The sequence below is a fragment of the Budorcas taxicolor genome, chromosome 6 (genome assembly GCF_023091745.1).
Source record: "Budorcas taxicolor isolate Tak-1 chromosome 6, Takin1.1, whole genome shotgun sequence".
Lineage (NCBI taxonomy): Eukaryota > Metazoa > Chordata > Mammalia > Artiodactyla > Bovidae > Budorcas > Budorcas taxicolor.
The window spans coordinates 83,853,261-83,925,349 of NC_068915.1; the positions used below are offsets into that span (position 1 = coordinate 83,853,261).

The 72,089-nt window shown below is 38.0% G+C and overlaps 1 protein-coding gene across 1 annotated transcript; it reads right to left on the reverse strand.

The window, feature by feature from the left end:
- Positions 1-216: 216 nt before the first annotated feature.
- Positions 217-37,532, reverse strand: LOC128049987 (transmembrane protease serine 11D-like; the record flags this gene model as incomplete). The annotated part of the gene is made up of 9 exons (XM_052642295.1): positions 217-378; positions 2,434-2,576; positions 3,730-3,989; positions 6,875-7,052; positions 10,041-10,079; positions 13,470-13,624; positions 19,479-19,546; positions 35,208-35,326; positions 37,409-37,532. Coding segments are annotated over 9 exons (1,248 nt in total), but the record flags the coding sequence as incomplete, so codon positions are not given.
- Positions 37,533-72,089: the final 34,557 nt, after the last annotated feature.

A 72,089-nucleotide genomic window follows, 5' to 3' on the forward strand; every position in this document is an offset into this window, starting at 1 on the left:
TTCCCCTGGCACATAGCCCCAGTACTATGCAACATTCATGTAATTTTCTTGAGAAAATATAAACCCATAGTAACAGAGAAAGATTAAATAGTGTGAAACATATTTATGTAACAATGTTAAAATAGGACGCTTAGTTTCTTTTGCAGCTGGGAAGTTTTAGAAATTTAGACAGGCATGTCTGCATTCAGACGCTTGAACCGAGATGTATTTATTGCACTAGATCCCAGTTTTTTGGGTTATCCAGTGACGGTAGGCTGTCACTCGCGTGTACACTCCTGGCTTATCTGGCAGGCCACACTGATACCCCCAGCTTACTATCCCCACGATGAACCAGTGTTGCCGTGAGTCTTCTTGTACTAGAGGGCCACCAGAGTCACCCTGAAGGAAATAGAGTGATAGATTATTTAAACTTGAAGACAAAAAATAAATAAATAAACTTTAAGACAATCCAAAAGTATGAAGAAGTTTATTTCTATGATAATAGAAATCACATACATAATGACAGAAAAGTTAGTCTTACATTTCCTGTTGAAATACTATATACTAAGTCAGGCAAAAATTTAAAAAATCCTCCAAGTACACACGTTGTTCCTTCAGCAAGTGTGAGAAGATGAGAAGCACATCTCCTAGACTTCACCAGCCTGCTACCCCCACCAGGCTCCCCTCCTTCAGGGGGTTACCCCTGACTTCCACCTTTCCTCCCCAGTGTCACCCCTGCTAGCTTTGGGCTAGGTTATTTTTTACTGCCAGTGCTCCCACACCCCGTGTATATCTCCTTCATTGCTACTTCATTATTTTATACAAGCACATTTGCATGCCTTTTGAATTTACTCCCACTGAGTCAGCTCCCCTCGTTGTAGCAGTTGCACATCTCTGCAACCCTCACTGCATTTATGATACTGTTCAGTGTGTAGTTTTCAGGCTATACTGTAAGGTTCATCAGGGAAGAGAAGCATACATGTTCAGGACACTGCTATGCCCTAAGCTTCTAGCCTAAAGGAGATGCTAAGAAAATATTTATTGAATGAACATGTTTTTAGAAATCTCCTTTATCTTCCTATTCATAGCATAATGCATAGTGTTTCATGTATAGTATTGATATATCAAAAATATCCTTTTGGTGAATAATAGAAAAGAAATTTATATGGCAATGGGTAAAGCATTCCTTATGAAATGTTTATGAGCCACTTATAATATTGATAATAAATCAATCAACTAAATATTTTTACATGTAATAGTCCATATGGAGAGAAAAATTTGTATATCTTCCATGTTGCATCATGGGTTAAGTCTGAGGTTCTTGAATTGGTCTAGGTTTTAATCCTCTACTTAATGACTATATGATTTCCAGTAAGCCACATAACAGCCCTCTGTATTTCAGCTTCTTCCTCTGTAAATAATAATTTTATGTGTTTAATAGAGTTTAACACACCTAGCACTCTGAGTACATCCTGCTAAATAGTCAGTACTAATAAAAGTCAGCTATTATCACCAAGTATGCTTCTAGCATAGTTTGGTATTCATTTGACTGCTCTTAGTAGTTAGTTCTTCCATGAGTGCTTAATCACTGGTGTATATGGGGAGAAGGGTTTAGTGTCTGAATCACCAGCTTGCATGACACTCCCTGTGTGGAGCCGATTGGCTCCCGGCTCCTTTAGAGAATGCATATGTGCTACAGTTTGCCAGTTCTCAGCACTTTCCCTTCACGGTGTTTTCCTGCTATTTCTTCTATAGTAAGAGATTTCTCTACAAAACATGTTACCAAGAGAGGGCGAGCAAATATTAAACTAAGAGGGACTTAGTTTAATAGATGCAATGTTTCCTATATTTGGCCAGCTCTACCGCCTCACTGAACAGACAGTTAGGCCTGTGTTCTCTCTTCTAGACCATACACCTGCTGAGCTCAAGTGATGTTAGATAAGTACAAAGTCTGGCACATAGAAATTAAGTGATGCAATTAAAAAAAAATGAATGAATGAACAAAAACAAATAGGATCTTATAAATTCTTATGTAAAGTGCTATTTTGAGACATAAACTCTAGGCATTATAGTATTTTAGCTGAAAATCAGTGAGGCCCAGAGTGGAAAATGCAGGAAAATTTCATATAAGAATCTGTAAAATCTAGACATTTAGGGTAAAATTATGTTGTATCTCAGATGGTAAAGAATCTGCCTTCAATGCAGGAGACCTGGGTTCGATCCCTGGGTCAGGAAGATCCCTGAGAGAAGGGAATGGCAATCCACTCCAGCATTCTTGCCTGGAGAATCCCATGAAAAAAAGGAGCCTGGCAGGCTACAGTCCATGGGGTCACAAAGAGTTGCACACAACGGAGCAACTAACACTACTACTACTATTACATCTATCATGGTAAGACATGCTAGTAAGTGCTTATAAACTTGAACATGACATGGATAAGGCTGTCTTGAACTTACCTGGCATGCATCCACTCCACCTTCAGGTACTCCAGCACATAACATTCCAGACAGGACAGCTCCATTATAACCAGCTGGTGCATTACATAAATAATTACTTATTATATTGACCCGTGCTTGTTCTAGATTTGTAACTGTGCTGCCTGTTAAGTATAAAGGGAAAAATAAAATGGACTTCAGGGTAGATGAATTAATGAAGCTATGGTGAATATAGGAAAGAATATTTGTACTCCAAATATATCTCTTACTCAGCAAAGAAGGCTACTGAAGATGTCCTAGGAGTCTTTTCCTTAGCAATGATTTCTGCATTAGAGACGGATAACCCCTTTACATACATCAGTATCTTTGTTTTGTTTGTTTTACTTTAGCTTTGTGATATAGTGCCCCTTAGACCATAAGGGAAAAGCATCTGCTTCCTTAAAATAGATTAGTAGACTCTGAAATATCCACTGAGTGATTCTGAATTAGAAATTTACATGTTGAAGTAACCTTTAATCTAGTAACAAAAGAGTAACCAATCTGGTTTCAAGGCTAAAGAATGAATTTATTGAGTATTGACGTTTCTTCACAATGGCATTGCCATTTTTTCTCATTGGCACAAATTTTATCTATTATACCAAATTACTTTGGGCCATGAAAATACAATGAACTTTTTTTTAGGACGATGAGGCTTTTGTTTTATTCCTTGGAGAGATGGTCTACAACATGGGTAGAAACATGCACATATTCTTAATTCTACCCTTCCACTCCCTCGCTGATAACTCTTGTTTTCCCTTTGGTCATATTTGCTCTTTCATGTTATCCTTATTTTTATCTGATTTTATTCACTTCAAAAACAAGTGTGAAAAACACTTGTGTATACACAGAATTTCTTGCTGTAAAGGCAGAATTTTATTTCATTTCAGAATAACTTAAATGGCTGGTGATACCTTAAAGGTTGTTAAAACCCTTAGAGGATACCTATCCAAATTCTATCTTAAATTTTTAACATTTTCTCTTTAGGGGAGACACTTGAGTCTTTGTAGAGTCTCTGGATCATTGAAGAACTCATATTTTTTCGTCACTTCCTTTCACATTTCCCTATTACTATAATTGAGAATTCCCTATAGCTTCTAGGGACAGCACTTTCCTTTGCTGAGGGAACTCTTGTTAGAGCTTAGGATGATCAAACTGTAGGATGATTCTCTCTGTAGAACCTGCCTTTAAGGTGTCCCTTGATTAGAAAAAAAGTGCATAGTGGCAAGTACCAGGAGATATTGCTGTTGTCTTTGTGTTTATTTTTCCTGAGAGACTTACCGCTATAACTCTGAGATCCCCATCCTGTTACGTAGGCAGTGGAACCAGGAGAAATGGCCTGGTTGGCCTCTGGGAGACACACTGTATGAATATATCGGTTAAAGGTGACTTCTTTATCAAGTTGTACAAGTGCAATATCGTTTTCATGAGTTTCAGGATTATAATTGTCATGGATTAAAATACTCCTTACTGCTACTCTCTGTTGAGGAGATGTTGTGGAAGTACCAAAGTTGGCAATCCATTGATGAGGATCAGAGTAGCTAAAAAATATGAAAACATGCTATTTGAATAGAGAACTTGTGAGAATTTCAAATGTTTGGATTTTGCGTTTGTCATCCAGCCCTGCCCCCCGGCCCCCCAATTTAGGAACTATTTGATCGACATTTCTTTGGGATCTATTTCTGTAACTCTTTACTGGCACAATGATCATTGGTCTAAAGAAACATGGAAATGCTTTAGCAAACATATTGTGGGGTGATGAACATCCTGGTGTTCTGTTCCAATGAGGATATCCTGGTACTTTGATGAACACTAGTGTAGCAAAACTGTTCTTTCATTTCTCCTTTTTCTACATCCTTCCATTTAAGCAACTAAGAAGTCTGAAACACCGTTCACTTTAGTTTTAACTGATTCCTTTTGTTATTTTTTCCTTTCCTTTAGGCAGAAGCCCCATTTAAATAGCAGTGATGAATGAGCTCCTTGTCTTATCAGTGGATAAATGATTTTTCTGTACTAAATATGTTGCTTGTTGAAGATTTTGGTGCATATGTTTGTGTGCATGAATACAGAGAGAGACAGAGCACTAATATATACAAAATGTAAGGCATTATCTTTATGATCTAGGAATAGGGGCTTTTTGCCAAACTCCCAAAATACAAACTGAACAGTTAAGAAGAATGAATTTCGTGAAATTAATATTAAGTGTGCTGTACATAGAGCGCAAACTAATGGTTACTAAGGGAAGAGAGAGGGGGAGGCACAAGATAGGGCAGGGGATTAAGAACTATAAACTGTTATGGATAAAATAAATAAACTATAAGGATATATAGTATAACACAGGGATTGTAGCCAATATTTTATAATGAATGGAGTATAACCTTTAAAAACTGTGAATTACTGTGTTGTGCACCTATAACTTATATAATATTGTATATCATCTATACTTCAATAAAATATCTGTAACATTAAAAAAGCAAATCAATTAAAAGATATATAAAACTAAAAACAAAATTAACTGCACCATAGATATATTTATCAGATGAATGAAAAACCATGAGAAAATTCTTGCAATGTTTAACATCTAAAATTTTTGTAGAATAAACAGAATTCTATAAACCAACAATAAATGGAAAGAGAACCATTATAAAATGAACAAAAATATTAATAGGCATTTATGGGAGGAGAAGGCCAAACAGCCAGTAGACATGAAAAAAACTCACTAGTAAGTGGAGAAGTGAAAATTATAAGAGTAATGAGCATCTAATGTATATTCATAAGAATGGAAAAAATTGAAAAAATAATATTGTGTTGGTGAGAAAGAAGTTCAAACTCTTTTGCATTAAATGTGAAGATACAAAATTCTGGAAAGCACTGCAGTGTATTTAGCACACTGTATATACACTTCTGGGTGCGTGTGTCAGAGAAATTCTTGAAGGTTTATTTGTAGTTGTTCAGTCTCTCAGTCATGTCTGACTCTGCGACTCCATGAACTGCAGCATGCCAGGCTTCCCTGCCCTTTGCCATCTCTTGGAGTTTGCTTAAACTCATGTCCCTTGAGTTGGTGATGCCATCCAACCATCTCATCCTCTGTCGTCTCCCTCTCCTTCTGCATTCAGTCTTTCCCAGCATCAGAGTCTTTTCCAGTGAGTTGGCCTTCTGCATCAGGTGGCCAAAGTATTGGGGAGCTTCAGCTTCAGCATCAGTCCTTCCAGTGAAAATTCAGGGTTGATTTCCTTTAGGATTGACTGGTGTGATCTCTTTGCAGTCCAAGGGACTCTCAAGAGTCTTCTCCAACACCACAGATCGAAAGCATCAATTCTTTGGCACTCAGTCTTCTTTATGGTCCAACTCTCACATCCATACATGACTACTGGAAAAACCGTAGCCTTGACTATATGGACCTTTGTTGGCAAAATGATGTCTCTGCTTTTTAATATGCTGTCTAGGTTTGTCATAGCTTTCCTTCCAAGGAGCAAGTATATTTTAATTTCATTGCTGCAGTCACCATCTGCAGTGATGTGATGAAGGTTTATAGAGAGGCACATATGCAGGCATGAGAGAAAGTTGTATGTGCTGCAGTCTGTGGCTGTGGGAAGTTGGCGCAGCTTAGCTGGATGAAGGGATATGGTGCATTCAGTTGTGGACCAGATTAAAATTGCCAGGGTTGAGCAAAAACACTAAGGAACAATATGAGACTTATACACAGTTTTACTTGTATAAATTAAAGAAGCACACACACAAACTAAAGGTTTTACAGGTAATTGCATATTTAAAGACACATGTCAAGTATTTGGGTGAGGCCTATGGGGGCAGGGAAGGCACTAGTATTGAAATTCAGGTATGACAGGAGAAAAATAAAATGAGAGAAAAGTCTTATACAGACTGATGAAAATAAGGTTCTGTGAATTGGAAGCTGATAATTTCAACATGCTCCTAATGTTGAATAAAAACAAAATGTAACCAAATAACTTGAGAGTTTTGTGGAGTTTTGATAGTAGAGTTATATGAACAATAGAAATTATATATATTGTCCAGGAGATACTTTTGTGAGGTATAGCAATTTGCAGAAGAGTAAGTGCTAGTTAGAAATTCTAAAGAAAAAATATTTGACAACAAACAAATACATGGATTTTTTTTTTTTTACACTAAACTTGTTTTACTCAGGTCATTTTAGTGAAGATGCTAAAAGGCACTCTTCTTCTTCTCTGTCTGCCTCTCTCCCACCCTTCTTTTCCTTTCTTTCAGCAAGGTTTGGAATCAGTTGAATTTATGAACCTTACCTGTGTTGCACATTGGCAGTGTTATTCTGGGCAAGTTACTTAATATCTCTAGTACTATGTGATTGATCGATACCCTCTAACACAGATGTAAGTATTCTCTGAAACAACTAGGGCATGCTAAGATGGATAGGGAACTGCAGTCTTACCTTCTGAAGCAGTGAGCTGCTGACAGGATCCACGTATTACTGATCAAGGCTCCTCCGCAGCGGTGAGAACTGCTCCACTGTAGACTGACTTGCCATGGCCAGTCTCCTTCCTCAGCTTTAATGCCTCCCATGATTCTCTCCTCAGACAATGTTATCAGGTCTGAGCGGACCCCACATTCTAATGGGAAAGAGAAGTAATGTGCTAGGAAGATCATGACGCTTACATCTGGGAGATGCTGTAAGAGTTTCACTATAATTTATGACTTTTATGTCTTTTATGTATTCTTTCTCAGGACATGCTAGGCTTTCCAAAAGCATGATCAATATGTTATACTTTTAGAATACTTATCTGACTGTTACCTATAGACTTCATTTTAGAGAACATTTCTGAACTTGATTGTCATGAAGGCTTCAAATTGTGGGGCAGATTCAGAGTTCTTTGGAATTTGTCATGAGTGGGGGTTAAGGTAGGTCAGTGCTAGAGGAACTAGCTGAGGCCACAGGTTCCCTGGGGAATATCCATCTTCTCAATAGCCTTACTATTCAAAATGTGGTCTGTGGACCTGCAACATGAGTGTCTCCAAAAAGCTTGATAGAAATGTTGGCTCTGTGTGGAAACAATCTAAGTGATTATCAGTAGATGTGTGGATTAAGAAATAGTGTGGTATATATGCACGTAGAAACATGCACACATGTTGGAATGTTTTTCAGCCTTAAAAGGGAAGGAAATCCTGTCACTTGCGACAACATGGATGAAACTGTAGGGTATTGTCCTAAGGATATAAGCCAGAGAAAGGCAAATAGTTCATGGTATCACTTCTATGTGGAAATTAAAAAAAAAGCAAACACCTAGAAACAGTAGAAAGTGGTTGCCAGGGTGTAGGGGAAATAGGAAGAGTTTGGTTAAAGGATGATATAAGCTGATAAGGTCTGGGAATCAAATGTATAACATTATGACTATGTCTGACAGCACTGTATTATATAATTGAAATTTGCTAGAGAGTAGAACTTAAATGTTCTTGCCAAAAAAAGGGAGGGAGATAATAAATACATGAAGTGATGAATGTGTTAATTAGCTAGATGAAGGAACTCTTTTCATAATATATACATACATCAAATCATGACATTATACACTTTAAATATATTACAATTTTATTTGTCAGCTGTACCACAGTAAAGATGAACAACAACAAAAAGAAATGTTGACTCTCAGACCCATATTAGGGAACAAATCAAAAATTGCATTTTTCCTCCAACTTTACTAAGGAATTGACAAATAAAATTGTATGTATTTAAAGTGTACAATGTGATGATATGATATACAAATACACTGCAAAATGATTACCAAGTTCAAGATAATTAACACATCTCACACCTCACACATGTATGCATGGGCATGTCACTTAGTTTTGTCCAACTCTGAGACCCTATGGACTGTAGCCCGCCAGACTCCTCTGTCCATGGGATTCTCCAGGCAAGAATACTGGTGTAGGTTGGCATTTCCTCCTCCAGGGGAACTTCCTGACCCAGGGATTGAAGCCAGGTCTCCTGTATCTTTGCATTGGCAGGTGGATTCTTTACCACTGAGTCACTTGGGAAGCCCACAATACCTCACACAGTGAACTCATTTTTGTGTGTATGTTTGGTGAGAATACTTATGACCTACTCTCAGCAGCTTTCAAATGTATAATACTGTGTTACTAACTAGAGTCACCAAGCCATACATTAGGTTCCCAGAACTTCCTAGCAGCTGTATTTAGCAAGTGATTCATGTGCATAGTGACGTTAGAGGGAAACTGCTCTTATCATGAAGACTGTAGTGGTAATGCAGTTCATCACGGACGACCCAGTCCACATCCATAACTGATTCTATCTTACCAAATGGGCCCTAGAAAAGGAATTATTTTATGTCCACAGAATATTCTTGAGGGTGATTGAAAGTTTTTAAGTATCTAGATTAGGTTTATTTAAACATCTTAAGAAAGCCCATGATACTCCAGTGGCCAAAGCTGAAATGCGCTGGAGTGGGCTTGATCACTCAACTCCTACTTTCATGGTTTATTTGCTCTTGGTTAGTATGTTACTAAGAAATTAGAGGTAAATCACCATGAAAAATTTCTGTTGCTGAACCAGCTCTTAAGGTAAGTGATATGACTTCAATAGGATGCCATCCAAAGGCATTTATTTTCCAACAGCTCTCCCAGATAGAGGAGGAACAGACTTCTATTAAGAATATAAATGGCATATAGGTTCCTTTGCTGCATACTCCAAGGAAGTTCTCTAGTAAATTATTTTGTCCATGGGATTCTGCAGGCAAGAATACTGGAGTGGGTTGCCATTCCCTTCTCCAGGAGATCTTCTCGACCCAGAGATCGAACCTGGGTCTCCCAGTTGCAAGTGGATTCTTTACCATCCAAGCCACCAGGGAAGCCCCTAGTAAATTATTTAAGCACATTCTAATAAAAAAGAAGCATTAATTATTAAAATAAATATACATGAAGTTGAAAAATACCCATAGAGGAAGTATTAACTTATAATATCACTTAAGTATCTGAGATAGGCCAGCTATCAAGATATATTAAACAAATTTCTAACTACATGTTATCAGCCTAAGGAGCAAACTACTCTTTTCAAGGGGTTTATATGTCTGCTATCTAGCCTGAGAGTATATATAATGACATTGAAAAACCCTGACTTTTCTGTTATGTTATACACATAAAACTCATAATGTTTTTGTAATTTTTTAATTATACTTTATGATTAACTTAAATCTATCACAAAGCAAACTATTCTGGTAGTTAGGAAAAGCTATATAAATGGTGCAGCCAAACGTAATTTGCAAGTCTGCTAAAACGCTACCATAGAATCAGGGCTGGAGAAACTTGCCAAAGCTGCCAAGAAAACTTTAATGAGACCAAACTTGATACAGAGTGGGTGAAATGGCACTAATACTTCTTTCTCCTTCTGAAAATAGGAGAAAACCTAAATATCACTTCATAGCCCAATGAAGTTTGCAGTGTCTAATTTCAACAACAACCTACATGAGTAAACTAAGATTACTGATACCATCTCAATACATACTTCCTTGGCAAAGAGTATAAATCACTTGAACATTTACCCTTGTTATTTTGGTAAACCACATTTACAAAGTAATTTAAAATCTTACCTCGAGTGAACAATTGTACTGTATCCTGGCCAGTTAATGCTAGGGTTAAAAAAGAGGGAGAGTCAGTTCAATACAAAAAAGACTGTATATCATTTCACATTCATCTCTTAAAGTGTAGTCCTCAGACAACCATAATCAGAATCATTTGTAGGACTGCTAAATTTAGATTCCTAGGCTCCACCCCAGACCTGCTGAGACAATCTGAGTCACAGGCTCCAAAAAACTTCCTTTATTATGTTGCCCCAATTTGTCATTAATCACACTAAAGTTTGTGCATTAACTTCTCATCAAACAGTTAAAAGATATTTAAAAGATATTTCTGTTCTCAAGTCACTCAGTTTACTTGGGAAAACAGAAACATAGTCATTGAGATACAAAATTAATTTTTCACATATATATATATATATATATATATATATAACTATATCTGTATTCCTAGACTGATATTATTTGTAGTACTCCAGGTATAACAAAATATAGAGGGTTTGCTCTCACATAATTTATAGAAAGAAATTAAGGAATCATTCAAATAAATTTAAATGCAAAGTAGAGAGGAGAAAGGAGAGCGTTACTAATGCTGTCTGATTCACAGATGTTATCATGGTGAAAATAATATTTGAATTGTATTTTGAATACCTAAAAGCAATTTTTCAGGCAGCCAAGAGGTGAAAGGCATTCCAGGTGAAAGGTATAGTGGCACAAATGCATGAAGATATAAGATGTTTGTGGAGCAATGAAGTCAGTAGAGATAATACAAATGTTGCATGTAGGAAAGTGATGGGGGAGCACAGAAAGAAACTATGTTGGTACCAGACACTGAAGGCCTGTCTATTCCAGTTCGATTTCTACTTACAGAGCTGTTTCCTCTGAATGTCCTAAAGCCATCTCAAACTCAATGTCCCCAAATTTTAGCCCCAATTTACTACTTCCCTGGTGGCTCAGATGATAAAGAATCTGCCTGCACTGCAGGAGACTTAGGTTTGATCCCTGGATTGGAAAGATCCCCTGGAGAAGAGAATGACAACCCACTCTGATATCCTTGTCTGAAAAATCCCATGGACAGAGGATCCCAGTGGGCTATGGTCCATGAGGTCTCAAAGAGTTCAACACAACTGAGCCACTAATACACACACACAAACACATACACACTTAATAAATGACATCACTTCCACCAATAGCTGGAAATCTGAAATGGTCTCTAACTCCTTTCTCATTATTTCCCACATCGTATTGGCTTCCGAATTTTGTACCTTCTAGCATCTAACTATCCTTTGAATTAGCCCCATCTTTCCCATCCCTTTAGCTACTACTTGAGTACATGCTTTCCTCATTCGACACCTATACTTTTTTTTTTTTTGACACCTTTACTTTTAACAATAGCCTTCATCCCTGGACAATTATCTATATTTTCTGAGTGGGGACAATAGAAGGATCTATAGTATGTGGTTGTTGTGGGCATTAGACAAACTTGAATAAACATCAGCAAGTCAGGCAGGACACAACCACCCACAGAGCTGGAGCAGTGTCTTGGAGGTCCTTGATGTGCTAAGCATCAACTCTGCAGTTTCAGGGTCTGGATCTCGGATAGGGATAGGAGAATTTGGAGGGGTTAGAGAGGCAACTTTGTGGGCCTGGTGTAGTGGTTATTTGCCAACAGATAGGAAAGGATTTCATTGTTTTAATCGCTGGTAAAATTTTAACAAGTGTATGCTGATTAACTACTAGTCCAATGTGGGAGTCACCAGAACCCTTTAATCTGGAGCTTATTATGAGTTGAATCATGGTTTCTTAAGATAGTAGTACATGACAAAGTTGGAGGAGTGTTTATACATGAATTGAGTAATTTCTTTTTTAAAAGTTATGTGACAAATATTAATAGAGTACTTATTATGTACTAGATACTGAGTAAGAGAAGTAAGGAGGATTAACAAGGCAGACTGGTTCTTGCCTTCAGAAAACTTAGAGTAGCATGAAGACAATACAAACTCATGGAAATAAGTTTGTAGTTTCGGCTATGATAAATGCTGTGAAGGAAAATGAAGATGTCTGTGACAGAGGTAAACAATTTAGTAGTGGAAGTCAGAAAAGGCTTACATTAGAAAGAAATGATCCAGATGATACTTGACAGATGCAAGGGAGTGATCTGCTGCTGCTAAGTCACTTCAGTCGTGTTCGACTCTGTGTGACCCCATAGATGGCAGCCCACCAGGCTCCCCCATCCCTGGGATTCTCCAGGCAAGAACACTGGAGTGGGTTGCCATTTCCTTCTCCAATGCATGAAAGTGAAAAGTGAAAGGGAAGTCGCTCAGTCGTGTCCGACTCTTCATGACCCCATGGACTGCAGCCCACCAGGCTCCTCTGTCCATGGGATTTCCAAGCAAGAGAACTGGAGTGGGGTGCCACCGCCTTCTCCGAAGGGAGTGATCTAGCAAGTGTTTTAAGAAACTGGACCGGTGTATGCAAAGGCTTGGGGCAGGAAGGAGAGAATCTTTGCAGATGGAGAAGTTAAAGGTGTGGCCAGATTGTGGTAAATGAGGAAGAGAATAGCATAATAAATGGCTGCAGGGGTAAGCATGAATGAGATCATACAGTGCTTTAGATGAGATCACCATATCATTTATTGTCCAAATCAGAGCATGTAAAGGGTAATATTAATAATGGTTCTTAGACAATTGACATGGTCCCCATTACCGTCCTGAGTAAACCAGGAAATATGGTATTCTGCTTACAGGTGGTGTTTTTGTTTCATTTTGTGGGAATACATGGGAGACTTTTAAACAAGATTGTATTTATATTTTAAAATATTTCCTTGATCAATATGTGGACAATGCATTGGAAGGGCTATGAAAGTAAAGACGGAGTGTAGCTTGGAGGCTAGTGTAATTGTTTAAGTAAGAAATGATGTTGGCTTGGACCACAGTGATCGCAATAGGGATGGAAAACAATGGAACTAGAATTCCGTTCCAGGCAGAAGTAGTGTGGATTTTCAGAGAGGAGATGGAGACATTGTTAAATCTAATTTCCTTCTTTATTCTAGAAGTATTTACCAGACCCCTTCCAATTACATACTTTTTTCTCAAGTGAGGTGGATCCTAAATTAAACTGTTCTCTGACCTTGAACAGCTATTTACCATCCTTATAACATACCTACAAATTGAACATCTGACAGCAATGTCCCTCATAAAGAATATTGAGAGGGGGAAAAACAATAAAGAAATTTTAGCAAATAAAAGTTATGATATGAATATGATTCTTTAAAATATCAGAATATTTTATATTAGAGAACTATATATTACATTTAACCTCATAGTAAGTTGTTTTCACAAAATTTAATTTAGGAAAAAAGAGTCCCTCATTAAATAAAAACATGAAATAGAACTTGTAGAGGGATACACTGAAATGAAATGGTATATAAAAAATTATACTTGCATATTAACTGAGTTGGATTCATTGTCACGTCTTCAGAGTTATTTGGCATTTGGTGTAAAATAGACTCGATTCTGCTTTTCATTGATGCTTCATTGTTTCTTCTGGTGAATTTAAATTTCATGATAATATCTGCTATCACATCATTGCCGCTTTGCCTGAATACCCATAAAAATATTTTTAAGTGTACAATTATGATAATTTTCTGTTCTTCTTACATCTTCTTTTTGATTAAGCATTTAAAAAATTGCTTAAGAAATTTAACATTCGGACAGATTCACACACAGTGTTTGTATACGTAATGATATATCACAATGGTATCCTACAAACACTTGATTTCAGTGCATAGGACACTGTACCCACCATTCAGGATAGCTTGTTTTTGAAGTCAGAATGCCAGTTCTGACCAACCTAGATAACATATTCAAAAGCAGAGACATTACCAACAAAAGTCCGTCTAGTCAAGTCAGAATGCACACCAACTCTACCATTTACTGTTGGACTTTAGGTGGATTTTTTTTTTTTTTCTTCTTAACCTGTGTCTGTTTCCTCACATTAAAATGGGTTTTCAAGAAGGTTATATGAGTTAATATGTGTAAAACTTTGGGAGGAGTACATAGCATAGTAGGAGTCCAGAAACAGACTCATAGACATGTATGACAATATATTATAGAAGTAGTATTACAAATAGGAAGGAAAATAAAGAGATTTTCATGCAAGAAATCTCTGCTTATACCACACACAAACAAAGCATTTGAATGTGAACAGCACAAATTTAAAACTTATAAGCAGGTATGAGAGAATGTCTTTATATATAGGAGAAGGAAGGGATTCTTATATAAGACATTTTGCAATTGATATTCTACAACAAAAGATTCCATAAACAAACTGTAAAGATAAGCTATAGACAGGGAGAATATATTCGGAACTCAAAATAAGAAACGTTTGGTGCCTCCTATAAACACAAAGTGAAAGTGAAAGAAAGTGAAGTCGCTCAGTCGTGTCTGACTCTTTGCGACCCCATGGACTATAGCCCACCAGGCTCTTCAGTCCATGGGATTCTCCAGGCAAGAATACTGGAGTGGGTTGCCATTTCCTTCTCCAAGGGATCTTCCCAACCCAGGGATCGAACCCAGGTCTCGTGCATTGCAGGCAGACGCTTTAACCTCTGAGCCACCAGGGAAGCCCCCTATAAACACAGAATGCCTACAAATTAATAAGGAAAAGACAACAATAGAAAAACAGTTCAAAGAAGAGGGACCTTTGTTGAAAGAGAAACATGTAAATAGATGAAATAGGATTCTGTTTATACATCATTTATTTGATATTAATAACAACTCTGTCTAAGAGTCATATCCCTTCCTCTTGTAAACTGTGAGTAACAAGCTGTTTTTTCAGAAGTCATCATCTGATTTTTTGGCCTTATTGTACCTCAGATTCTCTGATAACACAGTATTTTTTAAATTAAATTAATATTTAAGTATAGCTGGTTTACAATGTTGTGCCAATCTCTGCTGTACAGCAAAGTGACTCAGTTATATAAATACATTTGTTTTTTCATATTCTTTGTCATTATAGTTTATCACAGGATATTCAGTATAGTTCCCTGTAACACAGTGTATTTTAAAAAAGAAGAGGAAGGAGAAAAAAAGTGGTGTATGTTTATAAGGTTTACTGAACTTTCCAATATTGAGTTTGCTCCTACAATTCTTGTTTCTGGGCTAGATTTTACTACTGTAAACACTGGGCTGGATGAACACAAGCTGGAATCAAGATTGCGGGGAGAAATATCAATAATCTCAGATATGCAGGTGACACCACCCTTATGGCAGAAAGTGAAGAACAACTAAAGAGCCTCTTGATGAAAGTGAAAGAGGAGAGTGAAAAAGTTGGCTTAAAGCTCAGCATTCAAAAAACTAAGATAATGGCATCTGGTCCCATCACTTCATGGCAAACAGATGGGGAAAGAGTGGAAACAGTGTCAGACTTTATTTTTGGGGGCTCCAAAATCACTGCAGATGGTGATTGAAGCCATGAAATTAAAAGATCCTTACTCCTTGGAAGGAAAGTTATGACCAACCTAGACAGCATATTAAAAAGCAGAGACATTACTTTGCCAACAAAGTTCCGTTTAGTCAAGGCTATGGTTTTTCCAGTAGTCATGTATGGATATGAGAGCTGGACTATAAAGAAAGCTGAGTGCAGAAGAATTGATGCTTTTGAACTGTGATGTTGGAGAAGACTCTTGAGAGTCTCTTGGACTGCAAGGAGATCCAACCAGTCTATCCTAAAGGAGATCAGTCCTGGCTGTTCATTGGAAGGACTGATGCTGGAGCTGAAACTCCAATATTTTGGCCACCTGATGTGAAGAGCTGAACCATTGGAAAAGACCCTGATGCTGGGAAAGATTGAAGACAGGAGGAGAAGGGGACAACAGAGGATGAGATGGTTGGATGGTATCACCGACTCAATGGACATGAGTTTGCGTAATCTCTGGGAGTTGATGATCGACAAGGATGCCTGGTGTGCTGCAGTTCATGGGGTCGCAAAGAGTTGTACATGACTGAGCGACTGAACTGAACTGAACTGATGGTGTTCTTTACTCACCAGTCCCTCTAGACTGCTTTCAGTTTTTCACTCTTTTTAACCTCAAAAACTTCATATATAAGCTATTCTTTCTGCCTGAAATACACATAAACACACTCACATCACTTTTTCTTCTTCCTCTTCTGTTTTAAAATATACTGTGTTACACATGTACATATATGCACATATGTTATACATACAGACATAATATATGTTTATATATTGTAAGGGTAAGGAGTGGAAGTTAGAAGAACTTTAAGCAAATACTATGTTTAGCTTTATGATTTCAAAAAAATCTTACTGGCTGCTATGTAAAATGTGGAACGGAGCAAGACTAGAGGAGAGGAGATTCATTAGGAGGTGGTGCAAGTCCAGAAGAGAGATGACTGAGGACAGTGTGACAGTGTGTTTGCAGTTACGGATCTTAAACATTTTAAGAAACAGAACTGTGAAAGTTAGATGATTGTATGTATGGGTTGAGGGAGAGACAGGAGTTAAAGATAACTCCCATATTTCTTTCTTGAGCAACTAGGTTGAAGGTAACACTGCTGACAGAGGTTCAGTTCAGTACAGTTCAGTCGCTCAGTCATGTCCAACTCTTTGCAACCCCATGAATCGCAGCACTTCAGGCCTCCCTGTCCATCACCAACTCCCGGAGTTCACTCAGACTCATGTCCATCGAGTCGGTGATGCCATCCAGCCATCTCATCCTCTGTTGTCCCCTTCTCCTCCTGCCCCCAATCCCTCTCAGCATCAGAGTCTTTTCCAATGAGTCAACTCTTCACATGAGGTGGCCAAAGTATTAGAGTTTCAGCTTCAGCATCATTCCTTCCAAAGAACATCCAGGGCTGATCTCGTTTAGAATAGACTGGTCGGATTTCCTTGCAGTGCAAGGGACTCTCAAGAATCTTCTCCAACATCACAGTTCAAAAGCATCAATTCTTCTGCACTCAGCTTTCTTCACAGTCCAGCTCTCACATCCATACATGACTACTGGAAAAACCATAGCCTTGACTAGATGGAACTTTGTTGGCAAAGTAATGTCTTTGCTTTTGAATATACTATCTAGGTTGGTCATAACTTTCCTTCCAAGGAGTAAGTGTCTTTTAATTTCATGGCTAAAGTCACCATCTGTAGTGATTTTAGAGCCCAAAGGAATAAAGTCTGACACTGTTTCCACTGTTTCCCGATCAATTTGCTATGAAGTGTGGGACCAGATGCCATGATCTTCATTTTCTGAATGCTGAGCTTTAAGCTAGCCTTTTCACTCTCCTCTTTCACTTTCATCAAGAGGCTTTTTAGTTTCTCTTCACTTTTCTGCCATAAGGGTGGTGTCATCTTCATATCTGAGATTATTGATATTTCTCCCGGCAAACTTGATCCCAGCTTGTGCTTCTTCCAGCCCAGCGTTTCTCATTATGTACTCTGCATACAAGTTAAATAAGCAGGGTGACAATATACAGCCCTGACATATTCTTTTTCCTTTTTGGAACCAGTCTGTTGTTCCATGTCCAGTTCTAACTGCTGCTTCCTGACCTGCATATAGGTTTCTCAAGAGGCAGGTCAGGTGGTCTGGTATTCCCATCTCTTTCAGAATTTTCCACAGTTCATTGTGATCCACACAGTCAAAAGCTTTGGCATAGTCAATAATAGCAATACTAAATATAATATAATATAAACATATTTTATTGGGGACAGAGGATATGTTCAGGTCTGGATGTATTAAAGTTGTGTTATCTGCAAGATAGCCATATTATGATATCAAGTAGATGGCTGTATATGTTCACATGTAGAGATGAGAAAAGAGATCTGGCCCCAGAGATACAAATTTGATAATAATTAGCATATAGGGTGGAGAAGGCAATGGCAACCCACTCCAGTACTCTTGCCTGGAAAATCTCACGGGCGGAGGAGCCTGGTAGGCTGCAGTCCATTGGGTCATGAAGAGTCAGACACAACAGTGATTTCACTTTGACTTTTCACTTTCACGCATTGGAGAAGGAAATAGCAACCCACTTGAATGTTCTTGCCTGGAGAATCCTAGGGACGGGGGAGCTTGGTCGGCTGCCGTCTGTGGAATTGCACAGAGTCGGACACGACTGAAGCGACTTAGCAGCAGCAGCAGCAGCAGCAGCAGCATATAGGGGGCAGTTCAGTCGCTCAGTTGTGTCTGACTCTTTGCAACCCCATAGAGTGCAGCATACCAGGCCTCCCTGTCCATCACCAACTCCTGGAGTTTACTCAAACTCATGTCCATTGAATCGGTAATGCCATCCAGCCATCTCATCCTGTTGTCCTCTTCTCCTCCTGCCTTCAATCTTTCCCAGCATAGCGGGCAGGGAAGCCCCTAAAAGAGTTTCAGTGTGATGAGAGGCTTACTGCACAGTCAGGCATTTGAGGAATGTAAAAAGAAAGAATGAGAGCTAAAAAAGAAAACTGAGATGAAATAACTGAGAAGAAAAGGAAAATCAGTGTAGAGGGTCATGGAAACCAAGGGCTGGCACTATTTCAAAAAATAGTAAAAGCTCAACAGTGCTAAATTCTGTTGAGAGGTTCAAGAAGAGGACTGATACAATTTTTTTTGGAATTTGTGATTCAAATGTCATTGTTGAACTTGGGAAGAACAACTAGTATTTTGTGGTGAGATCAGAAGCCTGACCAGAGCGCCATGCTTGTACTTAACTAGGTGACTTTACCAAGAATAAGAAAAATTAATCTTTTTGTGGTGTTAGTATTTGAGAAAGAATTAGTATAATTTCTCTTTCTTCTGAAGAATTTTTTTACATTCTTTGAAGGACTGAACAGTGTGAACATTTGAGACATTAGTGATAGGGCCAGTCACTTTTACTTTCACTTCAGTAAGGGTAACTATTTTAGTTGGGAGAGATATGACATCACATCACAAGAATAGGTCTGTATTCCATTCAGGTAGGAATGGAAAATAATAAATATGCATGCTGCTACTTCCCCTATTACTGATTCATTGCAGACATGTCTGTATCTGGCCACAGCATCCTTTAAAACATTCCAGGGAGACAAAAACTGAAAAGCTACTTTTGATGTTGGTTTAGCATTCCAATCTTGGATGAATATGCCCAGGATCACAGCATTGCACATCTCCACAAGGCACTGTTTGCACAGACTGCATTGTGAATAGTATCCCCTGAATTTATAAATAGCCTTGTTACTGTACCGTCACCCAGCTCTCTTCCTTTTCCCATGAAGAATTGAAGTAACAGTCATTCACATTACTAGATATACAGACCATATGTGATAATGTGACGTTGTTTTTTAAGCTGCCCATGATACTATTTTCATGATATTGCAACACATTGTATTAAAGTCTTTTTCATTATCTATGCTATGAACAAAGTCAAATGAAGCAAATTGTGTCTAGGCTTATATATATATTGTAGTTCCACTTACCTCAGTTTGACAACATGAGCTTTGACGAACTGATTTTTTAAATCTGACTCTTTGAACGTTCTAGTAATCTGTAGAAAGGGGAAAAAAAACACCTTTCTGTAATTACAGTTCTTTCTCTCCTTCCTCTTTCCAACACTGAAACATGGGACTATGTTAATGAAGAATATAGACTGGAGTTTTTTTAGTTCAATTTAGTTCACTTCCACTTCAGAACACCTGGGATCAATTTAGACAGGCTAAAAACCTTCTGAAGCAGTGTCTGTTCTTCATCTATTACACAAAGATAGTAATGAACAGGCTGCATCTTCATTAGAAGCCATTCTAAACACAGCAGACATTTTGCTCAATGAGAGCTCATGGTATGTGATCTTGTGGCTGTTCCTGAAGAGGTTGGGGCATGAGCCAACCCAACACTATACAACTTACACTGTGATCCTACAGTTCTTAAATAGGTTAAAACCAGATTAAAATGAGTAGCAATGGAGAGCCTGATGAGAAGGAGGAAGAGAAATAAAGGACAGTCTTTTCCTTATTGTTTCTGATTAATGCCTAAACATCTTGAGTTATTTTTAACATCAGTTGTTATTTCCTGGTCTAACTTTAACCTTCCCCCTGAATCATTGCTCAGTGCCAGCAAGAATGGTTCACTTGAGGTATAAGGTTTAGCTTCACAGAGAACTAGTAGTGATTCTGTGACTGGAACAGTTCTACCAAGATGCAAGGTGAGATGTACTAACCCATCATACCGTGGAGCGGATTCTGTTGGCTAGTACTGTGAGGTTGGATCAAGGTTGAGGTGAATGTGAAGATGTTCAAATGGGGAAATTAAGTAGCATGCTGAATATTATATTAAGCCAGGATTTGAAGTCAATTCTCGAGACTGTAAAGTTTACATAATCTCTGTCACACCATATTATATCTTATTTTTTCAATATCCATTTCTTTAGGCTGATATTGGACCAAGCAGTTGTTAGAAAATATGATAACTTCTTTACTTTCTAGAAGTCTTGAACATTTTTAAGAATTATGAGGCTTTTAGTTTTATCAAAATAATTTCCTTTTTTAAAAATTCAAGAAGTACTAGTAAGTGATAAGAAGAAAGCAAAAAGTCACTCAAAATTCTATGATCTAGAATTATAGGATGCTACCATTTGTTCAGCCATATTCTAGTTAACTTTGTAGAAGGATGGTTGTTTTTTTTTAAATTTTTTATTTTTACTTTATTTTGCTTTACAGTACTGTATTGGTTTTGCCATACATTGACATGAATCCGCCATGGGTGTACATGAGTTCCCAATCCTGAGCCCCCCTCCCACCTCCCACCCCATATTATCTCTCTGGATCATCCCCGTGCACCAGCCCCAAGCATCCTGTATCCTATATCGAACATAGACTGGCGATTCGTTTCTTACATGATAGTATACATGTTTCAATGCCATTCTCCCAAATCATCCCACCCTCTCCCTCTCCCACAGAGTCCAAAAATCCATTCTATACATCTGTGTCTCTTTTGCTGTCTCACATACAGGGTTATCATTACCATCTTTCTAAATTCCATATATACGTGTTAGTATACTGTATTGGTGTTTTTCTTTCTGGCTTACTTCACTCTGTATAATAGGCTCCAGTTTCATCCACCTCATTAGAACTGATTCAAATGCATTCTTTTTAATGGCTGAGTAATACTCCATTGTGTATATGTACCACAGCTTTCTTATCCATTCATCTGCTGATGGACATCTAGGTTGTTTCCATGTCCTGGCTATTATAAATAGTGCTGCGATGAACATTAGGGTACACGTGTCTCTTTCAATTCTGGTTTCCTCGGTGTGTATGGCCAGCAGTGGGACTGCTGGGTCATAAGGCAGTTTTATTTGCAATTTTTTAAGGAATCTCCACACTGTTCTCCATAGTGGCTGTACTAGTTTACATTCCCACCAACAGTGTAGGAGGGTTCCCTTTTCTCCACATCCTCTCCAGCATTTATTGCTTGTGGACTTTTGGATTGCAGCCATTCTGACTGGTGTGAGATGGTACAAGCATCTTATGCAGCTCAACTCCAGAAAAATAAATGACCCAATCAAAAAATGGGCCAAAGAACTAAATAGACATTTCTCCAAAGAAGACATACGGATGGCTAACAAACACATGAAAAGATGCTCAACATCACTCATTATCAGAGAAATGCAAATCAAAACCACAATGAGGTACCATCTCACACCAGACAGAAGGATGGGTTTTAATGTGTTTGTTTATATGGTATATTGTAGGAGGTAGTTTAGTAAACTGATTTAGGTTTAATGTTACTTGACTTTAACAGAAGTAGAAAGAACTGACCTAAAACTGAAGGAATTGCTAAAATTTAAGTAAATGTTTCTTGTAATTATATTTCATGATTTAGTATTGTACCAGCACAGGCTAGACTTGACCAAAGGCTTAAAAATCCACTTTAATTATTACATTTTTGCTATGTGGAAAATATTGAGGTAATTTGGTGAAGATAATAAGCAACATAAAGAAAGTTGATTAATTGGCTGGTATCCATATATGAGGATAAAAGAAGAAGCCTATGGATAAGATTCTGTATTTCATAGAGAATATGAAAATTTTGTGGACTCTTTCATTAGAACTTATCAAATGCTTGGTAGAAAATCAGTGAGCAAATGCTTGAAAAGGAAGACAATGGGCTAGGTCAGAAGTGTATACACAGGGTATACGGAGAGAAGTAAGCTTTCTCTGGGAACTTGAATGAATTTTGTAACCTTTCTTCCTCTCATTATCTTTATCTGTAAGAGGAGAACAGTCCAAAGTGTGTTTAAAAAATCGATCTGTGCACAGTTGGCTGCTGCAAGTCCTAGAGGCTATGCATCTACTTTCAGTGAAGTTTATATACAACCCTTTGTCCTTTTCTCCTCCCTTCAAAATTATTGTTTAATGGTCAGATGAGTTTGTTTTCACACATCTTTTATTTTGGAACATGTATTATTGACCCTTTTATTACAATAGGCAAAAATAAAGTAAACAATGAAAAAAAGAACTATTTTATGTTTCTCTCCTGGTTGACAATACTATCTTTGAAATATAGAATAGCCTTGGATCCTTAAACCTCAGTGAGATTCATAATTGATAAGAATTGAAGTGAGATATGGATTATTGAGTTAAATTCTTGCAAAGTACAATCATTAACCTGTTAACAGATGAAGTCATATGAAGGATAAAACATTATACATATTATGCCTACAGTTGTTACATATTTTTTCATCTTGAGTGGGAAAAGATCTTGTTAGCTATTCCAAGAAGGTAAATCACTATCTTATTTTCAGTACCCTCTTATTTGATGGAGCTTTTGTTTTCTTTTCTCTTTTAATCTTCTAAGAAGTATATTGATTTACTTAAGACATTGCTTTACCTGGCAGTGTGGCTCTAGCCAGGAATATAAGAGTGTCAGTTCATGTATTACCTAACTAACTGTTCATTTACTTGTTCATTATTGTGCATGCATATTAATTGAGATCTTAAAGAAAAATCAGAGTTAACTGGTTGAAGAGGAAGGAAACAGCTATGCAGGTAGAGTGAATGGCACATGAAAAACCCTTAGGTGGGAACAAACACTTTGTGTTTAAGAAATGAAAAGGCAAGGCGATTGTAGCATAGAAAGCAAGGAGCCTAGAGTGATAGAAAGACCAGAATGAAAGCCTTGTTAGTGGTGAAGCATTTAGTCTTTATCTTAAATAAGGGGAAGTGTTTTAACAAGAAAGTAATAAAATCAGATTTGCAATTTGAGAAAAATTTCTCTGGCTGCATCTGGATAAACAATTTGAGGTACAAAATAAGCCAGATTAGTTATGGTGCTATTTTGGTACTTCATTGTAGAGGTGATGGCTTGGACAGATACGGTGGTAGTAGATATGGAGGGAAATGAATGGATTTGAGGGAAAGAATAGGGGATAAAACCTATAGCCTGGGTATTTGCAATGATAGAGAACAGTATATCAAAGATGAGTTTTAGGGTTTTGGTTTGGAAAACAATAAATAACATTTTAATTAATGGGGATAGAATTATTGGAAGAAGGCTAGTATGGCATGGGGTGATCATGAGTTTGATTTGGGGACAAAATATATTTGAGTTGTTTTTACATGAGCCAAGTAGAGCTATTAGGCAGGCAGTTGGGTGTAAGGGTCTGAAGTAGAGAAGAAAAGTTTGGGCTGGAGACAGAATGAGACATTAGTATGTAAGTGTTGGTAGAAGTTGGTCAGGGTTGAGATCATCTAGAGACAGAAAATAGTGACAGAACAGGAGGGCATAGGTCAAAGAGTTGGGGAATCTTAACATTTAATGTCAGTGTAGAGGAGGATGAGACTATAAAAGGTACAGAGGAATGAATGGTGAGAGAAGCAGGGTGAGAAAAACTGGTGAATGGGCAGCATGGCATCTTGTGCAAAAATCACATAATCATGGGCTTTTTGAGTTAGAATGTATTATAAAAATCATCTAGTCAAATGATTTTATTTTACTAATGAATGAACTGAGAATCAGGAAAGAGAAGTGAATTATTTGATATAATAGAAAGTTCTGGAGTTATTCCACTGCTCATTAAGTATAACACTACTGACTATGACACAAGAATGATGATGTGACTCATATTAACACTGGTGAATGGTATGATTCTTATATTTGAAATCAGGAGACCTTGGTTTGAATTTTCTTTCTAGCACTTTCTAGTTGAATGGCCTTTGACATGTTTCTTAAGCTCACTATCTTTACTTACCCATCTATAAAAATAATATACCTATTATGAACTGAAGGTTAGATGATATATGTAAAAGTACTTTATAAACTATAAAGCACTATATTAGAGTATTATTCAAAGTGTTTCTACAGAAGTATGAATAAATGAGATTAACTATGGAAATCACATGTCAAAAGAATTTCAAAGGGAATTTTTCTCTGCCAGATGTTCAATTATAAAGCCACAGTAAATCGTTTGGTACTGGTACAGGAAAAGATGAGTCAGTGAAAGAGAGGGGAATACAGAAAAATAAAGGGAGAATTTAGTGTATGATAAAAGTGGTACAACAAATAAATCCATTATGCTGTTTAATATACTGCTTTGGTACCACCACCTAGTTATTTTTTGGGGAAAAAGCTGGATTTCTATCTTATTACAAATAAATTACAGATGGATTGATAATTTTGGCTTCATAAAAAATTAAATCTATTTGGCATTAAAAAATCTTAGATTATAAATGGGGTTGAAAGTCAAATCACAAGTTAGAGAAATATATGCAGATGAAAAACGGGCAAATTCTGATATTCTAACAAGGAAATAATTTTTTTCCAGATTTACATGAAAACACAAATGCTCCAGTAAGAAAGTGGGCAAGGTCATGACCAGGAAATTCACAAATGTAATTATAAAAATGACCTATTAATATTTGGAGACAGATTAAATCTTAATAGTAATCAAAGAGATGCAAATCAAAATAATATGAGACATTACTTCTTATCTGTTTGATTAGCAGCAAGGAATAAGATTTACAATGTATAGTGTTAATGCTGTGAGAAAATAAACATACCTACTACAGTCCCAGAAAACTAAACAATCTAATCACATGGACCACAGTCTTCTCTAACTCAATGAAACTATGAGCCATGCTGTGCAGGGCCACCCAAGACAGATGGGTCATGGTGGAGAGATCTGACAAAATGTGGTCCACTGGAGAAAGGAATGGCAAACCACTTCAGTATTCTTGCCTTGAGAACCCCATGAACAGTATGAAGAGGCAAAAAGATAGGACACTGAAAGATGAACTCTCCAGGTCAGTAGGTGCCCAATATGCTACTGGAGATCAGTGGAGAAATAAACCAGAAAGAATGAAGAGGCGGATCCAAAGCAAAAACAACAGCCAGCTGTGGATGTGACTGGTGATGGAAGCAAGGTCTGAGGCTGTAAAGAGCAGTATTTCATAGGAACCTGGAATGGTTGGGTCCATGAATCAAGGCAAACTGGAAGTCATCAAACAGGAGATGGCAAGAGTCAATGTCAACATTTTAGGAATCAGCGAACTAAAATGGACTGGAATGGGTGAATTTAACTCAGATGACCATTATATCAACTACTGTGATATATCTACTACTGTGGGCAAGAATCCCTTAGAAGAAGTGGAGTAGCCATCATAGTCAACAAAAGAGTTTGAAATGCAGTACTTGGATGCAATCTCAAAAATGACAGAATGATCTCTGTTCATTTCCAAGGCAAACCATTCAATATCACGGTAATCCAAGCCTGTGCCCCGACCAGTAATGCTGAAGAAGCTGAAGTTGAATGGTTCTATGAAGATCTACAAGACCTTCTAGAACTAACACCCAAAAAAGATATCCTTTTCATTATAGGGGACTGGAATGCAAAAGTATGACGTCCAGAAACATCTGGAGTAACAGGCAAATTTGGCCTTGGAGTACAGAACGAAGCAGGACAAAGGCTCATAGAGTTTTGCCAAGAGAATGCACTGGTCATAGCAAACACCCTCTTCCAACAACACAAGAGAAGACTCTACATATGGACATCACCAGATGGTCAACATTGAAATCAGGTTGATTATATTATTTGCAGCCAAAGATGGAGAAGCTTTAACAGAGAGCAAAAACAAGACTGGGAGCTGACTGTGGCTCAGATCATGAACTCCTTATTGCCAAATTCAGACTTAAATTGAAGAAAGCAGGGAAAACCACTAGATGTGTCAGATATGACCTAAATCAAATCCCTTACAACTATACAGTGGAAGTGAGAAATGGAATTAAGGGACTAGATCTGATAGATAGAGTGCCTGATGAACTATAGAGTGCCTGTACAGGAGACTGATCAAGACCATCCCCAAGAAAAAAAATGCAAAAAAGCAAAATGGCTGGCTGGGAAAGCCTTACAAATAGCTGTGAAAAGAAAAGAAGCCAAAAGCAAAGGAGAAAAGGAAAGATATACCCATTTGAATGCAGAGTTCCAAAGAACAGAAAGGAGAGGTAAGAAAGCCTTCTTCAGTGATTGGTGCTAAGAAATAGAGTAAAACAATAGAATGGGAAAGACTAGAGAGCTCTTCAAGAAAATTAGAGATAACAAGGGAATATTTCATGTAAAGATGGGCTCAATAAAGGACAGAAATGGTATGGACCAAACAGAAGCAGAAGATATTAAGAAGGCAAGAATACACAGAAGAACTGTACAGAAAAGATCTCATGACCCAGATAATCACGATGGTGTGTCACTCACCTAGAACCAGACATCCTGGAATGTGAAGTCAAGTGGGCCTTAGGAAGCATCACTACGAACAAAACTAGTGGAGGTGATGGCATTCATGTTGAGCTATTTCAAATCCTGGAAGATGATGCTGTGAAAGTGCTGCACTCAACATGCCAGCAAATTTGGAAAACTCAGCAGTGGCCACAGGACTGGAAAAGGTCAGTTTTTATTCCAATCTCAAAGAAATGCAATGCCAAAGAATGTTCAAACTACCGCAAAATTGCAGTCATCTCACACACTAGTAAAGTAATGCTCAAAATTCTCCAAGCCAGGCTTCAACAGTATGTGAACCATGAACTTCCTGATGTTCAAGCTGCTTTTAGAAAAGGCAGAAGAACCAGAGATCAAATTGCCAACATTCAATGGATCATCGAAAAAGCAAGAGAGTTCCAGAAAAATATATATTTCTTCTTTATTGACTATGCCAAAGCCTTTGACTATGTGGATCACAACAAATTGCAGAAAATTCTGAAAGAAATGGGAATACCAGACCACCTGACCTGCCTCTTGAGAAATCTGTATGCAGATCAGGAAGCAACAGTTAGAACTGGTCATGGAACAACAGACTGGTTCCAAAGAGGAAAAGGAGTACGTCAAGGCTGTATATTGTCACCCTTCTTATTTAACTTCTATGCAGAGTATATCATGAGAAATGCTGGGCTGGAGGAAGCACAAGCTGGAATCAAGTTTGCTGGGAGAAATATCAATAACCTCAGATAAGCAGATGACACCACCCTTATGGCAGAAAGCAAAGAACAACTAAAGAGCCTCTTGATGAAAGTGAAAGAGGAAAGTGAAACAGTTGGCTTAAAGCTTGACATTCAGAAAACTAAGGTCATGGCATCTGTCCCATCACTTCATGGCAGACAGATGGGTAAACAGTGGCTGACTTTATGTTTGCAGGCTCCAAAATCAATGTAGATGGTGACTTTAGCCATGAAATTAAAAGACGCTTACTCCTTGGAAGAAAAGTTATGACCAACCTAGACAGGATATTAAAAAGCAGAGAGATTACTTTGCCAACAAATGTCCAACTACTCAAAGCTGTGGTTTTTCAGTAGTCATCTATGGGATGTGAGAGTTAGACTATAAAGAAAGCTGAGCGCTGAAGAATTGATGCTTTTGAACTGTGGTGTTGGAGAAGCCTCTTGAGAGTCCCTTGAACTGCAAGGGGATCCAACCAGTCCATCCTAAAGGAAATCAGTCATGAATATTCATTGGAAGGACTGATGTTGAAGCTGAAACTCTAATATTCTGGTCACCTGTTGCAAAGAACTGCCTCATTGGAAAAGACCCTGAGGCTGGGAAAGGTTGAAGGCATGTGAGAAGGGGGCGACAGAGGATGAGATGGTTGGATGGCATCACTGACTCAATGAGTTTGAGTAAACTACTGGAGTTGGTGATGGATAAGGAGGTCTGGTGTGCTGCAGTCATGGGATCGCAAAGAGTCATAGACGACTGAACAACTGAACTGAAGTCAACTGAACTGATTGCATACTGGGACCGGTAAGAATGTAACGTAGGGCACTTGAGTGCAATCTAGAAATTAAAATGATTCTTAAAAATGCTTAGACCACTATATTGATCTAAACAAATGGATGCACAAAAACATGGAGAGATCAGACAAATAAAAGAATTTCAGTTCAGTTCAGTTCAGTCGCTCAGTCGTGTCCAACTCTTTGCGACCTCATGAATCGCAGCACGCCAGGCCTCCCTCTCCATCACCAACTCCTGGAGTTCACTCAAACTCACGTCCATCAAGTCGGTGATGCCATTCAGCCATCTCATCCTCTGTCGTCCCCTTCTCCTCCTGTCCCCAATCCCTCTCAGCATCAGAGTCTTTTCCAATGAGTCAACTCTTCGCATGAGGTGTCCAAAGTACTGGAGTTTCAGCTTCAGCATCATTCCTTCCAAAGAAATCCCAGGGCTGATCTCCTTCAGAATGGACTGGTTGGATCTCCTTGCAGTCCAAGGGACTCTCAAGAGTCTTCTCCAACACCACAGTTCAAAAGCATCAATTCTTCGGCACTCAGCCTTCTTCACAGTCCAATTTTCACATCCATACATGACTACTGGAAAAACTATAGCCTTGACTAGATGGACCTTAGTCGGCAAAGTAATGTCTCTGCTTTTTAATATGCTGTCTAGGTTGGTCATAACTTTTCTTCCAAGGGGTAAGCGTCTTTTAATTTCATGGCTGCAGTCACCATCTGCAGTGATTTTGGAACCCAAAAAATAAAGTCTGACACTGTTTCCACTGTTTCCCCATCTATTTCGTATGAAGTGATGGGACTGGATGCCATGATCTTAGTTTTCTGAATGTTGAGCTTTAAGCCAACTTTTTCACTCTCCTCTTTCACTTTCATCAAGAGGCTTTTTAGTTCCTTTTCACTTTCTGCCATATGGGTTGTGTCATCTACATATCTGAGTTTATTGATATTTCTCCCAGCAATCTTGACTCCAGCTTGTGTTTTTTCCAGTCCAGCGTTTCTCATGATGTAGTCTGCATATAAGTTAAATAAGCAGGGTGACAATATACAGCCTTGACATACAACTTTTCCTATTTGGAACCAGTCTGTTGTTCCATGTCCAGTTCTAACTTCAAATATACTTTAAATTTCAAAGCATGACTTTTCACTCCACTTCTTAGGTGTGGCCTGTACATAGTGTCTTTCTTTCAAAGAGTATAATATGAAAAAGGGAGGAACTTTAGTGTATTAATAGAAATCTGACAAACACTACTAAAGCCAGGTGATCAATGTCAATAGTGATAAATCATGTTGATACTATATACCCCCATTTCATACAATGTAAAGAAAATGAAATTTTTCCTCTATAGTCTTCCTCCCTAAATCCCCATGCCCCTGTCTATCCATAAGCAAAAACATCAGAAAACCCCTAGTTGTGGGACATTTCTATTAAATACCTGACTAGTATGCTTCAAACTGTCAAGATTATCACCAGAAGTAAAATCTGACGAACTTTCAGAGCCTAAAAAAGACATAACAATTATGTAATTTGCTATCCTGGATGGGATCAGGAAACAGAAAAGAACATTAAGTAAAAGAAGAAATCTGAATAAAATATGAAATTTGTTTAATAACAGTGTATTAACATTAGAGTTAATACATTAAAAGCAAGAGGATTCCAGAAAAACATCTATGTCTGTTTTATTGATTATGCAACAGCCTTTGACTGTGTGGATCACAACAAACAGTGAAAAATTCTTCAAGAGATGAGATTACCAGACCTCCTGACCTGCCTCCTGAGAAATCTGTATGCAGGTCAGGAAGCAACAGTTAGAACTGCACATGGAACAACAGCCTGGTTCAAAATCAGGAAAGGAGTATGTCAAGGCTGTATATTGTCATCCTGCTTATTTAACTGATATGCAGAGTACATCATGCAAAATCCAGGCTGGATGAAGCACAAGATTGTTTGGAAAAATATCAATAACCTCAGGTATGCGGATGACACCACCCTTATGGCAGAAAGTGAAGAATAACTAAAGAGCCTCTTGATGAAAGTGAAAGAGGAGAGTGAAAAAGTTGGCTTAAATCTCAACATTCAGAAAACTAAGATCATGGCATCCAGTCTCATCACTTCATGGCAAATAGATGGGGAAACAATCGAAACAGTGAAAGGCTATATTTTGGGGGCTCCAAAATCACTGCAGATGGTGAATTCAGCCATGAAATTAAAAGACACTTGCTCCTTGAAAGAAAAGCTATGACCAACCTATTAAAAAGCAGAGACATTACTTTGCCAACAAAGGTCTCTCTAGTCACAGCTATGGTTTTCCCAGTAGTCATGTATGGATGTGAGAGTTGAACTAAAAAGAAAGCTGAGCGCTGAAGAATTGATGCTGTGAACTGTGTTGGAGAAGACTCTTGAGAGTCCCTTGGACTGCAAGGACACCCAGTCCATTCTAAAGGAAATCAGTCCTGAATATTCATTGGAAGGACTGATGCTGAAGTTGAAACTTCAATACTTTGGCCACCTGATGCAAAGAACTGACTCATTGGAAAAGACCCTGATTCTGGAAAGCACTGAAGGCAGGAGGAGAAGGGAATGACAGAGGATGAGATGGTTTGACGGCATCAGCGACTAGATGGACATGAGTTGGAGTAGGCTCTGGGAGTTGGTGATGGACAGGGATGCCTGGCGAGCTGCAGTCCGTGGGGCCTCAGAGTCGGACATGACTGAGTGACTAAACTGAACTGATTAACATTTGATCATTAATTGCAATTAATGTACTATTGTAAGGTGCTAAATAGCGTCTTTGACTCAAGGGACATGAATTTGAGCAAACTCTGGGAGATGAAGGACAGGGAGACCTAGCATACTGCAGTCCTTGGAGTCACGAAGAGTAGGACATGCCTTAGCAACTGAACAACAGAGCGTTAAACACAGAGGAAACTGGGTGTGATGTGTATGAGAATTCTATATTATCTTTGCAACTTTTCTATAAATCTGAAATGCTTCTGAAATAAAATACTTGCTAAAACTGAAGAAAAATTTGAAAATCTTTAGAGAGAAATAAATGCATAAACCTATATTCTGATAATTCTAGTCCTGGGAATATGTCCCAATAATATAATCATTCAGGTGTGCAAGTATGTATCAACAAGAATGGTCATCAGAATATTGAATATAATAGTGAAAAACTAGAAAACAGTTTAAACATCTGTCAACAAAAGAGTGGTTAAATGAAGTATTGTATCTTTTTGCACTATAATAATGTTTAGTTATTTAAAATGGTAGATTTCTTCATTGATATTTAAATACTTCTATCTCATATTCAAAAGCAGAGACATTGCTTTGCTGACTAAGGTCCGTCTAGTCAAGGCTATGGTTTTTCCTGTGGTCATGTATGGATGTGAGAGTTGGACTGTGAAGAAGGCTGAGAGCTAAAGAATTGATGCTTTTGAACTGTGGTGTTGGAGAAGACTCTTGAGAGTCCCTTGGACTGCAAGGAGATCCAACCAGTCCATTCTGAAGGAGATCAGCCCTGGGATTTCTTTGGAAGAAATGATGCTGAAGCTGAAACTCCAGTACTTTGGCCACCTCATGTGAAGAGTTGACTCATTGGAAAAGACTCTGATGCTGGGAGCGATTGGGGACAGGAGGAGAAGGGGACGACAGAGGATGAGATGGCTGGATGGCATCACTGACTCGATGGACGTGAGTCTGAGTGAACTCCAGGAGTTGGTGATGGACAGGGAGGCCTGGCGTGCTGCGATTCATGGGGTCACAGAGAGTTGGACACGACTGAGTGACTGAACTGACTGAACTGATGACACATTTTTGAGAAAAAAATAGGAAAAAGCAAGCATATATAGTCTTATTCCATTGGCAGCAAATTATATGTGTTTGTGCATGTATGATTATGAAGTTTACATGAAAGATACTTGGAACATCAAAATATTAATCGTGGGTATATTAGTATTGAGATTTTGTGCATGTTTCTTTTTTTTAATATTTCCTGAATGCCCTGAATTTTATACATTTGTGTTTTTTATCTTTACAACAAAAGACATTACTAAAGTTTTCATTTTGATAACAAAATTTATATATATTATGATTTGCTTTATAGACCATTTTTGAGAATAAATTAAAAATAACAAGTTAGACTGTACAATTTTTTTGGCATTGGAGAGTGTATTTTAAAGACTTACTGAATATCTTCTAAAGGTGCTGGTAGTACTTTTCAAAGAAACTTATTTAGTTTATGTTTTCACATTGCTGATGGTGTTATATGTTGTGCTTTATGCCTTATGCCATTTCTCTCCAAATTAGTGTTTTGCAATTTTACATGTGCTCTATGAAGGATGAACTCACCTAACATATCTAGTCTCTCTAACAGAAACTGAATGACCTCTTTAGGGCTGAGGACATCTCTGGCATCTTGCTCTAATGACTGGTAGCCAGGTTCTAATTCCCTAGAATGAAGCTGGGATTTTCAAAATACACACTTTCAATTTATTCCCTTTTATTAAACTAGGTACACAGCTGAAACATTACAAGATGTCTTTGTGTGGGTATGAGGGCTTCATTATGAATAATGGTCCTCAGACTGGCCTCCTGAGATGTTTATCTCTAGCAGCTTCTTCAAGAAATTTAAGAATGGGCATTGGTTTGAAGCCTAAACAATGGGCTCTCATGACTCAAATGATATGACTAAGTATTGTTAATGATTTTTTAACAACAGGTTGGGAAGTGATAGTAGGAAGTTGGGGTCCAGTTCAGTTAAGTCGCTCAGTCATGTATGACTCTTTGCAGCCCTATGAACTGCAGCATGCCAGGCCTCCCTGTCTATCACCGACTCCTGAAGTCCACCCAAACTCATGTCCATTGTGTTGGTGATGCCATCCAATCGTCTCATCCTCTGTCATCCCCTTCTCCTCCTGCCCCTAATCCCTCCCAGCATCAAAGTCTTTTCAAATGAGTCAGCTCTCCGCATCAGGTGGCCAAAATATTGGAGTTTCAGCTTCAACATCAGTCCCTCCAATGAACACCCAGGACTGATCTCCTTTAGGATAGACTGGTTAGATCTCCTTGCAGTCCAAGGGACTCTTAAGAGTCTTCCCCAACACCACAGTTCAAAAACATCAATTCTGTGCTCAGCTTTCTTTATAGTCCAACTCTCACATCCATACATGACCACTGGAAAAACCATAGCCTTGACTAGACAGACCTTTATTGGCAAAGTAATGTCTCTGCTTTTTAATATACTGTTTAGGTTGATCATAACTTTCCTTCCAGGGAGCTAGCGTCTTTTAATTTCATGGCTGCAATCACCTACTGCAGTGATTTTGGAGCCCAGAAAAATAAAACAGCCACTGTTTCCACTGTTTCCCCTTCTATTTGCCATGAAGTGAAGTTGGGGAGGTAAGCCTAAAATGCATTTCTGTATTTTCTGAAATATGCCCTAATTCAAGCTTTCAACCCCTTGGTTTTCTTCTGGACCAGGGTAATGAGCTTCTAACTAGTCTTACTGTGTGTATGTGGAATCTTCTCTTTATAATCTAATTTTTACATTCTGAATGTGAATCTGTCAGATCCTGTTTGCATCATTCTGCCTGTAGCTCAAGACTTTTGGTCTACAAAATAAAACCCAAATTTGTTATTAGCTAAGGACATTCTCTTCTCTGTCTTGGCTCATGTTTTAGCTGTGGTATGCTTTACTCATTCTAAAAGTCAGCCTGAAAATCATCTTTTCTAAGAAACCATCTCTCATCTCCATGATAGGATATAATTTATCCTCTTAGCACAAACTTACATCCAACATCTGATATCTACTCCACTTTCTGTATGTCCACTGCATTTGGCAGGATTAATGTTTATTGAAGGAACAGGAGGCTCCCACTTCTGACATAACCAACTGATGTTCCCCAATATTAGCCCTACCTCTGCCTCCTGGCCTAGATTCTGTTCCCAAATTATTCTGGTTCAGTTGTTTATTCTGATCTCATTAAACACTTAAACAATATACCTAACTTCCCTTGCTCTAATTTTATGCTCACGGAGCACTTTTCTCATAACTTGGCTCCCAGTATAATTTGTCTCTAGGGGTAAAGGTTGTCAGACAAGCAGATGACTCAATCCCCCGTCCATCATAGGCCTCATTATAGCTTAACTCAGTGATTCCAAAGTGAGGTCCCTGGACAGTTAGCATCAGCATAACCTGGGAACTTGCTGAAATGAAAGTTCTAACTACTGAATCAGAAATTCTGACATTGGGGCCCAGAGATCTGTTTTTTAATAAGCCTTCCAGGTGATTTTGTTACATGCCAAAGTTTTAGATCCGTTGGATTAATTTATATTCTTAAGAGTTTCAGAAAAGGTAATGCAAGTGAGCTGAGATTGGTCAGTGCTGACTCTGCAGGGCTGAAGGCCAAACCCTGGTCTATGATAATAAACTAGGGGTCTGCTTGTGAGATTTCTTGGCAGGCAGCCTTGGGGCCTCTTCATTTGAGAAACCAGACTTGCTTTGTTTATTTTCTATGTTGATCATTGAAGCAAAGTATAATTTGTCCAAACTATGTTGATATGTATTTTAACACATACTACCTGTGTGTTTCGCTGCATAAGAAAAAAGGAAAGAAGGCAAAATGAAAATGATTAAAAAAACAAACTCAAGTATAGAGAAATGCTCAAATTTCACAAACAATAGACTTCCAATTTTTGAAGCCATAATCATAAAAAATATACTTACTCATGACCTAAAGCTCTTCACTTATGATGTAAGAAAATGTGAATAAGAACCAATGTACAAGCAAATTGACTTGGAAGAAGTATGATGAAACACATCCTTCACCATTCAGGGAAGGAAAATATGCATCTAGCAGTTATAAATATATCACAAAATATTAGGTTTATTATCATATTTGTTTTATGATAAAATAAAGAACAAAGACAAATATTAACTTACCATAGATTCAATATTTCCACTCAAAGTCCTGTATTTCTCTGTAGCTGGTGAACTTAACTCATCACTATATTGAACACCCAGGATTTGAATGCTGCTTTGGTAAAAGGAAGATTTTTGATCTGTAAAACAAGGAAAAGGCAGAATCAGTCTCACATTACTGAGTACTTTAATTTTTATTTCAGGATTATTTAGGCTATGTTATACAATTTAAAAAAATTTAATTCCTTTAAAAGGAAAAGATTCTAAACTTAGTAAAAATGTAACTATAATAAAATTATTTTCTCTTTCAGTCTTTAAAAAGATTGGCAAAGCTGAAACATTAAAAATGCCTGAAAATCAGAGCAGCATTATTTGAGAAATTAAATTGTTCAGCAGTATCATGATTTTCACTCCTACTATATTTTAGGGATATTTGTGATTGCAGATATATTCACTCAAGAATTATTGATGTCTATAACATGCTGTTATTCATTTATTATTAAGGAATAATCCGAAATGATTCTGAATAGTTTTAAAAATTATTTCAAATGCCATTCTTTTTAGAGGAATTAATGACCTGTCAGTTTTCTGGACTAAGCTAGTCCAGAAAATAACTATTCTGACAAGACAGCTAATCTGGTTGTTCATTGTAAACTCTTTCTATCAAAAATGGTCTTACAAAGGATGTTAAATTTTATGAAGGAAATGAAAATTCCTAACACACTTGTACATATCTTAGAAACATTATGAACATGGACATAACCTAATCTGTCTCAGGAAAAAAAATCCCTGTTTCCATCTGATCATGCATATACATAATTTATACAGAGAAATATCTCAATCAGGGAAAGCATTTGAGATCCCAGGGATAGGGTAGTATGGTCCTTTGTGGCGGAAGGACAAGTCTTTCTAGGGCCATGAATGGTCACCGAATACACTTTGAAGAGGGCTTAGGCTCCTGTCTTTGTGTTTAAGTGTGATAATAGTATTGTTAGGAGGGAAAATTCATTAAATCTGAAACTTGATGTTGGTTTTTCCTACTTCCGTAATTCACCTTGCACATAATAGTCTCTAGGTGATTTGATAGCAAAATATAGTCCAAAGTAAAATTTAGCTACAATTTTATAATTCAATTGACTGAAAAGTCTATTACTAGTTACTGGAATAAATTTATTCTCACTTAATCTCTACCCTTAAACATACCCATATACCTTCATTCTCTTCTTATCCCAGCCCCAATTATTCAAATAATGCAATGGGATTATAGCTTAAATTTAAAAAAAAACAGATCATAGCATATATTATCTAGTGAAATTTGACACATTTTATCTACATTAAAACCTCTGAAAGAATATTCACTGGGATATTAAGTTGTGTGTAAGCTTCTTTTTAAGCTCTTTCTACTTCTTTTTGTGTGTGTGTGTGTGCCTTACATCTGATTTTATTTTTTAATATAAATTTATTTATTTTAATTGGAGGTTAATTACTTTACAATATTGTATTGGTTTTTCCATACATCAACATGAATCCGCCACAGGTATACACGTGTTCCCCATCCTGAACCCCCTCCCTCCTCCCTCCCCGTACCATCTCTTTGGGTCGTCTCAGTGCACCAGCCCCAAGCATCCAGTATCATGCATCGAACCTGGACTGGCGATTCGTTTCATATATGATATTATACATGTTACAATGCCATTCTCCCAAATCATCCCACCCATCCTCTCGCTCTCCCACAGAGTCCAAAATACTATTCTATACATCTGTGTCCCTTTTCTGCTCCTAAGATTGTTTTCAGGACACAGATCATGAATTAATGAATATTTAGGTACATACAACTTTTTAGATTTTGAAACTTAAGGTGCTTTGCAATATTTTAAATAAAGAAGGAAATTATAGGATTAATGAAAAACAAAACAAGTGAACTCTAGCATCAGATAAATATTCTTTTTCGTTGGCTAGAATAATCCTTGCCTGGGTAATAATGTTGTTTGGTATACTAAAAAAGACCAAAACTAAATAAATAAATAAAATAGAAGAGAAAAAAATACTGAATTATAGAAAATATAAACATGAGAATATATTTAGAGGTATATAAATAAAATATATACTTATGTTGTATTAAAAAATAAAAGTGGCAATAAAAGAGAGAAGGCCAAACTTTGAATGTGAAAGTATATTCAGTTAATTCATCTGAGAAGTGGTATTTATCTTTTGGTACTTACCAAAAGCTAAAAAGTAGACAAGTAGACCTATGATCACTGCCAGGATCACCACCACTGCGACAACGACAAAAAATACTATGTACGGATTCAGGGATCTTGAGGCTGATGTCACTCGTGCTGGCCTTAGAACAAGGGGAAAAGATCAAAGCTCATACATTTCATTCAGAGAAGCCATCATTTCAGCACTTCTGAAGTCTCTTAGGTTGCACATGGCTCTATCATAGAAAATTGATTGGTTCTTTTTTTTTTATTATTTGGAAGATAATTGCTTTACAATATCATGTTGGTTTTCACCATACAAATAGCAATATGACTCTGAAATGAAATCAAACTGAACAACACTCTCTTTAATGGTATTTCTTACCATTTTTTAAGCACTAAAATGTTGACATTTAGGTAGTTTGATAGAAGAATAAGGAAATATGATTTATGGTTTGCAACTGCTTTTCCTTCTTCTGATAGTTAATAAGTTTCTCAAGAATAACAACTCTTTTCTGTTTTACTACAACTTCTAAAACCCTTGTTGGACACTACTGTAGTAAGCTGCCTTACCTGGGCACCATCCCCAGGGATGTGCTGAAGAGAGATCAATTTTGGTGGGAAGAAGGGCATAGGAAGTCAGAATAGTAGCATTTCTCACAGTAATAGCCTCTATATTATTGAAATGAGGATATGGCTAGAAGCTGAGAGCTGAGATCCAGGAGAGTAACAAGCACTTATAATTAATTAGAACTGTACTAGCAGCAGTGGATTTGTGTGATTTTGTTCACTCATGAATTTATCAATAGCAGTGTAAGCCAACAGATTTGTACTAACACAGTATCTCATTTCTAGATTGTAGTAGCTGATTTCTTGGATTATATTAGGCATATAATCCAAACACTTCATCACTGTCTCCTTTCCCACCACAAACACTCACACTGGGAAGGTCACCAGAAGTACTGTGTATAAATTCCTATTTTTTCCCTGTTTGCTTGAAGATCATATTGTCATTTATCTAAGATTTTCTTCATCTGAAAAATGGGACTAATACTTGCTTCTTAAAGCTGTTTTGAAAATCAATGAGGTTATGTTATGTAGGCTATGTAAAGTGTATAAAGTAGATATTTCTACTAAATATGTTATCTACTAGGCTGTGAGAACTTTGAAGATAAAGCTGGTATTCATGCATATGTTTCTAACACTTTGTAGGCGGCTTGGTATATATAGGTGGTGCATGCTAAGTCATTTCAGTCTTGTCTGACTTTTTGCTCCTCTGTCCATGGCATTCTCCAGGCAAGGATACTGGAATGGATTGCCATGCTCTCCTCCAGGAGATCTTCCTGACCCAGGGAGCGACCAGGAAGCAAACCCACATCTTTTATGTCTACTTGCTTTGGTAGGCAGGTTCTTTACTACTAGGATCACCTAGGATTTATGATATTTCTAAATATTTGTTGTATATGTTAACTCCTGTGTTTCAGTTTTAAAAGCCTTAACAGAACTGAAAAGCAGTTACATTTTGCCATAACACAGTCAGACTTCCATTACTTTCTTTTTGTTTTGCTAACATTCTGATGTATATGGGAAGGGGATGATCTGAGAGTCAGTGACTCTGAGTGTAGGTTTCACAGCAGGGTTGCCTGGTATTTGGGCTTTACGCAACTCACACTGATGAAGGGGCATCTCCTGGTGTTTTACTTTGTATCACCTGTCCATTGAAGGCCCTGGATATGGGACCAGTATCATTTCAGAGGAATTCCCTTGTAGCTCAGCTGGTAAAGAATCTGCCTGCAATGCAGGAGACCCTGGTTTGATTTCTGGGTTGGGAAGTTCCTCTGGAGAAGGGATAGGCTACCCATTCCAGTATTCCTGGGCTTCCCTGGTGGCTCAGATGGTAAAGAATCCACCCAGAATGTGAGAAACCTGGGTTCAACTCCTGGGTTGGGAAATTCCCCTGAAGGAGGGCATGGCAACCCACTCCAGTATTCTTGCATGGAGAATCCTGGTGGACAGAGGAGCCCGGCAGGCTGCAGTCCATGGGGTTGCAAAAAGTCGAACATGACTGAATGGCTAAGCACATCATTTCAGAAGATTATTGGAGGTAGGCATAGACTTGCTGACTTTTTTGTTGAATAAACACATTAAACATTATAAAAATTGACCAGCTCAAATATTATTGTTTAATAAAATGGCATTTAAATTCATGAAAATAGGAATAACATAATCTCAGAATAACAAAAAAGATGAATAATTTAGCCTTAGCTTAATGATGTATTTTTACTCCATTGCTCTTATTAATTTTGCCATGCTAGTGAAAACTGACTTTCACTAACACTGAGTCCAGAGTCCAACATTTGGGAATAACTAACTGTATGCTGGGAAAGATAGAAGGCGGAGGAGAATGGGACGACAGAGGATGAGACGGTTGGATAGCATCACCGACTCAATGGACACGAGTTTGAGTAAACTCTGGGAGTTGGTGATGGACAGAGAGGCCTGGAGTGCTGCAGTCTGTGGGGTCACAAAGAGTCAGACACAACTGAACAGCTGAACTGAACTGAACTGAACTGAACTGTAGTCATTTTCTAAATAGGATAAAATTGGTACATTGATATTTGCTAACTTTTTAAGCCTCAGTTTACTCTTCTGTTTCTTTGGAGTCTTGCTGTGGCTGGTGACACGTGGTCACAGTTGCACACTGTTTGACATTTGCAAGTTGTGAATGTCAGTGGGTGCTTGGCAGGGTAGAGCCAAAAGAAGAGCTGGAAACAAGCCATCCCAAAGTATCACCTCAACTACCAGGAACCAGCTGTATTTCCAGAGATGAGTAGAAGTGTCAAGATTTATTAGTGTAGAGTGAGAAATTACTAAGAACTAGGTTTAAGTTGAAAGCTGAAACAACAACAACAACAAAAACAACCAAAACAAAACCCCAAAGCAAAGGCTAGAGTCAGCATATGCTTTAGCTTGGATGAGCCTCTCATGGGAATGGTTTTCGAGGCAAGTTTGCTTCAGTTCATGGAAAACATCTTAAAACTCAGTGGCTGAAAAACACCATGAGACATATGACTCAATAAACAAAGGGTGTGGACCTCAAATTAGCTTAATCTCACAAGCTGTATTTAATTACATAACAATGTTGTTCCACTTTGTAGAAACAACTTAAGAAGTATCTGTTCTCTTGTTGGTATCTGCTCTCTTGTTACAGGTTCAACTTGTCATTGAGCCTTTGTATGTGGCTGATTATAAAGCTTATGACAACACACACTAAATTGTGTTCAGTGTTTGCTTTGCAAATTCTTAGGGAAAATAAGTTTGCTAACACTGAATTTTGACTCACAAGCAGTGGAAATCTACAAGTAAATACTTTGCTTTTAAAGCAGTATCTTAATCAGTGAAGTTTTTGGTGCTTGTGTTTAAACAGCAAAACAAATATATAGCTTTGACATGTTTAACCAGCTTCCGCCTCCTTCTTTCTCTCATTGACTTGGAAAATTACAAGAATGTTGAAAAACATATTCTATGCTCTTATGAGAACCTAAGTGGCAGACTTTATACATGTTTATTGCCAATCTACATAATAGTCTTATGAGGTGGATATTATTACCACTGTTTGGAAGACAGGAAAACTGAGGCTCAGAGAAACATAAATAACTCATAATTTCTCAGGAGTGACAGAAACTGGACATAGAAAGGGCGGTTAGAATGTAAGAACATGGACTTCCTCTGACATACACTTCCTCCCTCACACTACAAGAGACAGAAAAGCTTTGGGACTCTCATCTCTCCTGATATCACTTGGAGGAAGCAAAGAGAATCAACAGCTATTGAGTTTTTGCTGCTACTGCTAAGTCACTTCAGTCGTGTCCGACTCTGTGCGACCCTATAGACAGCAGCCCACCAGGCTTCCCGTCCCTGGGATTCTCCAGGCAAGAACACTGGAGTAGGTTGCCATTTCCTTCTCCAATGCATGAAAGTGAAAAGCGAAAGTGAAGTCACTTAGTCGTATCAGACCCTCAGCGACCCCATGGACTGAATCTACCAGGCTCCTCCGTCCATGGGATTTTCCAGGCAAGAGTACTGGAGTGGGGTGCCATTGCCTTAGTTTTTATTAAATTGAGCGCTAGGATTTTGTTCTTACACATAGTATATGTGTAATAAGATAATGGTTTAATTTGAGAGTACATCTTAGATTAATATATCAGATTTATGTAAGAGTACTAGTTAATTTTGTCCATCAACACATAGTTAGAACCAATAAATGGTTGTTGATTAATAGAGTCACTTGGCAATGGCTTTCCATTATTTGTAAGAATAGAGGAAAACAGGGAAAGGTAATTACAAATTCAGATATACATAGTCTGTCTGTACAGGACTTTTAGACAGTTTTGTGTCTCTTTGAATAAGATTTAAGGTATGATATAAAGGTTTGGTCCATGATTGTTTTTTCCTGATATATATTCTTCCTCACTGATCCCATCCTACACCCTGGTTTCAGGTAGCATTTAATAAGGTAATATTTTCTGAGATAGATCTTCCCCCTCAGATCTCAGTCTCTGAGCTCCACACCATTATTTCCAGCTGTGCGTTGGACATCTTATGGTGGTTTTACAGCCTCCTTAAGTATAACAGTTGGGCTTCCCTGGTGCCTCAGAGGTTAAAAGCATCTGCCTGCAAGGTGGGAGACCCGGGTTCGATCTCTGGGTCGGGAAGATCCCCTGGAGAAGGAAATGGCAACCCACTCCAGTATTCTTGCCTGGAGAATCCCATGGACGGAGGACCCTGGTAGGTTACAGTCCACGGGGTCGCAAAGAGTCAGACACGACTGAGCGACTTCACTTTCACTTCACTAAGTATAACAGTTAAGTTCAAAACTGAACTTGCTGTCTTTTTCTCCAGGTTTTTTCTCCTCCCTTCTATTTCTAATATTGGGAATGTCCCTACCGTCTATTTAGTACCATAAATTAAAGACCTAAGATTTAGTTGTACCTGCTCCTTCTTGATAATTTTCCACTTTTGAGAGGTCATTGAATGGTGTTTATCCTACTGCCTAAATCTTTCTGTTCATTCCCTCTCTCTCAATTCTGGATGTTATCATCTTGTATTATGTGAAATGCCTGTTAACCGGTCTCCTTTCTTCCATTACCTAATAAAGAGACATTTGGTGCATGCCTACAATGGTCTAGGCAGAATGTAATTGCTGGAAATACAATGAAAAGAAACAATCATAGCAGTCCTAATAGTGAGAGGAGAGAAATGAATAAGATAAGTAGGTAAAATAAAGGAAAAATAAAAGCAAAGAGATGAGAAAGGGAATAATATGGGATGCTGAAAATTTAAATAGAGAGACCAGGCAAGGCCTTGCTGAGGAGTTGACATTTGAGTAAAGATCAGAAGGAGGTGAATGAGCAAGGCATAAAGATATCAGGGGGAGAATTATCTAGGTGGAAGAACAGCAGTTTCAAGGCCGTGAGCCAGGAACTCACAGGGTAAATTTGAGGACCATTAAGAGAGGCAACTGAACTGAGTGGAGTGAGACAGGGGTGGGGGACATTGACATTGAAAGAAAATAATGTCAGAAAGATAAGGAGCAGGGAGGCAGTGGTTGGGGGAAAATCATTTAGGGTTTTGCACTTAAGGACTTTGATGTTTATTCTGTGTGAGACAGGGTCTTTGAGGATTTTGAGCAAAGGCATGACATCAGATCTATTTCTTTAATAGGTGCCCACTCTGGGTACTTCATGGGGAGTAGTGGGCCTGCGATGGAGAGGGAGACCTCTTGCATGCATGCTAAGATGCTTCAATTGTGTCTGACTCTTTGTGACCCTATGGACTGTAGCCTGTCAGGCTTCTCTGTCTATGGGATTCTCCAGGCAAGAATACTGGAGTGGGTTGCCATTTCCTCCTCCAGGAAGACCTCTTAAGAGGTCACTAAATAACTAAAGTGAGAGACAATGGTAGTTTAGAAAAGGGTGGTAGAAGTGGAGATGATGAAAAGTGGTAAGAATCTATATATATTTTGAATTTAGGCCTTAGAGGATTTGCTGATGATTCACTTACGAGATGTGGGAGAAGGAGGAATCCAGGCTGAATTCAGGATTTTGCCTCTTTCCAATCAACCCTTTAAAATCCTTCAAGTGCTTTAAAAAATGTAAATCTTAGGGTCCGATATCCTCCCTTCCAATAATACCTCATTTTAAATTTATCTACAGCTCATCAAAAATCCTCAAATGGCATTCAAACCGTCTATGGCATTTAAGGCCAACCTGCAACTTTATCTTCTGTCACATCCTCACCTGCCCAACTGACCTCATCCAGATCAAGTGTCACAGTCACTTCTGCATGTGATGTCTTTTGCCTGGAGAATGTCATATCTGTATAGTTCTCATTTTATCCAAAAATAATTCAAACATCTTTCATTTCCCACCAGGTAGTTACTCTTTTCTCCTCTTGCTGCCCCTCATCTGATCTCATAATGCTCAATGACTTTCTCTACTACAGTCCTTATCCCTTCATGTGCCTGCATCCTCATCTAGGCTGTAACTCAGCAGTGTGCAACCTTTGTTTTACCAGGAACCAGTTTTTTGGAAGGCAGTTTCTCCACAAATGGCGGGGAGGGGGCGGGGGAAGATTTTGGGATGATGCAAGTGCATTAAAATTTTTGTGTACTTTATTTCTATTTTGTGGCAATCTCAGTATATTGTGCCTTGACTTCTGGGTTAGGGTTCACTTTGGTTCACACTCTTATAAGGATACAATGCTGCCACTGATCTGACAGGTGGCAAAATTCAGGCAGTAATGCGAGTGGCTGTAAATAGAGATGAAGCTTCACTTGCTCACCCACTGCTCACCCTCTGCTGTGCAGCCTCGTTCCTAACAGGCCACATACCAGTACCAATCTTTGACCTGGGGGTTGGTGACCCTTGCCGTAACTCATGAAAGGTAGAGATGCATCTTGTCTGCAAGGATATGCCTGATTCATACACAATACCTATTATAGAGTGAGTCCACATTGGGCATTGCAATAGAAAAATTGATGAATGACTGCAAAGAGGGATATAAAAAATAATTTTACTATTGTTTGGAAGGACTTTAGCACTGTAGTCTGGGCATTCTTATTTTAAATACTAAAAAAATACGAATCAGAGAATAATCTCTGCCATCTATTGAGTGCTTACAATGTACTGGCTGATCTTTTCAACATCATTTAATTTAATCCCTGTTAAAAACCCTTGGTCAGGTGCTCAGTCATGTCTGACTCTTTGTAACCCCATGGACTACAGCACACCAGGTTCTCTAGTTTACAGATAATAAAATAGAAGCTTAATTAGTCAGCTAGTAAGAGGGCTGGAATGCAAACCCAGATCTGTCAAGTTCAAACTACAAAATGACCACTTCAGATGGGAAGAAGTTTTCTGTTAATTATTATGTTGTTATTAACTTCTATCACATTTACTACCTTGTTGGTACTAAGAAACAGAAAGTTCAAAATATTTCTGTAGCCCTTATATTACAGGATATGCAAAGACAGTTATTTGAGTGTATGTATTAATATGTTGGTGTTATGCAGAATATGAGAAATAGTTCCAAAGAAGAGGGACTTTTTCTATTTTAGTCCCTTTCATTAAATCTCGATGGTTGTCATGAGGCAGGCATTAGAGACTATCCAATTCAGTGATTTAATTTTTTAAGTTGAGGAATGCTTTGTTCAAACAAGGTCTTGAAAAACTTGAAAGCTTAATGATTAAAACAGATGAAAATGGAATAGCTTCTCTGTTTTATTTTGAGTTGTGGGAAAAGGACCCTTTCCTATTTCTAACAAATCACTGATCTAGCCCAACGCTTTTATTAATTTCTTAAGTGTTATTAAGAAAATTTTTGTTGTTGTTGTTTTTGATAGCTTTAGTGTGCTCCAAAAGAAAAGAGAGACACAGAATTATTCAAGATTGCACAACTGGATGATGATGGTAGAGTTGGTGCTCTAGTTTTAAGTTTTCTTTGATATATTTGCTTTATTAAAACAGGATGCATTCTTAAAACACTGGATTCATATGGAAGATAAGATTCCTATCCTTGAAGCACACATCCATGAGATTTTATGTGCATATGCCTTTGGGATACACTGCCTGACTTTCTTTTAATTCAATGGTTTATTTTCCAACTTAATCTTGGATAACAATTAAATAAGTTTATACTCATTGAGGATATAAATCACATATTGTTACGCTGCTTATTTAACTTATATGCAGAATACATCATGCAAAATGCCAGGCTGGATGAAGCACAAGCTAGAATCAAGATTGCCAGGAGAAATATCAATAACCTCATATATGCAGATGACACCACCCTTATGGCAGAAAGTGAAGAAGAACTAAAGAGCTTCTTGATGAAAGTGAAAGAGGAGAGTGAAAAGTTGGCTTAAAACTCAATATTCAGAAAACTAAGATCATGGCATCTGGTCCCATCACTTCGTGGCAAATAGATGGGGAAACAATGGAAACAGTGCCAGACTTTTTTTTCTTGGGCTCCAAAATCACTGCAGATGGTGACTGTAGCCATGAAATTAAAAGACATTTGCTCCTTGGAAGAAAAGCTATGACCAACCTAGACAGGATATTAAAAAGCAGAAACATTACTTTGCCATCAAAGGTCTGTCTAGTCAAAGCTACGGTTTTTCCAGTGGTCATGTATGGATGTGAGAGTTGGACTATAAAGAAAGCTGAGCACTGGAAAATTGATGCTTTTGAACTGTGGTGTTGGAGAAGACTCTTGAGAGTCCCTTGGACTGCAAGGAGATCCAACCAGTCCATCCTAAAGGAAATCAGTCCTGAATATTCATTGGAAGGACTGATGCTGATGCTGAAGCTGAAACTTCAATACTTTGGCTACCTGATGCGAAGAACTGACTCGTTGGAAAAGCTCCTGATGCTGGGAAAGATTGAAGGTGGGAGGAGAAGGGGACGACGAAGGATGAGATGGTTGGATAGCATCACTGACTCAATGGACATGAGTTTGAGTAGGCTCCAGGAGTTGGTGATGGACAAGGAAGCCTGGCATGCTGCAGTCCATGGGGTCGCAAAGAGTTGGACATGACTGAGCACCTGAACTAATACCAGTTGAGGATACAGAGACTGGGCAAGTGGTACTTGAGCAAGCCTGTACAATGTTTTTGTGAAAGTTAGGAAAAGAGCAGCTTCTCTGGGAAACAGACATAAGGTGTTCCTTGGGCTATGTGCAGCTCTAGTCTGAGCCAGACAACTTGGCAGGGAGCATAGGCACAATCCTGGCTTCTAGTCTCCCCCTGAACCAGCATTTTTGTGCATTATACAAGCTGCATAGCTGTATACAACAGACCAGAAATGATATATCAAAACTTTGGAATCTGCTGCTTGTGGGAAATGCCAACCTAGGATTCATTTTTCTTTTACAAAGTTTGCAAATTGATACAGACAAATGGCTAATAGGTATGTATGTAAGCATGTGTGTATGTTGGCATGTATATAGTAGTTGAATTGGGGGCTTGATGGTTCAGGAGAACCTACTGCCGGTGAAGTCAAGAGTGTGGGTTCAGTCGCTTCATAGGCTGTCAAGTTCTTCCTTTCCTAGGACTCAGGCTGTGGCCTGGAACTCAGGCTCCTTACAGAGTGCCAAGCTGAGCTCCCTGTGCTTTATAACATGTTCCCACTAGCTATCTATTTACACAGGGCTTCCCCACGTGGCTCAGTGGTAAAGCATGTGCCTGCCATGTAGGAGCCCTTGGAGCCCTGGGTTTGATCCCTGGGTTGGGAAGATCCCCCGGAGGAGGTCATGGCAGTCCACTCCAGTATTCTTGTCCGGAGAATCCCCATGGACAGAGGAGCCTGGCTGGCGACAGTCCATAGGATTGCAAAGAATCAGACACGACTTAGCATGCACACAAGCACTATATATATGTCAATTCCAATCTCTCACTTCATCCCACCCTCCCCTTCCCTCCTGTGTCCACATGTCTGTTATAATGCCTTTCATGACCTCTCAATATCTTCCAACTGACACCTGGTATTATCACACATATACCTTATACTGAAGGAAAGGGATATGTCCATAGTACCTCTACTGAGGTAATTTCTGTAGTAGAAGAAATTTAATATTAATTTTCTAGTCCTCTTCTATAGTCATCAGTTGCTTTACTCAGAAATATTTGTTGATTTTACATACGTGTTATTTCGCTGGACATGCAAAAAAAGTCCTTAAATAACTTTAGAGTGATAGCGGCACGCAAGGATGCCAAATGCTATAGAAAATTGAGAGGTCAGAGAGATAACAACTTTTGGGTGAGGAAGGAGGAATTTTTCCAGTCATCATAGAACATGTGGCACATGAGCTCTGCTTTATGGGATGGACAGGAGATCTGAGTAGACAAATAAACAAAGACAAAAGAGATAGGAAGTACAGAGTGTGCTTGGGGAAGAGTACTTGGTCATGTATTGCACTTACAGAGGAGTAAATGGAAAATAATCTAGAAAAACGAGATCAGTCGAGATTATGGAAGAGACGAAGTGTGATAGATTTGGAGTCTTTGCTTTAGGACATCACTCAGGCTTTTGAGATGGGTTATAGCAAAACAGCAATGTTGTAGAAAGGCCAATCTGATGGCTTGATTGGGCTGAATGGGAGGAGTTGGGAGGCAGGAGGTCTTACTGGAGAGACTAACCCATTAATCCATGAATGGGATAGGATGGGCCTTGGACCCTGTAGAGACTGTGGGATGGAAAAGGAGGGATTGAGGGAAAGATGGAAGATGGAAAACTATGACCATTTCCTGATAGAGGAGTCAGTGCCAGAGGCAAGAGTGGCAGCCCAAAATGAGACTGAAAGTTCAGCCTGAGTAACTTAAGAATTAGTTATACTAGTTATATTAATAGACAATTTGAGGGTTTTTTTGGATATTTTAATAATATTTAATTTTGGTAACTAATAATATCTGTATGATAATTCCCAGCAGTTAGCTGGAAAGGTAACTAGCCTGGGAAAAGATCTTGGGACTGGAGAGATGCTTTCTGAAGCTACTTTCTGAGCGAGAGTAATTTAAAGCTCTGAAAAAGAGAGTGTGAAACTAACTCATTTCACTAAATTTGGATGAAAAAAAACTACAATGTAAATGTCCAGGAAGATACACAAACACACATGAATTTGATGTCATAAAGAGCTTTCTGTTATCACAGCCTTAGGTATCCAGTAATAAGTAAAAACACCTGGTATTATGAAATCAGTGTGTATGTATAATTTAGGCAGCCATCAATTAATATTTACTAAACACTTGTAAGGATAACCCAACTGGCCCAGTTGTAAAGAATCTGCCTGCCAGTGTAGGAGACATGGGTTCCATTCCTTGGTCAGGAAGATCTCCTTGGGAAGGAAATGGCAACCCACTCCAGTACTCTTGCCTGGGAAATCCCACAGACAGAGGAGCCTGGAAGGCTATAGTTCATGGTGTTGCAAAAGAGTTGGACATGACTTGGTGACAAAACAACAAAATACATGTAATCACACCATTGTCCTAAGTGAAATAATTTTTATGTATGAGGCTAAAAATGCAATAAACCATGACCCAGAAGAAATGAACTTTTATTGTGGCTGACAAATAGAAAAGAAATACAAATTGTTTTCTGTACTTCTTTTACTAGCCTATGATTTAAAGAGGCAACAATAGTCAAATGAATGAAACAACATAAATGGCTACTCATGCTCAGTGCTTGGGTGTATGATGATTTAAACAACTGATTGATGGTTTAATGGAGTAAGAGTGGCCCTTCAGGAGCTAATTATTTTATTACTTATGGCATAATATAATGAGACCAAGATCATAATAATTTCATTGTAGATAAATTTTTCCAACCAGTTCACAGCTATAGGCTGAGACTGTGTTCTTATTTGCTATTCTGAAAATTTGCTTATTTTCTATTTTGGTTTAGAAGCTTCATGAAGGTGGGGATTTTTCCTTCTTTCCTTCCTTCCTTCCCTAGGTTTTTCCTTCTTTCTTTCCCACCTTTCCTTCTACTTCCTTCTCATGAATAATGTCTTTATTTTAAGAAGACTGGCCCCATTACTCTGGTTTCTGTGTGTTCAACATATTCAAGAAATCTTTCAAGAAAGGCATTGACTAGAAGCAAGAACTGATTCTAATATTAAAACGACTATAATAGAATGTGACATATACCAAAAACAAGAGTCTTTGTTCATAAGTCTGGCTGGTTTCAAAGACCTTTTCAGGGGAATAAATTCTTGACTCTGGAAGACTTATCCAAAGAAAATCAAAGTTCTTCCTGTTCAAATCAGAACTCTAATGCAGCCTTGCTGCCATTATTTTAAAGTAAGCATTTCCAGATGCTTGTTTCTGATCTTTGTTTGATATTTATCTTATTTTAGACTAAGGAAGGAAATGTTTTATCTGAATTGTCCCACTCATGCTTCATTTTTCTCAAGCAGATGGTCTGGTTAATCGAATGGAGTAGACTGCTGAGGAGGGTTTGAAGAATGCTGCTGTACTGAGATCAGTAAAGTTTGCCAGGTTTCCCTTACTCAGAATATATCTCTATATTCAGTAATAGAGTTAGACTTGTATAATTATTAACAGAAGGTATTTGATGACTCCTAAATGACAGTCAGTTAAAGACTTAAAGGCATTTTTTTTTTAAGTTATTGCTCTGCTAAACTCGGGCCTCCCAGGTGGCACTAGTGGTAAAAGAACCCATCTGCCAATGCAGGAGACATAAGAGATGCAGGTTCGATCCCTGGGTCTAGAAGATACTCTGGAGGAGGTGTTATAACCCACTCCACTATTCTTGCCTGGAGAATCCCATGGACAAAGGAGCCTGGTGGGCTATAGTCTGTTGAGTCACAAAGAGAGGGACATGACTGAGCGATTCAGCACAGTGCTGCTAAACTTAATTTATATGCTTCTATAAGGAAAGTCAACTTTGCTGAAACAGTACAGCTGCCCAAAGGGTAGGTTCTGCTTTTATAATTGAGATGATGGAGCCTTTTCAGTATGCAAACAGGCACAGTGGTGCTATGGTACACAGTGACACTGTCTGCAAAAGTGAGCCTGCCTCAGTAATCTGAAACAACAGAACAGTAAGCTACTTCTGGAACTTGAGACGCTGATATTTTAGGAATATTTCTCTAGAAATCACCAAACCCACAGTCATGGAGTCATGCTGTCTTGACTCTACCACTAAAAACACATGTACCTGGTGTATCAGTACAGACACTTAACAGAGAAAGTCCTGACACAGGTTCCCTGTCTTCTTGGCTGATTAATGTTAGGGAAAGATTAGCATGTACTCTAGAGGGCACTGCTCTCCGTATTAGTACTCCATCTGAACTCTATAAAGTGTAGGTAGCTACTGACTGAATCATTGAGCCCAGAGTAGTTTCAGAGTAAGAAATAACTATTTAATTGAAGATTTGCTTGTCTGTATTCCTCCAAATAGTATTTTTCCTATATAGATTTAGTTTCTAAAGACTAGATTTTTTCTTTTTTCTTTCCTTTTCCTTTACATTTTTTTTTTTTAAACTAAAGTGAAGTGAAAGTCACCCAGCCACGTCTGACTCTGTGACCTGGTGGACAATACAGTCCATGGAATTCTCCGGGCCAGAATACTGGAGTGGGTAGCCTTTCCCTTCTCCAGGGGATCTTCTGAAAGCCAGGGATTGAACCCAGGTCTCCCGCATTGCAGGCAGATTCTTTACCAGCTGAGCCACAAAGGAAACCTAAAGATGATATTTAACCTTTATTGGCACCACCATTATTTTGCCATCTTTCTGCAAATTGCAAAGGAATATTCATGATACTATATACATGTGATATTTTTATTTTTTATTGGGGTATAATTGCTTTAGAATATTGTGCTCATTTGTGCTATACAACAAAGTGAATCAACTATGTGTATACTTATATTCCCTCCCTCTGGCACCTCCCTCCCATACCCCCTTCCTACCCCTCTAGGTCATCATAGAGCACCGAGGTGAACAAATTGTGTTATACAGCAGCTTCCTACTAGCTAGCTATTTTACACATGGTAGTGTATATATGTCAAGCATGTGATGTGATATTTTATTGTCAAAATGCTCTTTTAAAAATGTATGTTTGAAATTAGTTTTTAAAATTCAATCTATTAGGATGATGAAAATGTTCTGAAATTTGATTTTGGTGATGGTTGTACAACCCTAAGTATACTAGAAACCACTGAATTGTACACTTATGTGAACTTTATTATACATAGTTACATCTCAATAAAGCTGTTAAAATTGTTTATCTTTTATGATTCTCAACTTACTGCAATAACAAAATTACCAAACTTTCAAAGAATAATTGACAGTGAAGGTGGACATGAACTCACAGAGACAAAAAGGACTCAACCAGTCCATTCTGAAGGAGATCAACCCTGGGGTTTCTTTGGAAGGAATGATGCTAAAGCTGAAACTCCAGTACTTTGGCCACCTCATGAGAAGAGTTGACTCATTGGAAAAGACTTTGATTCTGGGAGGGATTAGGGGCAGGAGAAGAAGGGATTGACTGAGGATGAGATGGCTGGATGGCATCACTGACTCGATGGATGCAAGTCTGAGTGAACTCCGGGAGATGGTGATGGACAGGGAGGCCTGGCGTGCTGTGATTCATGGGGTCGCAAAGAGTCAGACACGACTGAGCGACTGAACTGAATGAACTGAACCCATTCAGTTCAAGTTTCAGTGCCGTTTCCTCTAAAGCAATTCTGCGCTAGGTGTTAGAATGCAGTGGTGTGTTATCATTAATGACAACAGCAACAATAGCAAGCAAATTGTTCAGAGTAATAGTTAAAGCTTCAGAGTTTTGAAATTATTTATAGACAACTTAAAGCATAATTCCACCATAACATTGTTCTCACTCATTTGTGTTTTCCTTTTATTTATTTATTTTTTGAGTGAAGTTACAAGGAGTGCATTGGGAATTGCTTATAAGCCTGGTTAGATCTACAGAAGTCTGTCATACATATTACTGTTACTTGTCAGGGTAGAAAAAAAAGGTAAGAAGTCCTAGAGAAAAACTTATATTTAAATTCCGTCTGCTAAATGACCAAAAAATCCCATTCATTTTCTACACATTCCCCAGTTCTCCCATTTCTTCCTTTTTTATGCAGCCTGAACTGACTAAATAACAGTGTCCCCTAGACTTATTTGAGTGCAGAAACATTTCTTTCTGAAATACCTAACATTTTGAGGAGCATAGTGTTCCTGGAACTCAGTTAAGCAAATGCTCCTCTGTGAGTTCTGACTTGCCTAAATCACTTAGTGTTTCTGCAGGAAAGGAATGGGAGAGCTGCTGCACACCCAGCTTAGAGGGCATGCTCATTCATATGTAAATGCAAAGAAGTACATCTTGCTGTAACTCTCTTTCCATTTTGAATAATGCTTGGAAACTACCTTGTAGATGTTTAGTTTCAGTTGGTTTGTTTAGTACTTATATTTCAATATACATATGAGTTGCCTGTTAAAATGCCAATTTAAATTAGTGAATCTGGGATTGGGCCCAAGATTCTGCATTTCTAACAAGTTCCAGGGTGATGCTGATGTTATTAGTCCAAGGACCACACTTTGTGGAGCAAAAATTTTGGATACAATTAGATCAGAATAGCTCCAAGGCAGAGAAGAGTGATTTTTAGTAAAGGCATCCTAGTTTTTTCTCTGTTTCCTGAAAGTCCAAGTACAATGGAGACAATCCTCCTATAAGATCATTATGAAATGTTGAAAACCTTAACTTACTGCTTTGTCAAATATACTGACCTTAATATAAAACCAGATATGTATTTGTTTTCTATAGGAAATAAATGAGTGTAGTATTTAGGGGCTCATACTCCTAACTCAGTGTGATCTGATTTGTAATACCAAACTGAGAGCGTCAGGATATTTCTGGTTTCATTGTTTCTACAAAGCATATCTCAGTGAGGTGAGAAATTTGGTATATCACACTCTGAAGAAGCACAAGGAAGCATTTGTGTGTGTGTGTGCTCTAAATGTGTTTATCCTACAATGTTTGATTTGATTATTCTTTATAGACCCAAATTTTAAAAATTCTAATAAGTGCCAGTGAGACAATCTGGTTTAATTTGTGTGGAAACATAGATACTAGATTTTTAACATTGTTTACTTGTAGGGGCACAGAGGAGTTACAGTGAATGATGGGGTGGAAGAAAGAAAATGCAATGTACAAGTTAAGTAAAAATGTATTAGTGTAGGTTCTAAAGCAAGAAAGACATTTCAGCACAAGTTGGATGGAATAAGTTAGTGGGCATGATAGAGTAGAGAATCTGGAAATCGACTGAACTATTCTCTCAGAGCTACTAGTTAAGTGTTATTACCCATAACTTGGAAAGAGTGCAGACCGAAATCAGAACCTCGTATGTATTCTTCGTGGCTAGTTCTGTTTAACTATGTCCAGTACATGATAATTGTTCTCATAGGGAAAAGAAGTAGCTTTTAATGAATCATGGACCAAACCCAAGATTAGTTGTTTTAAATGCTCTTGAGTAATATTTAGTTGCATCAGTATATTTTTTAAAACAACATCTTTAAAACAACAACCCTTCAGAACTTAATCCTAGTGGCTTCTTGCCCAGGTTTTCTAAAGAGGCAGAGGAAAAAATTGAGATTCTCTGTATCATTTTCCCAGGAGGATTCCATGTCATATGAAATGAACAGAGTTCCAGAGTCTTGGTGCTAACTTTTTTGAAACCTACACAATAGAATATATTCTTCAGAACTTAGTAAAAATGCTGCAGATATATCTTTTTTCTTGGGAAGCAGTTTACATAGTGTGGAGGAAAACACTGTTGGAAGAGATCAGCAAAGCTACTTGACATTAGGCAAATCACTTCTCCTTTGTCATTGACTGAAAAATCAGTGAGTTTCCTGACCACCTTCACAGTATTCTCTCCTTTCTCCTGCTTCACATAAATGGTTCCTTCTTACTCCGTGACCATTCTATTTGGTAGATTCTCTCACATCTACTACACACTAAATTTTTGCAAACACTTTATTCCCTTAAGAATGTCTGTCTGCTTATATTTTTCTTATCTCCCCATTCCCACATCACCTTCCTCCCCTCCCTGGTAGATTAAGTTCTGTGAGAGGAGCCACAGTTGAGAGTATAGACTCTGAAGCTGGACTACATGAGTTCAAGTTCTATTTTTGCTATTTACTTGCTGCATGAACCTGGGAAGTTACCTTACTTCTCCTTATTACTTTATCTGCAAAATAGAGGAGATAATGGTACCTTCCTCCAGGTTGTTGTGAGGATAAAGAACTGTGTTAACAAAACTAGTTATTGTCTGACATTCGGCCCTTTGTCAGTGTGCAGCCAGTCAAATTCATGAGGGAGGGACTGACTGTGGTTAGTTCTCCACTGTGTCCCCTGAAGTTTGTGATGGTTCTGTTTAAGTGTATCTGTACAGTGAGAGGTGGGTTAGATGGTGGAGGGGAGGCCCTGTCCACTCTGTGAAGGTTGTTAAGGCTTCTAGCATGGGCATGAAGAGCCGTATCAGATCCCTCTCTGTCTCCTGGATAAATGGATCTATTTACTCAGCTTTTTTCTATTTTATTTTACAAAAATACAGAAAGATAATATAGTACAGTAATGATAATCACAAGTTTTGTATCCAGACAGACACAATGTGACCATGGGTTAGTGACAAAAAAAATCTTTCTAAGCCTTTGTTCCTCATTCATAGAATAGGGCCAATCACATACCTCAAAGGGTTGTGAAAATTAAAGGGGTTTCTGTTTGTAAAGTACCTAGAACTCTGGCCTGCCTTCAATAAATGGCAAATTTTATATTCTTCTTTTAGGTAAAACTCAACTTTAACTGCAGGTATCATTTTATTTATTTATTTTTGTAATAGCGTCTTGTAAGAGTGATAACCTTCTGCAGTATCACAGAATGTTAGCAGTAGAAGGGAACTGCAGGAATACCTACTCCACTTTATCCATTATCCAGATGAATAAACTGATCTAAAGAGAGATTAATTGGTGGTATGGAGTTGTCTGTTAATTTTTTTGTCTGTGCTCTTTTAAATTAATTAATTAATCAACCTAATATATTGTGGGCACTCTCTTACACAGAATGAATGGTGGAAACATTAAATTGAATGTTTATTGAATGAATGGTGGAAAAAATCAATAGATATCAAGTACTTATTGTGTCACTCTGTAAAACAGTGGGGACATTTAAAAAATGACCAATTGTCATTGCTTTAAGGCCCTCATGACTTTCTAAGGGAACATAAGATATAGACATTTTTTTTAGATTTTGTTTATTTATTTATTTGTTTATTTTAATTGGAAGCTAATTACTTTACAATATTGTGGTGGTTTTTGCCATACATTCACATGAATCAGCCATGGGTGTATATGTGTTCCCCATCCTGAACCCTCTCCCACCTGCCTCCCCATCCCATCCCTCAGGGTCATCCCAGTGCACCAGCCCTAAGCACCCTGTCTCATACATTGAACCTGGACTGGCGATCTAGTTTACATATGATAATATACATGTTTCAATGCTATTCTCTCAAATCATCCCACCCTTTCCTTCTCCCACAGAGTCCAAAAGTCTGTTCTTTACATATGTGTCTCTTTCCCTGTCTCGCATATAGGCTCATCATTACCATCTTTCTAAATTCCATATATATACATTAATATACTATATTGGTGTTTTTCTTTCTGACTTACTTCACTCTGTATAATAGGCTCCAGTTTCATCCACCTTATTAGAACTGATTCAAATGTATTCTTTTTAATTGCTGAGTATTATTCCATTGTGTATATGTACCACAGCTTTCTTATCCATTCATCTGCCAATGGACATCTAGGTTGCTTCCATGTCCTGGCTATTGTAAACCATGCTGCGATGAACATTGGGGTACAAGTGTCTCATAGACCTTTAGCAACATTTCACACCCTTGACGGTTCCTTTTTATTTAAACATCCTGGTCTGGCCCATTGGGTAGCTCTTTAAGCTTGTGGCTTGAAGTTCTTATGCATAGTATCTTGTACTCTAAAAGCACCGTTTTGGGCTCTGTTACTGTGAAGATAAGTTGGTATCCACTTGCCTAATTTCTACTGAGAAATATATCCTTTGCCTAATGCTTTACAATTTTAAGCATGGTTTTTGAAAATTAAAATAGCAATTAACAAACCAGAATTGAATCAACAGGCAGAATTTGGAAAGTATTTCTGACAGTTATATCTTTTTTCCCCATGTCTTTTGACTGACTGACATATCTATGTGGTCAGTTAATCATATCATGAGCATGAACAAAAAGGAAGAAAATGGAAATAAGATTTGTTATGGTGGGAGGAGTCCTTCTAAGACATGTCTGTTCCTGAGCTGAGATATTCTCATTTACCTTAATCTTTCCTTAAACTACATGCTAAATTCTAAATTTGAATCTTCATCCTATTTTCCAAACTTCATTTCACACTTTTCATGTAATCCAGTGGAAAACACACTCTCTTAGAGGACCTGAGAAAATCTGGGGTACTTAAGGATTTGAAAAGAATAATAATTATATCATGATAACTCCACTGCCCAGATTCCTGGGTCCTCTGATAGGATTTCCCTTTTCAGAGAGAGGTGAACAGGTAGGTAAAAAAAGAAACATGCCCTCTTTGCAACCTTTAGGAGGGGACAACCTAAAAGAGGTCTTAGAGTATATATGCAAGTAATCAAACCATTTAAGGAGAAGGAAATGGCACCCCACTCCAGTACTCTTGCCTGGAAAATTCCATGAATGGAGGAGCCTGGTAGGCTGCAGTCCATGGGGTCGCAAAGAGTCAGACACGACTGAACAACTTCACTGTCTTTCTTTCTATAGTTCCTTTTCGAGAAGGAAATGGCAACCCACTCCAGTGTTCTTGCCTGGAGAATTCAGTGGACAGAGGGGCCTGGTGGGCTACAGTCTATGGGGTTGCAGAGAATCGGACACGACTAAGCAACTAACACACACACACAAACCATTTAAGAGACGCCACTGTCAACCAAAAGTATCACAAAATTACCTGATTATTTTACCTAAAAATGACCTAGAATTACCTAAAAACATTACTTTCATATCACTTCCCCTACCCAGTTGCTCCCTCAGAGCATATGGAGGAACTGGAAAATAGTGAAGCTTGAGTTATTTATTTATTTATTTTAAATTGAAGATAGTAGGGTGTGTCTTTATGCTGATGGGGATATTCCAGTAAAAGGAAACTGAAAGTTTTAATTAATTCCTCCCACCATTAAACTCAGGCATATGTCTTGTCAAAATAAAAATTTGCTGTTTTTAAATTACCCATGCCATTTGAGTAACAGGTTTCCCGTTTCCACTGAAAATTCTGTTTACTCAGGTTGACAGGGACATTGTTTCCTAGTCATGGGTCCTCAAATTGATGAACAAGGGTTGTTATTCTCAAAATTCACCAATTTGGCGTAGTGACTCTGATTATCTTCTTACAATAAAAATCAACCAACCAATGAGCAAAACTAATTTCTGATTACGTACTTTCAGGTTAATAAAAAAGTAAAAACTGATTATTTGTAGATGCAGCTTATTTTTAAGAGAGAAAATATTTTAAAGTATGCTGCATAGAAACCAAGTTCCAAAGAAGAGCTGTTGTTTGTTGTTTTTTATTTTTGTAACTGGAAAGTTTGGGTCTTATTGAGTGTAAGGATGGATTGGTTTAGAAATTAGATTGATTCAAGGCTTTCTGAAATTGTACAATTTCATTATTTGCATTGTTTACAGGTTTCCTTTTATTTTTCTTTGAAAGACATTTAGCTATTTATGAGGATACTTTTTTTTAATCAGAGGAATTTCTTCACAAAATTAAAAATGTTTTAGCAAAATCATTTCAAATTGTATTGTGATTATTAGAATAATCCCACATTGTCATAAAAGGTTTAGGAATAATGGGAAAAACATAATTCATAAGCTCACCACTGTAACACAACAAACATTAATATTTTATATTTCTCATTAGATATTGTCATATGTATAGTTTTCAGAGGTGGGTCAGTGAGTAAATACAATTTTGTGATTCATTTTCACATAAATGGGAGCATACAATATATGCTATTTTATAGATTTTATCCTAGTTTAATAGGTTCTTATACTATCCCTTGTATGAATATGAAATTATTTTTATTATTTTCTTATATTATGACTTATTAATTAATATTTTTGAAAGCTTAGGCTGCTACACATGTTTGTTTTTTTAAGGTTGCACCATATGGGATCTTAGTTCCCCAACTAGGGATCAAATCTGTAACTCCTCTATTGGGAGCGTGGAATCTTAACCACTGTATCACCAGGGAAGTTCCTGCTACCCATTTTTTATTGTTTTATATATATATTTAAATGCATATAATTGTTTATATTTTCTTAAAAATTTTTGAATTTTGATTGGATTTCTTCCTTCCTAAAGTTCAGGAGATTTAATTAAAATAAACTCAACTACATTTGACATGGCCAACTATCCATACTTCATTTATTCCCCTTTTAAAATGACTTATTTGTATCACAGTTTTTTTGTGTTCATGGGAAAACAAAATCAACAATATACTCACAGATGCAAGCACAAACATCTCAAATTATATAATTTTGAGATTGTACCATCTGACTCTAGATTGTGCTACAATTTATTGCTTTTTAATGTGGAAGTATATGAAGATAAGCAGCTATTGAAAAGAAAACTAGGCAAATACTAGTTTTTCTTAAGTATCAACAAAAACTTGCTTGAAAGTAATGATATAATAGTATATAAAAGGTAGACAAATACAGTTTTTGCTTTCTTAAAGAGGACTTCAGATTTCACTTCATATTTAATAGCTAAAGTGATATCATGACAGAAGTAAAAATACAGAACCCTTAAAAACTTTAAAACAGCAAAGGAATTTTTTACTGATTATATTTTAAAACCACACATCAGTTTTCTGAGAAGTTAAACATGAGAAAACCAAAACACTTCCTGATTTAAATATATGTGTTCATAACACTAAGTCATCTGTTTAGATTTATTCAATTTGTAAAAATTCAGTCAAGCAGCCAAGCACCTTATTTAAACAATATCAAGCATATTACCTAAACATTAACTAATAAGAGTTTCAATGAAGTTTTGAGAACAGTAACTAGCAGTGACTAACAACCAAAATTTCTTAAGCTTCTGTATACTTTTCAAATGCTTTATGATACAGTCAAAATTTCAAAACAAAAACAGAACTTACCTATACATTTTAATCCTTAATAATGAAGAAGTCCTTTTTTCTGCCTATGCAACTGCTCTGAGATTTCCACTCAAATGAATGACTCTTATATGTTATATGTGATCTATGAAAGAACTGAAGCAAAGGAGGAAATTCCACACAATTAAAACCTAACTTGTTGAACAAGTCTGAAGGAATCAACTTGAACCAATCATATGACTTGTGGAATGGACAGGAAATCTTACAAATCAGTAAAAATTTTATTTATACTGGTAACTTGTGATTAAACATAACAGGTGATATGTATTTTGTGAAAGGCTATAAATACTCCATTGGCTGCAGCATCATAGTTTTTAATTTAAAAAGGATGTGACACTCTTGCCCATGTTATCATGTTATCACACACCTTATTTTTTGCCACAGCAAGCGAAAGAGTATCAGAAAATGCTTTTCATAGATTAATTGGTAATACTCCCTTCTCTTTGATAAAATTCTCTTTTCCTCATAGCATTTGAAATCAGAGAAGTAATTGAGTATGTATACAAATTTGTGAGATAAGCAAGAAGAACAATTGAAACTAGAATTCACTTAGTCTTTCTCTGAGTATGTCTTTAAAAAATATTCTAACTCAGTATTGCAGCAGATGAGTGGGAAGCAGAGTGCAGAACGAGAATTCCATGTAGAATAGCATGAAAGTGAGAAAAGCTATTTCTGTGTATTGTATTGGGAAGGATTGGAAGGTTATGCTGAAGTTACTCTGTGAGAAATAATGAATACTAAATTATTGGAATTGTATAACAGAAGTAGGAGATTTGAATTTGGATTTCAACTTTTTCACCAATTAATTGTGAAGCTTAAGCAAAAAATTATTTATGCCTTTATGAGTCTCATTTACTTGCTGAAAAAATTAGGTGCTGATTACTTGGTCTTCTATGACTATCATGTAAATCATGGATCACTAATGAATTCACTCCAGGACTGTAACTCAAGAAGTGTTCAATTACACATTTTTAAAATATAATGTGCAAAGCTTTGCATACAACAGGAATAGGAATGCATGGGCTCCTCCCTACCATTCCTTTACACATTTTCATATCTCATGCCTGACATCCTGACCTTTCTTTTTAAAAAGAATAAAACAATATATCAAAATAGTTGATATAAACAAGTTACCTAAACAAGCAGTTACCTAAACAAAACAGTTACCTAAACAAGCCATTTTCATTTTACATGTTAACCTTGAATGTACAGATCTTTTTCACAAGTTATATCATAGTGTATAACTTGGTATTGTGCCTTTTTATGCTCAATATTATTTCATAGGCATATCCCTGTGTTACTAATTTTTATTTCTAATGGCTTCTGTATTATTTCTAGTAGTTATTTATGTATCCAGTAGCTGTATAGCTGTATTATGACTTATTACATAAGTTATATATAACATTATACATTATACTAAATTATATATATGATACTATGTATTATATGAAGCTGTATTATAGTTTTTTATTTTAATACAATTTCAAGTTTATAGAAAACTTGCAAATATAGTACCTAGATCCATCAATTGTTAAGAATTTTAATGGCTGAATTTTAATCATATGCAACCATATAGAATCATATCACACCAAATAGATTCATCATAAAATACTGAAACCATCTCCTAATATGAAGTATTTTGACCACCTTCATGAACATGTTTTTTAACCCCATTGCTAAATATTTCCTTGAAATAAATGAAAAGAAAAACTGTTTATTGGGGCAAATTATTTAAATATTTTAATGACCTTTAAAATTTGCTTTTGTTTCAGTACTTTTTTTAAGGATGTGAAGTATATTGTCTTCTGGTTTTTGTTGACAGCACTTTCCTCCAACTATACATGTTCTTTCTTTTCCATCTCTATATTTCCTAGAACAATCAGCAAAGTCCTTTTTAATGAGAAGGTGCTTAGTCAGCACATATTATTTGACTGTCTAATAACTAAATGAATTAATGCAGATTCTGGTGTCCCATCACTATTCACACAGAAATTGGGACTGAGTCAGGGGAAAGGCATGGGGAAAACTGTATTCAGTCTGAAAGCATCTTCCTGCTTTCCTGTGATGAGCTCAACACGGAAGGAGAGGTGGAGCATGAAATTACGGTTTGTGAAGCAAAGGGATTGCTCTTAACAGGGACTAGTTCAAAAGATGTTGACTGTTAATTTTCAGATCCTTAGGGAGTGGCAGGATAAGGGCTTGACCTTTTCTATCCTACAAAAGGTGGTCATTGCAAGAATAAGCTGTATAGAATGACATTGTACAAAAAATATCAGAATCCTCTTGTCTGCCATGGGCTTGATTTTATTCTTACCACTGTACATTCATAAGACTAAGATAGTGTGACCTAGGACTGACAGGAATAGGCTTCAAGGAAATAGATGAGATCATTTATTTAGATGGAGGATAATCATGCAGTGTACACACTGTTGAGGTTGGTTCTTTTGCCTGCCTAGCCTGAAGGGGAAGACCATGGTAAAGACAGTATCATCAGGTACACAAATGTCTGAAAAAAGTTCTAGCTTTGAGAGAAGTATGAGTCATTCAATTGAACCTATCATAATAATAAGGGCAGAAGAAAGCAACCAAAAGGCAGATGATCTAAGAAGGTGTGGGCCAGGGTGTTTTCTTTAAATTTGGAGTTTGCTTAGTCATCACGTTCATGGCAGCACAGTCATATGGCTATAGTTGGTAATGAATTTGTCATGACCTCCTTCATAGAGTTATTATATAGATAGAAAAAAAAGATAATGGATGTGCTCACCATTTGAAAGTTGTAAAGTGTTGTTTAAATATGCATGTTTATATTTACTGTAAATGTAAATTTAAAAGTTGGGTAGTAATTTGATTTTTTCAGTGTGACCAAGTTTAATTTTGTGGGTTGTGACCTGTAGGCAGCGAGAGGTAAGGGGACATATGCAGATAAGTATGTTCTATTATGTTTCAACTGGAGAAGGACATGGCAACCCACTTCAGTATTCTTGTCTTGAAAATCCGTGAACAGAGGAGCCTGGGGGCTACAGAGCCTGGCAGGCTACAGTCCATGTCCATTGCAAGTTGGACACAACTGAGGGACTAAGCTCGCACACATGCATTGTGTTTCAAAGGCTTTTGTCTATTCAAAAGGCATGGGATAGAGTACATTATTTGGAGTTAGAATATACCTGGAATCAAATCTTGGTTCTTCTACTCACCATCCAACAGGGTTGAGCAAAATTATTTATCTGTGTCTGCCTCAGGTTTCTTACATGTACAAATGATGTTAAAGTACCATTCTCATGGAGAAGTGAAAATTCTAAGAAATCAAATCAAATGAACTAACCAAGATAAACCACCTGGCAATGCAACAGTTATGTGGTCATTCCTTCTGCACTGAGTCTCAAGACAGTATTTTTGTACATGTGTAGAAGTCACAATTACTGAGAGGTGGAAAGCACACAGTTTGAAAATGGCCCTAAGTGTTTCTAAAATACACTCTTTCCTAGATTCACATTTTTGGCTGTGATTTGCCAAAATAATCTGATTTCTATAGCATTCCTTCAAACATGGTTTAAGAAATCTAAAGCTTATTAAAAATCTGTAATTGCTTTTATGTTGAGAGCCAACTATTTTCTTATGCTTTTCACATGTAAATTATTTAAAGCCAGTTTCTGATAGTAAGAGGTCAAAGAAGCATCTTGGTCATAAGCCTTTTTATCTTGTTAGAGGAAGAAACTTGTATTCTTTACCCTTCGCCTAAGTTCTCCACATCAGTTGGCCTTGGGCTGCCTAGACTTGTTTTCTCCTATAAAAAGTAATTTCCATCATCCTACATATATATGAAAATTTGACTCTTTCCCTTTTCCTCCACATTCAGAGAAACAATCAAGGCAAATAAATATAATACATATTAATAAACAATGTAAATCATCTCATCAATTCAAAGATCTGGCTGGTAAACTCAAGTGAAGTCGCTCAGTCATGTCTGACTCTTGGCGACCCTATGGACTGTAGCCTACCAGACACCTCCATCTAGGGATTTTCCAGGCAAGAGTACTGGAATGGGTTGCCATTTCCTTCTCCAGGGGATCTTCCTGACCCAGGGATTGAACCCAAGTCTCCCGCATTGCAGGCAGACGCTTTACTTTCTGAGCCACCGGGGAAGTGATCTTTTATTTGGTTGATAATAGGAACAGTTGGTGGCATTAGTGGTAAAGAACCTGCCTGCCAATGCAGGAGATGTAAGAGATTGGAGTTCGACTATTGGGTTGGGAAGATCCCTGGGGGAGCACATGGCAACCCACTCTAGTACTCTTGCCTGGAGAATCCCATGGACAGAGGAGCCTGGCAGGCTGCAGTCCATATGGTCTCAAAGAGCTGGACACGACTAAAATGAATTAGCAGTAGCAGAAACACTATGAATACACATAATCATTGTAAGTATCTATTTTAAAATTTATCCCATTATTATCAGTTTATGACTTTTAGCCTTAGCTGGCTTTTCAACACTGCCCAGCAATACAGCCAGGTTTCTCTAATCAGTGCTTTGTTGTTGAGTTGCTAAGTTGTGTCCAACTCTTTGTGACCCCATGGACTGCAGCATGCCAAGCTTCTCTGTCCTTCACTATCTCCAAGAACTTGCTCAAACTCATGTCCGTTGAGTCGGTGATGCAATTCAACCATCTCATCTTCTGTTGTCCCCTTCTGTTCCTGTCCTCAGTCTTTCCCAGCATCAGGGTCTTTTCCAATGACCTGGCTCTTCACATCAGGTGGCCAAAGTACTGGAGCTTTGGCTTCAGCATCGGTCCTTCCAATGAATATTCAGGGTTTAGTGATTACGAAAACCATTTCATATCATATCTATTCTTCTCCAAGTGTTTATTTTCTATCTCTTGTTTCTACCTTTGCTTTAAATGGATGACTTACAGTTCTACCATTGGAGAAAAAGATGGAAGCCTCTAGGTGGACACTCCTTCAACTACTTGTCATTGAGTCTGTAAATTTTATGCCTCTGCCTGTATCCTTCCTTTTATAGTGGAAAAGGTTTTTGTCCTCTGTTGGGAGGCCACTTTTTTTTTTCGCTTGTTCTTTATATGCACATCTTTGTGCTTCTCCTTCCTAATCTGCCTCTCCAGTACTTTCCATCTCAATAAGTCACCTCCCATTCACCTAGTTTCTCAGACTAGAAATCTGGGTGACATCCTTGTCTCTATCTCATTTCTCAATGCCTTATGTGCATAAATAGCTCTTGAACCCATTTCCCCTTGCCCTTATACCCACTGCCAGTACATGACTCCAGCCACTCTGATCTTTCAGCTGGATTACTGCCACAGTTTCTGATTAGCTTTTCTGCCCATAATATTTTCCCAATCTAGTCTCTTCTTGACACTATGAGAGTGATTATTACAGACTGAGTTATGTTGCTACCCTCTTAAAAACTCTTCAGTAGCTTCCCTTGCAGGTAAGAGAGTTCATTCTCCTTAACACAGGTGGCAGAGCTCTGAAGCAGCTGGACCTTGCCTACCTTCTCACCCTCCTTCCCACCCTGCTTCTTGAACTCTACAGTCTATACCCTGAATATCCTTTGTTACCTGCATACACTGCCCTCTCTGTCTCCTTCAGTTCTGTTCCTTCAGCCCTCCCCATTGTTTTATGTCTCTTTTGATACATTTCTTAGTTTCCAACTCTGAATAGTCTGTCAGGACTGCTTGTATGCTTTCCCTCTATGAGGGCTTCTTCACCCTTAGGATAGCTTGCATGCTTGGACTTCAGTCATGTCCGACTATGCCAGGCTCCTCTGTCTATGGGATTCTCCAGGCAAGAATATTGGAATGGATTGGCATTCCGTTCTCCAGGGGCTCTTCCAACCAGGGATTGAACCGGCATGTCTTAACGTCTTCTGCATTGGCACACAGGTTCTTTACCACTAGCACCACTGGGAAGCCCCAACAAATAATTTATTATTATTATTGTTTTTGTTGTTCAGTCACTCAGTCGTGTCCATCTCTTTGCTACCTCATAGACTGCAGCACGCCGGGCTTTCCTGTCCTTCACTGTCTCTTGGAACTTGCTGAAACTCATGTCCATTGAGTCAGTGATGCCAGCCAATCATGTCATCTTCTGTCATCCCCTTCTCCTCCTGTCTTCTATCTTTTCCAGCATCAGGGTCTTGTCCAATGTTTTACTATTTACTTATTTACTTATGTGCCGGGTCTTGTTTGCAGCATGTGGGATCTAGTTCCCTGGCCAGGGATTGAACCCAGGCCCCCTACATTGGGAGCGTGGAGTCTTAGCCACTGGACCACCGGAGAAGTCCCTAGGATAGGTTGGCTTCTCTTTAATGTGATCCCATATTTGTTTGCTTCTCCTCTCATGCTCATTATAGCACACTTTTATTTTTATTTTTAGAGGATAATTACTTTACAACATTGAGTGACTGAACTGAACTGAACTGATTTTACAATATTGTGATGGTTTCTGCCATACATCAATGTGAATTAACCTTTAGGTATACATATGTCCCCTCCCTCATGAACCAGCCTACCACCCCCACTCCCCATCCCACTCCTCTGGGTTGTCACAGAGCACTAACTTTGGGTTCCCTACATCATACAGCAAATTCCCACTGGCTATCTATTTTATGTATGGTAATGTATATTGTTTCCATGCTCTTCTCTCAAGTTATCCTACCCTCTCCTTTCCCTACCGTGTCAAAAGTCTGTTTTTTATGTCTGTGTCTCCTTTGCTGCCCTGCAAGTAGAATCATCAGTACTATCACTCTAGGTTTCATAATATGTGTTAATATATGATATTTGTCTTTCTTTTTTTGATTTACTTCACTAATAGGCTCTAGGTTCATCAATCTCATTAGAATGGACTCAAATCCATTCATTTTTATAGTTGAGTAATAATCCATTATATATATGTACCACAACTTCTTTATCCATTCAATTGCCAATGGACATCTTGGTTGCTTCCTTGTCCTAGCTATTGTAAATAGTGCTGCAATGAACAATGGGGTACATGTGTCTTTTTCAGTTATGATTTTTCTCAGGGGGTATGTGCCAAATAGTGGGATTTTTGGGTCATATGGTGGTTTTATTCCTAGCTTTTTAAGGAATATTCTTACTGTTCTCCATAATGGCTATCAATTTGCATTCCCACCAACAGTACAAGAGAGTTCCATTTTCTCCATATGCTCTATAGCACTTATTGTCTGTAAAAATTTTGATGATGGTCATTCTGACTGGTGACAGAACGTGACAGAGTCTACAGTGACAGATTTTATTCTCTTGGGCTCCAAAATCACCTCAGATGGTGACTGTAGCCATGAAATTAAAAGATACTTGCTCTTTGGAAGAAAAGCTATGACAAACCTAGACAGTGTATTAAAAAGCAGAGACATCACTTTGCCAATAAAGATCCATATAGTCAAAGCTATGGTTTTTCCAGTAGTCATGTATGGATGTGACAGTTGGATTATAAAGAAGGATGAGTGCCGAATAACTGATGCTCTCAAATTTTGATTTGAATCAAGAGTCTAGAAGACGCTTGGGAGTCCCTTGGACAGCAAAGAGACCAAACCAGTCAATCCTTAAAGGAATCCACCCTAAATATCCCTTGGAAGGACTGATGCTGAAGCTGAAGCTCCAATACTTTGGCCATCTGATGCGGAGAGCCAACTTATTGAAAAGGCCCTGATGCTAGGAAAGATTGAGGGAAGGGGAAGGGGCAACAGAGGATGAGATGATTGGATGGCATCACTGACTCAATGGACATGAGTTTGAGCAAATTCAAGGAGATAATAAAGGAAAGGGAAGCCTGGCTTGCAATAGTCCGTGGGGTTGCCAAAAGGTGGATATGACTTAGCGACTGAACAACAAGTCTGACCAGTGTGAGATGATAGCTCATTGTAGTTTTGATTTGCATTTCTCTAATAATGAGCAATGTTGAGCATTTTCGTGTTTATTAGCCATCTGTATGTCTTCTTTGGAGAAATGTCTATTTAGATCTTCTGCCCACTTTTTGATGGGTTGTTTATTTGGCATTGAACTGCATGATTTGCTTGTATATTTTGGAGATCAATCCTCTGTCAGTTGTTTCATTTGCTATTATTTTCTCCCATTCTGAGAGATGTCTTTTCACCTTGCTTATAGTTTCCTTCATTGTCAGCACATTTTTGAAATCATTCTACAGTAGACCATAATGGCCTATGGGGAAAAGAACTGCTATGCTGAGAGCCAATCATCTGTAACTAGCATGTATAACTAGGTTAATTAAAAAAATTATTGAATGAAATGATTCTCTGAAGTATTATAGCTATTTTTGACCTGCTTTAAAAAATCACTCCTGTAAGACACATGGAGGTAGCCTTTAGATCATCCTTCGAGACAACCTACTCAGCTGCAAAGAGTATAAGTACGTGTGTTTTACAGCACAGATTTACAGCGTGAATTTCATTTTTATTTAGTAAAGTGAGGCTAACAGATCAGGAGATGATTGCCATTGATAGAAAAGATAGTTTGTTATTTATTGCTCCCGAGAAGGGGACATGCACATCACACAGGGTCACATGGGGAAGCACAGGGTCACTCAGAGGCAGAGGGGAAAAGGAACAACTGTGTATGAGAGCCTTCATTGTGATTTCTGTCAGAAGAATGGGCAAGTCAGGGTAGCAGGCTTAAGACTGGCTAGTTTGAAAAGTTTCAGTGGGCTCTGTGACACAGGGGCTGTGGCCAGTTGTCTGGTATCTGACTCTGGCATGGGTACACTGTAATTGTGTGTATACTGTTCCCTGGCAGAGGAATAATGGCCCAGAGTGTAAGACCTCAAAAAAGGAGGGGTATAGGCTCTGGATCGGTCGGTTTGCATTTGGAGTACATACTCACTGTGTAGTTATTTGCTGTTTCTGGGAAATAACTAGCCCTGGAAGAGGCAGTCTATCCAAGGGTCGGCAAGCCCTCAGATATTGAAGCATCAGAATAAGAAGATATACTTAAAATAACCTGATTCTAGCTGTTAACTTTGTCAGGGTTTGCCTCAGTTTTCAAGCTCAAAGAATTTTTTTTTTTTTCTGGGTAGTCTTCAGCCAATGATTGAGCAAGGTAGTGGCATAAAGGTCTTGTCATTTCCACCTAGTGTGGATTTCTCAACAGGTAATATTTACTCACTGGAAGGACTGATGCTGAAGCTGAAGCTCCAGTACTGTGGCCATCTGTTGCATATAACTGACTCATTAGAAAAGACCCTGATGCTGGCAAAGATTGAACACAGGAGGAGAAGGGAAAGACAGAGGATGAGATGGTTGGATGGTTTCACTGACTCGATGGACATGAGTTTGAACTAACTCCAGGAGTCGGTGATAGACAGGGAAACCTGGCGTGCTGCAGTCCATGGGGTTGCAAAGAGTTAGACATGAGTGAGTGACTGAACTGAACTGAATATTTAGTTCAGAGTTTTCCAGATGATCTGAAAGACATTTCTGTCAGGTTTGTGTTGCCATCTGATAACTTTCCCTGGCAGATCCTTCCCCTCTTTTCCTTTCACAGGTTTTAGTTCTCAATAAACCTTCTCTCTTTTACTTTGTCAAAGTTTCTGATACCCTGAAAGGCCAATTCATAGTAGGTAGTACTGAAAGAGCTCCAAGGAAACAGGAGTTAAGATGAGATTTGGGAACTGGATCAATCACCACTCAGCTGGTAGTGAGAACTGGATACTAGGTGGCATGCCAATAGCTTCCAGCACGAGGTGGTGATATGACGTTATGATTGTTACAACTCTCAGCCCTGGTGCCAGGCCAGCATGACGTAGAGGTGAGTGCATGGACCAGTGCCAGTTTATGCACTGAAAGGAATGAGGGTGAAGATGATACACATAAAGACAGTGAAATTGCGTGGTTGCTACTAGTTTGCATGTGTGTACCAAAGATGGATAACGAAAGGTTGAGGGAAATTAACACAACTGAAAGCTGAATATGAGATCCAGAGATTATCCTCAGTGGATTGAAAGGCTCTTATCTAATGCAGTGGATGAGCAGGTAAAGCTGAATATAAAACACAGGATTGGACAGTGTCTGAACTCCAGTGATAGTTGGATGCTCAACATAGACAGATCTGTTGATCCAGTCAGAGACCTAGTTGGTAAAACTTGGGACCTGAACATGGGATGTGGCTACTGGGCAAGATAACCTGAAGTTTTTGACTCTGAAGACTTTGTTGTTGTTGTTGTTTGAGCCTTCTGAGTCTGCAGAAGTGAGTTTTCTCTCCTTTGAGAACTAGCATTGTCCAGGGATGGGCTTCCCAGGTGGTGCTAGTGGTAAAGAATCTGCTTGCCAATGCAGGAGATGTAAGAAACACAATTTCGATCATTGGACTGGAAAGATCCCCTGCAGGAGGCCATGTCAACTCATTCCAGTGTTCTTGCCTGAAGAATCCCATGGACAGAGGAGCCTGGTGGGCTACAGTCCAGGGGGTCACAAAGAGTTGAACATGACTGAAGCAACTTAGCATGCATTCAGGTTGTGCAGGGATTTGGTACAGGCCTCTTCTTCACAAGCTGATAGCCATTCTCTCCAGGAGCAGCAGACATCTCCTCTCCTGGCTGCCAGGCCAGTAACCAAGATTAAGTCACAGTAGGGGAAATTTCTCTGGAGAGGTGAGGCAAGTAGGAGTGTTTTGTAAGCTAAAATTACATTAAGTATTAGCTAAAAACATGTTTTTTTCATTTTTGTTTTTAGATGCTTTAAAGGAAACAGTATATACATGTCTAAAACAGAATGATTAGCCTATTATGATTAAGATATATAAAATCTCCTACCAAGGGAAGAAAGTACCTGAAATATTTATTAAGGTCTTTATTGCTGAGAGTGGGTGCATTTTTGGGAAATAAAGATTATGAAGAAATTAGCTCAAAATGAGATAAATGATAGAAAGATAGGTGATGGCATTATACCAAATATAAAAATTATGCCAATATACATGAGTAGTTTCAACAGATGTAGTAAAAAGTAAAAGCTCTCTGATGGTTTTATTATTATTATTTTTTGCTTTGTGTTTTATTTATTATTTTTTAAAGTCTAGACAGGATTTTGTTTAAAAAATTTTTTTTAATATTTTAAGACTTTATTTTGTATTGTATAGCTGATTGACAATGTCCTCATAGCTTCAGGTGCTCAGCAATTGGATCCAGCCATACATAGATATGTATCCATTCCTCCCTCAGCTCCCCTTCCACATACATATATACAACATTATATATGTACATATAATATATATATACATGTAACATTAACATAGCATAATGTTACATTAGACTGCCACATAGCTTTTTGTTTGTTCAAGATTATTGAAACCTATATTTAATAATCCAGTTGATTTAAATTAACATCAGTGTACTCGCTTTGTATTAGTAATGCACTCTTTCACCAATGTGTGAAATACATGATAGTAGAGAGATACTTAGGAGAAGGTGATGGCATCCCACACCAGTACTCTTGTCTGGAAAATCCCATGGGCAGAGGAGACTGGTGGGCTGCAGTCCATGAGGTCGCTAAGAGTCGGACACAACTGAGCGACTTCACTTTCACTTTTCACTTTCCTGCATTGGAGAAGGAAATGGCAACCCACTCCAGTGTTCTTGCCTGGAGAATTCCAGGGACAGGGGAGCCTGGTGGGCTGCCGTCTATGGGGTTGCACAGAGTCGGACATGACTGAAGTGACTTAGCAGTAGGGAGGTACTTGAACAGAGTTTGAGGTCATTTGGAACCATGAAAGTGGATCATAACATCCTTTTGACACAAAGATAATAGTTCTCACTTACTGTTTAAATAGCTTGTACTTGAGTTGTTTTTTTTCGGTAATACTGGTGATTTTCTACTGATTCATCCTTATTTGTTTTCCAAGGCTTTTGAACAAGAACATTTAATACTATGTTCATTTTGAGGATTAGGAATAGTCTGTAGTCATGGAACAGGGAAAAGCTACCAGCTCACCTTGGAATTTAGTCTTTTTTAAAAAATTTGTTTGTTTTTGTTCATGGATCAGAAGAATCAATATAGTGAAAATGAGTATACTACCCAAAGCAATCTACAGATTCAATGCAATCCCTATCAAGCTACCAGCAGTATTTTTCACAAAACTAGAACAAATAATTTCAAGATTTGTATGGAAATACAAAAAACCTCAAATAGCCAAAGCAATCTTGAGAAAGAAGAATGGAACTGGAGGAATCAACCTGCCTGACTTCAGACTCTACTACAAAGCCAGTCATTAAGACAATATGGTACTGGCACAAAGACAGAAATATAGATCAATGGAACAAAATAGAAAGCCCAGAGATAAATCCACACACCTATGGACACCTTGCCTTTGACAAAGGAGGCAAGAATATACAATGGAATAGACAATCTCTTTAACAAGT